Genomic DNA, 72,089 nt, shown 5'->3' with positions numbered 1-72,089 from the left:
GTGTGTCCTCAGGCTGGACAAATTTGCACAAAAGTAAATGAAATCCACCTGAGAAATATCTAAACATGAGCTTCATTGGAAGGAATGAGTACAACGGCCTTAAAAAAGTGACCTAGAAATAGTGCAGAATCTTAAATAGTTCTTCTTCATTTTACTTCTCATAACATTTCTTTGTTTTCAAGTTTTAAAAAAAATCTACAACCAGATTTTCAATGTGGCCTCTCACTGCACATGCATGATTTCCTTTTGGAGTTTAAAATGACTCAAATTTCTTTAAAATCGCAGCGTTTTTGTTTGTGAGGCATGAGCATTTGTAATCTAGTATGAGCTTGTTGGTGGCGTGACCGCGCTGCAGGCCGTCAGCAGTGTGGGGGCAGCGTTAGAGAATCGGGGCAGGAATGTGCAGACCATGTCGAAAAGTGTGCCAGCCAAAGAGCATTTCTATTGATGACGAGGATTAATGTCTTAAAAGAGCCTCATTCCTCCCAGTCTAATTTAGGCCTGAATGAATGAGGCGCTTATGTTTCTCCATGTGAGACCCTCCACTAAAGCCGCTAAAGCTGTGTTGCTACATTGCCTCCATTTAAACTTGCCAGTCTAATTCACATCCAGTCTGTCTGCCCTTTGGCCCTCTGGGAAATACCTGTCTGAGGTAAGCTGAGGATGGTTTCCAAGGCAACCGTTGGTGGGAGAAACTCAATCCGGCGAGGGGCCAAGGACTTTGAAAACTGCTGTTTGTGTGTGTGTGTGACTGTGCCAGTGGTTGAGGGCCTCCACACTACACAATCTCCACACAGCCACATGCCATACATAGTTACTGATTCACTTGGTCTGCCTTCTCGCAGCTCAGAGAGGAGTCAGTGTGAGATTTTATGTTGAATAACATTGCTCAGATAGACAAGTGATGTTTTGGAGTAAATATCCAAATTCAAAATACAAAAATAATAAATGTTTACTGCTAATGTATACACTGATCAGGCATAACATTATGACCTTGTTTCTACACTCATTGTCCATTTTATCAGCTCCATTTACTATATAGGTGCACTTTGTAGTTCTACAGTTACAGACTGTAGTCCATCTGTTTCTCTGCATACTTTGTTAGCCCCCTTTTACCCTGTTCTTCAGTGGTCAGGACCCCCATGGACCCTCACAGAGCAGGTACTGTTTGGGTGGTGGATCATTCTCAGCACTGCAGTAACACTGACTTGGTGGTGGTGTGTTAGTGTGTGTTGCACAAAATATCCAGCCAACAGCGTCCTGTGGGCAGCGTCCTGTGACCACTGATGAAGGACTAGAGGATGACCAACACAAACTGTGCAGCAGCAGATGAGCTATCATCTCTGACTTTACATCTACAAGGTGGACTGACAAGGTAGGAGTGTCTAATAGAGTGGGCAGTGAGTGGACAAAGTGTTTAAAAACATCAGTGTTACTGCAGTGCTGAGAATGATCCACCACCCAAATAGTACCTGCGCTGTGAGGGTCCATGGGGGTCCTGACCACTGAAGAACAGTAAAAAGGGGATAACAAACTATGCAGAGAAACAGATGGACTACAGTCTGTGATTGTAGAACTACAAAGTGCACCTATATAGTAAGTGGAGCTGATAAAATGGACAATGAGCGTAGAAACAAGGAGGTGGTCATAATGTCACGCCTGCTCAGTGTATATGATATGCTGTTATTGACCCTAAAAGGGAGATTTGTACCTTCGGGTTGCTGGCTCACCTCTGTTGTGCCATATTGTAATCCGTATATTTTGGGTTTCTGTTACACCAACACCACTAAAGATTCTGAGTTTCAGACATGCATAAAATTACTATCTACTGAGCAAATAAAAAGGTTTACAAGTGACATAAAAACACTTTTTTCTTTTTTATTCAAGTCAATTCAAATTTATTTGCATTGCACTTTTTACAATGGGTGTTGTTACAATGTTCTGACATTTTGTCCTACACACATAAAAAGATGGGTCCTCAAGGGTTCTTTAGTAAAGAAAATGGTTCTATATAGAACCATTAAGATTCAAAGAACTCTTTGCATGATTAAATGGTTCTTTGCATCATGAAAAGGTTTTTCAGTTCTTCAGAACCATCCACAGCACATTCTCCATCAATCTGAAGAACGCTTTCATGATACCAAGAACACTTTAATCATGCAAAGGGTTCTTTGAGTGTTCATGGTTCTACATAGAACCATTTCCTTTACTAAAGAACCCCTGAAGAACCATCTTTTTTAAGTGTGCACCATGTCCTGTTATCAGGGACGCAGGAAGTGGGGGTGCTGGGGTGCCTCAGCCCTCCTAGATTTCAGGATTATTTAACTGCAGCTGCTAAAACACAATAACAGAACAGAACAAATTCACTGTTTAACTTTACTAGCTTACTTTAAGCTGCATTTTAAAGTGCCATCTGTTGGCTGCTTTGGGGGCGTGTCACTAAAACATGCCTCAGTGTGGCCTAATTTTAAAAGCCTTCAAATTTTCAGCCAACATAATTATCTCCCTCTCTCATTCATTTTTGTTTCAACCATTGTAACAAATCTCCTTCTAGATGTGCACCTGTAGCTTGACTACAGGACATAAGTGCCCAGCTCATGTGTGTAAAGCTGGTCCAGCAAGAGAGTGGAGAGACAGCAGGAGGTGCTTGTCTTCAATGTATTCAGCAGCACGGCTTGTCTTCAATCTTCAAGTTTGAGTCAGTCACATCACTCCACTGCTGCGCCCCCTTCACTGGCTTCCTGTAGCTGCATACCTGATGGCTACAAGGCCAAAAATGGACCAGCCCCTCCCAACCTAATAGCAATGGTCAAAACTCTACTCGAAAACTGTACCTCGAGCCCTTCGAGCGTCAATCACAGCTCGGCTTGACCCGCCATCTTTCAAGATGCATGGAAGACAAGCATCAAGACTTTTCTCTGTCCTGGCACCCAGGTGGTAGAACGAACTCCCACTGGCTGTCCAAACAACAGAGTCTCTTGCGGTCTTTAAACGCAGACTGAAGACACATCTCTTTATATAGCACTTACGTAAGCAATGATTTAAGTATTCATTGTAATGTGCTGTACAGCACTTATTGAAATGTATTGTATTGCACTGCTCTGTGTTTAATTCTGTTCCTTTTTCTCTGAGTATCAACATGGACTTCTGTTTCTAGCAGTATCTGAGCTCAGGACTGGCTTTCTCTCTAACCTATTGGTAACCAGCAAAGATACTTTCTCTAGATAGACAAAGCACTTTTTGTAAGTCGCTCTGGATAAGAGCGTCTGCTAATGCTGTAAATGCAAATGTAGGTGCAACAGCGGTTACGGTGTCAATCATATAAACTAGTCTGTATTGTGATCTCTCACCACAAATATAATTTTGTTTCATGTGATCCAAACAAATCAAATGAAAAAATTAAAAATAAAACACTTAGTATTTAATATCTCATCACAATGTTGCATCACCTGTATGCTGTTAAAAATTTTAGTGCCACCAACCTTAAACACCTTCCCATGTCCCTGCCTACCATAGTTCGTATGCATTGGTATAGCTCCCAACATAAACTACAGGTAGGATATTTTGATAGCCTGAATCACCTTATCAGAGTGAGGGAGAGCTAGCTGAGGCGATGGTTAACCATTTTTTGAACACTTTTAGGACATTCAAACAAATAATAAGATTAAACTGAGTTTGTATAAAACACTGAATAAACATTAAAAACACAATAGCCCACTCAATGGATAGGGCAAGTAGATATAGGCTAGGAAAACTCCTAAGAGCAAGAGAAAGAAACTTTGATAGCAGCCAAGACTCAAAAAGGAAACCTATCCTCCTCTGATCGACATCAGATAGCACAACAACATCGCAACAACACCAAAGATTGGATTCAATTCAGTTCACTAAAGTCTCCATGATATCCAGCTGAGGCTTTAAATCAAATCCAAAGCTGAAGGCTTCCAGTGCCCAGAGTGAACCAGTGGTGAACCGTGATTATTATCAACGTGGGCCCGAGTACGTCAGAATTTGGTGAAAAACGAAGAAAAAACCCCTCTGCAATAATGCTAATCTGTGTTAGCATGCCTATGGGATTCTAGTAGTATGTTAGCGCTGAGCTAACGGCTATTTACATGACACAGACATTTGAAGCTTGTAAAGACAATCCTTGCTTTATCTGAAGAGACCTCTGACATAGAGTTGCCATTGTTTTCCATTTCTGACTGAAATGCACTGGTCAGGCTACCAGACAATGACATATCTAGAACTTCCAAAAGGCCCAAAGTGACGTTTCTTTCCTCACAAAATTGGTCCCACTTATTGGAAATAAAAACATGTTTAGCTGATTATACTGTCAGTTCCTAATTATGCTAGTGGTTAATATGAAACATTAGGCCTTCAGTTCAGCTCCCGAAGTCCGACCAATGGGAGAGCTCACTTGGCTGCATGTATCTAAAATAAATCCTGATTGGATAAATTTCCGTTAGACATTTCGAGAATTTAACCCTTTTGTTTCCAACCAAAACTTAACAATGAAGTAAATAAAGAGTAATAAATAAAGTACTACTACAATACTTGCAAGGTTTAAATACAACATGCATGATGATTATATTAAATATAAATGAACTGAAAAAGACAGATGTTTTTTTTTTTATTTCACAGAAATCATTAGACTTCTGCATGACTGTATGTATGACTGAATGTATGTTCATCACTGCAGTGGTTACCAGTAAAATATAGAATTGAATTTGAAGTTTTATTACTGGTTTTAAAGCATTGTATGGCTTGGCTCCGAGCTATATCTGAGACCTCCTCTGCTTCCATTCCACCTCACGAGTTCTATGATCTTCTAACCAGTTGCTCTTTGCCTTTCCACGCTCTCAGATGAGAATCAAAGACAACCGGGCCTTTTCTGTAGTTGCTCACAGGACATACTACCTCATTGTACACTCTCCACTCACTCTGTAAATATGTAAATAATATTTATGTTTGCATATCTATATTTTTTACCACTATACCATCCTTCTGCACTTTATATGTAAATAATACTGTATTTTGCGTTTCTGGTTAGATGCTAACTGCATTTCATCGGCTCTGTACCTGTACTCTGCACAATGACAATAACGTTTAATCTAATCTAATCTAATCTAATCTAATCTAATCTAATCTAAATCTAAAACAGTCTTCCACTTTTCATAAAGGAATCCTCTGCTATAGAGGTTTTTAAGTCAAATCTAAAAACCCATCTATTTTTTCAGGCTTTTGAGTCTTATGCACTCAGTATCTGTTTTGTTCTGGTTGGTTCTGTCTTGCTAGTGTAGCTCTTTCATTTTGTTCTATTTTGTTTTATTGTTTTTACCTGATTTGTTTTGTATGCATGTTGGGGTTTTTTTTCCCTTTTGAATGTATTGTGCCGTCTTGTTTAGTTAGTAGTGATTATTTTAATTGATATCATTGTGCAGCACTTTGGCCGACACTTGTCTTTTAAATATGAGCCCTGAGAGTTCCCCACTGGCATGTGATGAGAACAGAATGTGGAGCATTGTATCATCATGAAACTGTAAAAGTACTGGACCACAAACATGTGGCATTTAAATCAGTTAAATTTTCTCTTGTTTGTATTGTAAAAAAAAGCTCATTGTTGCGAGGGCAGCAATGAGATTGCTTTCCTTCTTATCTTAAAGAGTGACACACCTGGCTACGTAGTGAGAGCACACTTATACAGCGTCAGTCTCTCTGCTGATACAATGTGGAATCAGGCACACCCAGCACACTGATAGGAGGTCCACACACCTGCCTACTTCTATTATTATAGCAATATCAGTCCCACACTATGACCACTCTGGTGACAGTATTTCTGAGTATGTTTCAGGAATATGTGCTTTGTTATTCATTGAAAGATAACAACTGTGTATTTACTGTGGAGACAGTCACACTGACGTCAGTCACAATGCGTTCCTTGATTAAACACAGGCAAGGTTTTACAGCAGTGGAAAAATCAACTCTGTGTGTGTGTGTGTGTGTGTGTGTGTGTGTGTGTGTGTGTGTGTGTGTGTGTTAGGAAATAACCACAACGTCCACAAGCCCTTTATTAATAAAACGTCAATGAGCTTCAATTTAATTGGGAATAAGCTTCCCTGTCTGCAGTCATGAGTATGAAGGGAAATTAATCCACACTGCTTTGTCAGAACAGGCAATGTGAAAAACTACAGCATTAGCATATCTGCTGTTTTAATATCTACGTTTTTGTTTGGCTGGTCATGGTTACAGTACATTATGCTTGTCCTATTGCAGACAATACATAAAAGAGAACATTATAGTCTATTCAGACTTCAAGATAGCTGCAACTACTGTTTTTGGCTATGTGACGTACGTAGGGTTGCCAGATTTCACCCGTGGCAAAACCACACAGGCAGGCCGAGGGGTCATTGGAGGGGGTGCTCAGCAAGCATCCGATATGTCTTCATCATGTCCCCCACTCTGGGTTTCAATGATGTACAAATACAAATGTACTGTTCGTTCTGGTGTAACCAGAATAAAACCACAGAAACCTGTTTTGTTTGTTTACTCACTGTGTGATTCACCTCATATTTTTATTTAGGCTTGGGTGGGTTAGCATTTTCAAAACAGTGTCACAAGAGGAGTAAAAAGCAATGAGATTATAACAGATTGAGAAACAGACAATAAAACACAGTGATAAAAAAACAAAACAATAACACAATAAAAGAATAAAAAAAAGCCATGGAATAAAACAAATAAAAACCAAAAATTAAGAAATGAAATCCAACCACTAAAAGCAGTAGACTGAAAATAATCAACTAAAACAATTACAAACAGAGCAAAAAACAATTTAGGAGTAACATTTCAAAAGCCATGTCATGTTTAGACGTACAAAACAGATGAAAGTAGCTGTAACTGAGAAACAGTTTTACTTTCCTTTTTATCCCGAACCCTGACACGTGCTCTCTCGATCCTCATACCACTGTACGTAATAGTATGTTGAAAATAGTAACGGCACTAAAGCTGAGTATTGAAATTAAATACCTTTATGGTATCGACTGAATTATTTCAGTAACATAAGGTATCAAAGGTTCTTCAAATCTTCAAATTATGCCATTCAATACCAAATTTTAATACCTAAGTAGTCAGCCTTAGCATCCATAAGCCAATAAGTATGCTTGTACCAAAATCTATGTTGCTGATTGGCTGTCTAAAATACATTCTGTACACGTTATTAGCATCACAGCTCTGCAGTCTGTAATCCATTACAATCAGTAAATACTCAGTTCATGCTCATCTGTGGTTTAAGCTACACCCAAATTCTGTTTATAGTTTAAAAGACGGTATCAGAAAAAGATTGTTAAGAAATCAGTATTTAAAGGGCCCTTTTCATGGACAATTTAATTTCCCTCATTTTTTTGGAGCTTGAAGTGATATGTAAACATTGTCAGTTACCCAGTCCATCTCTACCCAGTTCATACAGTCTAAAATGGAAACTAAGTTGCAAAAGCAGACCTTTTCTCATTTCATTTACATCATATTTACATAAACCTCATACATGTTACACTTTTAGAAATAAAGATTCTGCACAGGTACATTTGTCGTTCATCAAGGTACAAACAGTGTAAATGTAGCCACAAAGGTACAACAGTGGTTTTAAGGTCCAGTTGTGAACCTTAAATAAGTTTTTCCAGGTGAAAAGTACATATTTGTACCTGTTCATAACCAAATGATTTGAAACAGATCAATAAAATAAAAAGCCTGGAGACGAGACGGGGTGTGTGGAGTTAATACAACTTGGACAGTATCATTTCAAGGGATTATAGTACAGTTATGTTCCCTGACTGAATGTACTGAGGTGTACCCTTGAGGGAACCACCCCAGTGACAGGAGGGGTACTGCCCCAGTGACAGTTTAGTACCTTTTTTTCTGAGAGTGTATAAATGAACCTCAAGGGAAAAAAATGAAATACAAGAAAAATGTAGAATAAGAATGCCTTATAAGATATTAATATCAATATTGATAATATTTTTAAAATCCTCAGCTCTAAAAGGCCCCACTGGTGGTTCACTAATTTGACATGTTGCATACAGCATATCGCTGCTGTCGGGACAAAACCTCATATCTTCATTTTTGGCGTTTTTCAGTTTTTGACATCATTTGAAAATGTCTGTTGCCCTTTAAATTTTATATAAATTTATGATGAATGAATCAAAAGAAATGGCCAAACATTACTTGGAAAAAAGTCTGGCTCCATTGACGTACATTCAGAGTAAAGAAGGTTTTGTCCTTCTCCTGTAAGTTAATCATTTTGGAGATACAAGGTTTTGTTTCGACAACAGCGATATAACAGTTTGAGAATCAGACCACCCGCAATTGGAAACCCCTACATGGGGTGACATGATCACTTGTGATTGGTGGAAAATACACCAGCAAAAGCCTAGAGTGTGTGTGCATGCATGTGCATGTGTGTGAGATGCACGAACAAAGCTAGGACTTCATGTACTTCAACGAATGGAATGCAGAGTGAGACTAGACTGGATTTTCTACTCCGTCCCGGAGTGAAAACTGGACACCTGGCAACCTTAAATGTGTATTTCTTCATTTTTATTTATACCAGTATGTCATACAGTGTCAGAAACCACCTAAGTAAGTCTGTTTGAGATTACTTAACGACGTGACACGGTTTGAGGCAAGTGTGTGATGATTTAGAGCTTCAGTTTGCACAATGCTGATTGATTTCCATGACTCATTAGCTACATTAGCCCTGCAGTAAAACTGAAAAACTAAAACCGTCAGACACCAAACATGTCTTGGCTAATCGATTACAATTCGAGTAAGGGGAAAACTAGTCCTTTAATAACAGCAGAGTCAGTGAGAAGGTTCATCTTTGTCGAGGGTGCTGTCCCAGGATAAATGAGATGCGGGTGCCAACTTGCAGCTGTATAATTAGGCTTCTAATTCTATAGCTGTGCTGCTTGGCTCAAGAGCAGAACACAAATTACAGGCATCAGCACGAGGAACTGACGTGGGTGCAGCCTGCAGGTCTCCTGAGGTGCCGTGTGTCGTTTCTATGGACATGCTTCTGCAGACCTGTGGGAGTTACTAAGTGCCATTCTCATGCTGGCTCACACACACAAACGCTGTCATGCTTCACTGAGGGGTTAACAGGGTGGATAACCAAAAAGCCGCACCATCCATAACTTAACAAAGGCCTGCCACTTCAGAGAGTCTATGTCCTTATTAAAGAGCATAATGGTGCTTTTCTTTCCATTGTAAACTGACCAGTCGCTGATTTAAACTGCTTCTCTCTGAGCGCAGGATGGTTTCATGATTAGCTTCAAACCTTCCGAGTCTGTTATGGTAATCCAGGAAACTGTGAAACACAGAGTTAAAAAAGGGAAAGAAATGGAGTGACTGGGATTTTGGGATTTTGAAATGTGCTGGTATAGTGTAAAAATGTGAAGTAGGCCTCTTTTCTGGCTTGCCAAGATTTCGTTTCCTTTCTTTTGCAACGTCAACACGTGAGCATATGTTTGTTCCTTCTCACTGGAATTAATAAAGCAGTTAATTTTTATATGTGTCTTCTTTTTTGAATATTTAATGCCTTATTTTGAGAAGTGTTTTCAGGAATGTATCTTATTTTAAGCATGAGAGAATTGATAAGACAGCTTTAAAGACTCTTTTCAAAGTTTCAGTAGTATTGAGCTTCAGGCTTGTTCAAACATTCTCATTTCAAGACATTTTATACCAAATAACATTTTAAGAAAATGCTTAAAAACAAGATCCATATGCTGACATCAGATCAAATTAATGTTACTTAAATGTAGCCACAATGCCTTCAACCAATGACATGTTTACTGATTTTAAGATTTTAATAGAATTGTTTATTTTTGACTAAAATAGTATAATTTGACTGTCTGTTATTTGGTAAACAGACTCAGCTCATGATGGCTTCATTCAAGTTTTTGGCAGAGTCTTTAGGACACTTAACTCTTCCTGAAAACTTGCCAGGTCACAGGTAAACATACGCTGCTGCTAAGTGACTGGCTGCATACACAAACGTTCACAAATGTATGACAAGTGACCTCCGACAAAAGGGCTGGCATTTAAAAACCACCATTTAACATCGGTTAGTGATTCAGTAATAGAGACAGCTTCTCTTCACACACAGGCTGTGAAGGTTGTAATGTTGGAGTGGTTGGAGAGCCAGAATTACATTTTTACTGTAGGTCGGTTAGGTTTACAATGCCTTCATCCCCTACATTTAGCATCATGGGATCCATCAGACGTTGAGTATCCCAGGACCCTGGGATAATTTCTACATTGGAACATCCCCAAAAATGTTACTGGCAGAATTACAGCAGAATTTATTTTCAGAGAGGTTGTTTACTGTAGTCACAGATTTAGGTTGGGAATGTGTAATAAAGCCCTTTAAGGCATTTCTAAAAGTATTTTGCTGCTGCGGTATGCGAACATGTTGATATTTCACATATCTTTTAACCATTTGAGTCCAAATGCATTTCAATGCTATTTGAGTCTCCAAAATGCATATATTTTGTACCAGACATCAGATATTTTTATTAATATTTTGACTACTACTGTGTAGGGAATGAAAAGATTTCTTGCTACCAACATGTAGGCGTGAATACCGCTGTGTCTGCCTCTCTCTTTCTGCATGAATGTAGGAAACAAACCCATGCCCACCAATGCCCCTAGGGGGGCAAGGGGTCCAGTATAGGTTAATCACCTAAAAATTAATGTTAGACTTCTTTTTTTGGAAGTATCAACTCAAATCTTATGTTTATGTTTCAGTAGGAACAAGAGGTCGATATGACCAGTAGGTCAGTAGACTTTACGTGATTTTTCATCAGCGTAATGCAATACTAGTAAGAGAACTGGCCTTTTATTAAAGGGGAATTCCACCAATGTTTCATAATATCTGTATAATGCAGTGGTTGAAATATAAACAAAGCCATTCAGAGTGGTTTGATGTGAAGTGGTTCATTTGCAGAGAAACTTACAGATTTAGATTTCTTTACAGTTGTGGTGATAGGAACCAGAGTCCCGATGTCTACAATGCAAATATAGCCCTTTTATATACTATCCAAAACCACCAGTGAACCTACACGTGTCTTCTGAGGCTTTTATGTAAAGCTGATAATAGTAAAATAGTGAATATGGGAAAAAAAGTTTTCTTTGGGGATTATTTTGCCTTAGAACACCCTTCATTTATCCCTCCACCATGAATAAATTAAAATAAATGTATTAAAATTCGTTATAGATCAAAAGCTTATCACAAAGCTACTGTCACAGACATCCGGGAACGTATTGATAACCATTTCATGTAACAGCTTTCAGTGAGGGAGCTTTTAGAGGCATTAAACTCCCCTGACGTCTGGTTCCTATTACTTCACAGTGGAATTATTTGAAACCAGACGTCTGAGGAGTTTAATGTCTCTCTAAAACAAAGCATTGCGCAACAAAGTCGTTCAGCATTCTGAATTATTTTGTTGACATGTTAACCGTTTCATTATAGAGAAATTTTGAAAAATCGGTGGAGTTCAATGTGTTTGGCCTGCCAGATGCAGGACCCAGTCTCTTACGACCTCTAGTGTAAAAACTTTGGCATTGCAGCGTGTTAACACTCGGTCAGTACCAGCAGGCTTAGCTTACATGGAACAACCACCGTTCCTGCGTGAATTCGAGATTTATAAAGTTTGTGTATGAAGTTTTTAGGAATTAGATGAGAAATTTTGAATCAATTATTAATCAGGATCCGATGAAAACATGCATTGTTAATCTGAGCTTTTTACGTTTTAAATGTTAAAGGGATTAAAAAAAGATCTGAATAAGACTAAACATGCATTGTCTGTTTGTTTGTTTGTTTCCTCACGACGACCAAACGTGCGGCAGCATTTTGAAAATAACGGTTTTTGGCCAACCGACACAGCAACAGCTTCACAGTAGAAGGTTTTGAATCAGTCTTTCTGTCTTTCTTAGCTTAAGTTATGGATGTTAGAGCTGATTCGTGCTGTCAGAAATGAAGCTGAAAGCTACCCTATCTCAGTTTACACCTGGTGGATAGACGGTGGAATATAAACTGAACGTAAATCGCTAGTTTTCTGCGGTTCGTTCAAACGGAGAGTTCGAAAGAGTCGATTCAATGAACCGAATCTTCTCCGTCCCCACAGACCGACGTCATTTCTGTTTAAAAATGGACGCGTCCTGCTCGAGTCAGGCTAATTCTACAAGGTTAAAATACAGCTTTACGGACAACTATGCTGTATTTTAAAAGACATGACAGTATGGAGCAGCTCCGACAGATTCGTTAAGCTCTGCTCTGTTTACAGGATGTCTCTGAAGAAAGCTTCGGCGTGTCTGCAGAGGGTGGGTGTCTTTAGCTGGTTAGCCTAATGGCTAACTGCTCTAAACAAGGATGCAGCAGAGCAGCTGTCTTCATTTGTGTGATGTTTCTGGAAATAACTGTGTGCTGTTTTCCAATTTTCTGACTATTTGTCCTACCGAGCATGTGTATATCATTACTGTGGTGCAGTAACTTAGTGTTTCACACGTTGTAATGTTAATTTAGTACAGATTCAGCTTAATATTATGGTGACATAGGCTATTGAATTATCCTAATTGTTCTTTTACTGCTGGTAACATTTTCTGATGAAGTGATTTAGGTTAGCAATTTATCCTACCTAGATACACACAGATCAGACATAACATTATGACCACCTCCTTGTTTCTACGCTGATTCTCCATTTTATCAGCTCCACTTACTATATAGGTGCACTTTGTAGTTCTACAATTACAGACTGTAGTCCATCTGTTTCTCTGCATACTTTATTAGCCCCCTTTTACCCTGTTCTTCAGTGGTCAGGACCCCCATGGACCCTCACAGAGCAGGTACTATTTGGGTGGTGGATCATTCTCAGCACTGCAGTAACACTGACGTGGTGGTGGTGTGTTAGTGTGTGTTGTGCTGTTCTGAGTGGATCAGACACAGCAGTGCTGCTGGAGTTTTTAAACACTGTGTCCACTCACTGTCCAGTCTATTAGACACTCCTACCTTGTCAGTCCACCTTGTAGATGTATTCTCAGTCCTGCAGTGACGCTGAGGTGTTTAAAAACTCCAGCAGCACTGCTGTGTCTGATCCACTCAGACCAGCACAACTCAGTCCACATCTCATGGCCTCACAGGCTTCATCCTAGTAGTATAATGAACTGTCTTTTCTTATTTGCTTACCTTGATTTTGCCTGATCTGTTAGCCATGTGGATCCACATGCAAGTCACTGTATTTAGTGAGGCCGTGGGCTGTAGATTAGGCAAAATTGAGGGTAGCAGATACACTACATGTCCAAAAGTATCCAGAAACCCCTTCTTGAGTTGAATTGAGCTACTTTTAAATACGTTACTGCCTAGTCTCATGAGGTCAGATGTAATCTTATAACATGAATGAATATCTGGGGGCAACTTATTACATTTTTGATGCCAAATTGTGAAGCAATCCAACACTGACAAGAGTACATCCTCACTAAAGCCTGCTCCTAAACTCCACTAGTCCGTGCTCTTTTACCATCTGGAGTACAGTCTATAACACAAGCAAAATATGGTTGTTGGCAAATGTACATTCTCAGGAATAAAGGTATGAAACTGTCACTGGGGCAGGACCCCTCTTGTCACTGGGGTGGAACCCTCAAGGGTCCATCTCAGTACCTTTAGTCAGGGAACATAACTGTACCATAGTTCATTGAAATCATATTTTCTAAGTTGTGTTGACTCCACACACCCCGTCTCGTCTCCAGGCTTTTATTTTATTGTTATGTTTTAAAAATTTAGGTTATGAAAAGGTACAAATTTGTACTTTCACCTGGAAAAGCTTATTTAAGGTTCACAGTTGGACCTTAAAACCTCTGTCGTACCTTTTGGGGGAACATTTACATTGTTTGGACCTTGATGAACAAAAGATACCTGCACAGAACCTTTACTTCTAACAGTGCAACTGTTTTTACTTTCCTATAAGTAATGTTTATTTTTTACTGCATGCAGTTTGTCCTCCACACACACGACACACGTCCATGTGCTTATTTGGCGTTTTATGGGGGGCTTTTTCTGTTTTGTTTTTTCTATTATTCTATGGATGGACTAATGACAGGCTAGGTGTTCACACTCCATTTGTATCCATCCTCATTGTTCCCACCCATATTTAGCCCAAAATGTCTTGTGGGTGCTCCATTTTTAATAACTGGCAGTGGCACCAACCTTTGTGGCTTTTTTTGTCATGCCCTGTGACAACATCGTTAGATAACCTTTGAGTTGCATAAGCTTGTCATTACCTTTTTATTAGCAGTGAATGTGTTTAACATAAAATGTGCTTGATTATGGTTTATTATGATGATTGTCCAAGTCTAAAACATCCCTAGAATGAAGAAATCAGTCACTGTAACTTACTAAAATATGCTGTCTTTCTCCGCAGCTGCAGATCTTACACCTGACCCCCTTAAGAAAGAAGCCCTTCATCAGTGCCATGCTCACCCAAAACAGACCTCTACACTGTGCCACTCATCAGCTCCAGTGCAGAAACCTGGACGATCCAACTCCAGCCACATCTGCTGCCTCAGCAAGTTCATTCACAGACAAAACAGCAGAGAATGGACAGTGTCCTTCTGAGCCTGCACGCCCGGGACCTCCTCCCCCTCCCACTTGTTGCTGCATGAGTGGCTGCCATAACTGTGTCTGGATTGAGTACGCTGAGCAGCTGCTGAAATACTACAGTGACGGTGGAGAGAAAGCTCTGGCTGCCATAGAGGAGAACATTCAGGATGAGAACCTCAAGACTTACCTTAAAATGGAGATCAGGCTACTCAAGAGGCCTTGATTTTTATTTTTTTTCCCTTTAACCCCTACAAGACTGTTGAATTCTCTCTGCTTTTTAAAATGCTGTCATAGTTTGAGAAGGTGTATGCACGTTAGCTCAGTTTTGATGGTGAGATCTTAAATTTTATGAGGTCAAAAGCCTTTGCAACCTTCTAAAACGCTGCACTGTCGACTTTTGTGAATTTGTGACCACCTATGACCATGTTAGATATAAAGACAGTACTGTAGAGTTAGATTAGACTAAGTGACCCTTATTAGTCCCACAACGGGGAAATTTCACCTCCGCGTTTGACCTATCCGTGTAGTGAAACACCACACACACACACTAGTGAATGCACACACACTAGGGGGCAGTGAGCACAAATGCCCAGAAGCAGTGGGCAGCCCTATCCACAGTGCCCATCGAGCAGTTGGGGGTTAGGTGCCCTCAGTCATGTACTGTCTGCTCAGGGGATCAAACTGGCAACCTTCCAGTCACCGGGCTGGTTCCCTAACCTCCATGACTGCCCCCTGGATGGATAGACATGCTTTTAGGAACTCTGACCAGGTTTTATTTATAAAATAATCCAGTTAGTTTACAGTTCAAGAGATCTTGACACTCCAGGTGGCCCAGCCTGTATTATGCACTAGGGTTAATTTTCCCAAACATGCATTAAGCGTTGTCTTGGACCAAATTGCAGTGCCAATGGTAAATCACCATTTTAGTCTAAGCCTTGGCTTAATCAGGTTCTAGGAAGCCAGCCCTATATGTCCAAATGTTTGTAGGGACCTGCTCGCCCAACGTTTCTTTAGAAATCAGGGGTATTAAAGGAAAGTTGCGTCAAAAAAACTAATTGACACCGTTTTCCACTCACCCCAGACATAGTCGATCAGCCAAGAAATATTTGGGATCTAAATTTTTTATGCTTTACTTTGGCTACAAGACTAAAGTTGCTAACAAACACTAGAAGTCAACAGTCACCCAAATCTTTTCTGTCAATATATGCCCTAAATTCCACACAATGGGCCTCATTCACCAGTATCTTCCTAGGTTTTTCTTAAAATTGTTCTTGAGAAAGATCCTAAGAAAAAGTCTACATCAGATTCATGATGTGTTCTTAAACTGCATAGTTGTTTGCAGCTTCGTGCTCTTAAGTGTGTGCAGATTCTGTTGCTATCTAAGAGCAAATCCCAAATAAGAACACATTGAGTACATTTAAATGCACTTAATAATCTGATAACTGCAGAAAATCAGATTTTGTTAGTAATCCGATCAGTGCGTTTATATGCACTTGAGTAATCAGATAATGGGTCAGATTTCTGCTTTGCAACCAGCAAATAAACTCACAGAAGAAGACGTGATGTAAACGTAATGTAAAACTCAAACTTCATGCTGTGGCCTTATTTGTTAAAAAACATTGCGCCACTTTACCTGAAAATATGAACATACGTCATCTAGAAGATGAAGAATATTTAAATCCTTTATTTCATCAAGCTGTAGTTGTTTTCAGTTGTTATCACTCCAAAAGTGTTTTGTTTTGTCTCACTGCAATACTGCTTGCTTATTTCCGGTACCGTGGTCTGTTTTCACACATGCTCAGACTGAGAAATCTGAAAAAAATCTGAGTAACAGTTTACATGCATTGAGAAATCTAATTACTGAGCTAAAATCCAGCTCTCTTTATCAGATTTCCTAATCGGATTTCTAGACCTTACTCTCCTAAGAAATAGAAATATGCTGTTTACATGACCATTTGAATAATCAGAAAACTACAGAAACGATGAATGAGGCCCAGAGAACGCAGGGTTAGGCTCCAGCAACCCCCATGACTCAGGAGGACCAGCGGCTTAGATAATGAGTGATTTGCACAAAACCTCTCTCTCAAACCACATCCAGTTCTTCATTAAGGTCACACAGAGGTCACACAGGTTTGTCAATGTTGTTCAGAACACAGTATGACTTACTGTGAACTATAAAATTTAACAAAACTTCAAGATTTGCCAAACAGTGGGGTCAGACGTTTTAGAGACATGATGTGCCAAATTCTGCCTCCCCATCACAGTCACAGGCGTATGGATGCTACAGATTATGTTTGGTATTTCTTTTGCTTCTATTTACAAATAGCTGGTGATCATGAATTTTTTTAAATGAAGATAGAAACAACAGAAATAACAAATGTTATCTAATATCGATACGTCTGTATGATGTACATGCATACAAAGGGGAGTCAAAATTCAGCACAGCACCTGTTTAAAATGGTTGCCCCCAGCGTTCGGCTGCGGTTTGAGAGTTTTGGGGATGTATTTTTGGACAAGATTTGGGTGACTATTGACTTCTAGTGTTAGCAATGTTAGTTTTGTTGCTCCAGTGCTAAACTAAAGAAGCAAAATTTGAACACCTAACGTCTTGGCTGATTGATTACATCTGGAATAAGTGAAATGTTTTTTTTGTGGAATAATTTGCTTAAAAGGGAGTTTACTCCCCCTTTGCTCCAGTAACAGCCTCTACTTTTGTGTGAAAGCTTTACACTAGATGTTGGACCATTACTATGAGGATTTGATTGCGTTCAGCCTCAAGAGCAGTAGTCAGGTCAGGTACTGATGTTGGATGTTTAGTTCTGGGTCACAAACTCTACTCCAGCTTATCCCAAAGGTATTTGATTGAACACAGTTCCACTGCTGCACAGCCCAGCACTGGGTGGGCCTTATACCCCTCTGATGCTTGGCATTGGGCATGGTGACCTTAGGCAGTGCATCAGCAGTGGGTGCTCCTTAAAGTGGCTGAATTCACTCATTAGAAGGGTTTTCTGAGTACATTTGAACATAAATAAGTTTTGTGCAGACATATAATCCTAGGGTGGACATCTGCTAATGGAGTTTCTCCATTGAAACCCCTTTGTCTGGTTCATATTACTTCTAATATAGTTATAAACCCTGTAAGTCCATGTGGTCTGTAAGCATTTCAGTATTAAGTCCGTTCATGTGCTCCTGTACAGTTACACTCCAGAGAAGAGTTGTCATTGGTGAAAGAAAGCAGTCATGCATACTTGGATGAATCATGAATGGATAATGTCTCAGGGAAATGGGTGGAACCAAAACAGCAGTCAGCCCGCACCCATGATAAGAAGCCCTTATATGCCGCATGGTCATAGGCGGTGGACACACAAGCTTTTTCCTCCTTTAAGAAAACCTCAAAGCACTTTTTTTTTATTTTTAATTTATATATGGTTTAATACTTTTATGATGACTAACTTCACACATACTATACTGATTCACTTCCTATACTCAAATCCACTACTTACACCGATCAGGCATAACATTATGAGTACCCAGAAACTGCTTTTATTGCTTTATGAATTTATGAGATGGCTAAACGTCTTTGAAGCAGAATATATATATTTTAGTCTTTTTGTTATTATGAGCACCTCCTTGTTTCTACACTCATTGTCCATTTTATCAGCTCCACTTACTATATAGGTGCACTTTGTAGTTCTACAATTACAGACTGTAGTCCATCTGTTTCTCTGTATACTTTGTTAGCCCCCTTTACCCTGTTCTTCAGTGGTCAGGACCCCCATGGACCCTCACAGAGCAGGTACTATTTGTGTGGTGGATCATTCTCAGCACTGCAGTAACACTGACATGGTGGTGGTGTGTTAGTGTGTGTTGTGCTGGTCTGAGTGGATCAGACACAGCAGTCCTGCTGGAGTTTTTAAACATTGTGTCCACTCACTGTCCACTCTATTAGACACTCCTACCTTGTCAGTCCACCTTGTTGATGTAAAGTTAGAGACGATAGCTCATCTGCTGCTGCACAGTTTGTGTTGGTCATCCTCTAGTGCTTCATCAGTGGTCACAAGGCGCTGCCCACAGGACGCTGTTGGCTGGATATTTTTGGTTGGTGGACTATTCTCAGTCCAGCAGTGACACTGAGGTGTCTAAAAACTCCAGTAACACTGCTGTGTCTGATCCACTCAGACCAGCACAACACACACTAACACACCACCACCACATCAGTGTTACTGCAGTGCTGAGAATTATCCACCACCCGAATAGTACCTGCTCTGTGAGGGTCCATGGGGGGTCCTGACCACTGAAGAACAGGGTAAAAGGGGGCTAACAAAGTATGCAGAGAAACAGATGGACTACAGTCTGTAATTGTAGAACTACAAAGTGCACCTATATAGTAAGTGGAGCAGATAAAATGGACAATGAGCATAGAAACAAGGAGGTGGTCATAATGTTATGTCTGATCGGCGTATCAGGGGAAACTGAACATCTGATCTCAGCTCACCAGAACAGAGGAACATCCACAGTTACATGTTCTTTTGCACGGATGAAAGAAACGCACAATTTTTAATGTTAGTTACAAATTGTATTTATTTATTGTAACTTGGATGTGATTCGATTGAAGTGACGATACAAATATCAATGCGAGTAAAATAAAGTGTAATACTTCCTTCTGCCTGTAGAGGGAGTCTGTCATCAACAAAGTGGAGAAGAGCTTAGCTGACTGACCTGTCTGACCTTGCTGTTGATTTGTGGACTTGAACTTGGTGAGGAAGTATAGATACACCACAAAACGATACTTTGTGCCTGATTTGTCAGTGAACAAATACAAATACTTCTAATACAAATAATTCTAATACGGTTACAAACATACTTGTGTTGTAAAAGCCATTTTTAGAACATGTTTTTATTTTTAAGTTCATGATATATATAACAAATTATTGCAATATATCTGTTTGCCATGTAACAAATAAATAGTTGGAAAGTACAGTCCCATAAACTTAACTGTATCAAGGGGACAGTTCCCAAAAGACATAACAAAATACAGCAGTACCCAGAAATTGCTTTTATTGCTTTATGAATTTATGAGATGGCTAAAGTCTTTTTGTTATTGTTTTCTTATGAAATAGTTTAGTAAATACATATACAATACAATAACATGTATTACATCATCTAACACTCCTTTATGTGAATAGATTTTCATTAAAATACAAATTATTTTAGACATTTATGCCTCCCAGAGTCTAAAAATGTCAGGTGGTGCAACCGTCCAACCGTTCTACCAGGAAGACTAAGGAGGCAGGAGTGAAGGAAGACTATTTTAGTCCTTGAGTTGAAGGATAACAATTCAGGTAGAAATTTAAGCGTGTTTGGTGTAGATCCAATCCTTGGTCCAGGTTTTGGAGCATCAAGACCCTCACAGATCCTGCTGGATCAAGATGGCAGGGGCAGAGACTACCCTCTGGACAACCGGATAGGGACCAAACTGGTGGTGGTGGGGAGGAAGGAGGGGAACGACGAAACGTCGGCACCTGAAAGCAGCAGAATAGGTCCGTAATTTGAGTCATTTTAAAGAGAGGTGTAGGCCCGCAGTTGGTCAGGAGGAATGAATGAAGTAGCGTTGGAGTTAGGCCTGTACAGTTTAGCAAGTCAGGTGGTGTGACTCCAGGAAAACCAGGAAAATGTGTCATTATTACATTTATTTATTTACTTGTAAAACAAAATGTATGCACAGACACTCAAGAACAAAGGTTTATACAGGTGTCCAAGTACAAAGGATAGTTCATACACATTTTAGTAGTGGTAAATAACTTGAAAATATAATAATAAAAATATAATATAATAATTAATAAGCAGTGTGTTGTTGATCCACCTATCTGGGTAGCAAAATGGATGATCCTGTTTAAGAATGAATTATACCATTAAAATGAAACAAATACCAGATTCTACACAAAAATGCCCATCCTCTTTTTAAAAAGATTGTTTTCCGTTCTTATTTTGAAAGCCTTAATTTGTTATTGACCCATATTCTTTTTGAGAAGGTGACCAGTTCATTGCTGGAATTGTACGTTTTCCTAAATGGCTGATGCTGCTCAACTTCATACTGAAATACAGGGTGATTCAAAAAGATTCATCCGATTTCAAAATGATTTATTTCACTTGTAAATCATTACAGAACTATGCAGTAAACTGTAAATGGTTTAAATGAGCATAAAGTTTATTATGTAGTTTTACAAGTGCTCAATATGAACTTCCTCCAGCTGTACGGACAACATCAATGCCACAGTCAAATTCATCCCATACTCGATTGAGCATGTCGGGTGTCGCTGCACTCACGGCTCTTTCAATGCGATTTCGAAGATCATCCAGTGTTGTGGAACCAACGACGAACGCTCTGAGCTGTTGGAGGTTCACTGCCGACGAAAATCACGTCTTACAATTATGACGGATTCACTCTTATTGAAGTGGAGAACGCAGAACGCTTTCTGCTCAGGGGTCTCATCTCCTCTCAGACTGAAGGGAGCCATCTTCTGGTGACAGTCATAAACTCTATGACCCCCTCTTTCAATTGGTATGTGATTGGTTCCTAGGCGCCTCACAGTAGTGAAAATATGGTGCTTTGAATTCAGACAAATCTTTTTGAATCACCCTGTACTGTATTTCTGTATCATCTGGCATGCCCATCATTGCTTTAGTGCTAGCGCTCTCTGGTGTGACACCAGTGTGAGATCCTGCTCTTGCTTCTTTAGCTTACTGGACCTTTCTGGACATTGTTTAGCCATTTACATCTGCTGCTCAGCTCCCTGTTGAGACGATCAGCAGCCTTCAGTAACCTGCCCCAGATGCTCCAGACTCTCATAAACTAAAATACAGGGGTCACTGGCCTATACCACTGATCTTTCCGCTATACAATCCAATCATCTCTAATGTAACCTTCATCTCTGACTACACTCTTTTGTTTCCCTAAAGAACCTTTCAGTGGATGCTTCTTTTAAAGAATCATCTTTGTGTGAGATGTGCTAGAAAAGAACCTTTTAAAGGTTTATTAAAGGTTGTACCTAAAATCTTACATCCAAGCCAAGACCCATTTAAAAACTTTACACTCTTTATAAAAAGGTGCTCTTTGAGTGATGTCCTAGAAGAACCACTTTTGGTTCCCTAAAGATCTGTGTTTGAAAAGTAGATGTGAGTGTGAGGAACCTTTTGAGGCCTAAAGAACCTTAACCTAATGCAAATGGATTTAAGAATTTTTCGTAGAACCTTTACATTATGTGCTGTTTAAAAAGTTACACTTTAAAAAGTTCAGATATCTCATTTACAAAAATGGTTCTCCAAAGAATCGTCCACTGAAACGTTCTTTAGGGAAGCAAAAGTGGTTCTTCATAGGCATTGTGCAAAGATATGGACACAAAGACGTAGTGTGGCCCAAAGATAAAGACGTTTTTCTGGTCAACCCTCATCAGTGCCCAGAGACAGTTTTCTATAAAACTGCCTTCTTATAATGTTATAAAAAGCACTATACAAATAATATTACAATGAATTCCATTTCTCTGTGTCCATTTCAAGCGCCCGTCATCGGGGCCTGGGGGACAGGCGCATGCTACACTCTGCGTGTGTCTGATATTAATGAAGTTTTCGCCTTTAAAATCTCCTAACTGATTCTTAAATGCAGTATTTCCTGTCGTCATACATCCATTTAATAGACATCTGTGCATGCAATTGCTATTTTTCCAAATGCAGTGATTCAAAAGACATTGGTCTTCTTTTCATGGCAGCAGAACCTCAGGTCAGCAGTCAGAGTTGCCCAGCAGCACTGAATGTTTGTTGACATGGCAATTTGTGGCATGAGCGGTTTCCTTGACGACAGCGACGCTGATCCGTGTACTCTGAGTCAGCAGACCGGGGCTGGATGTGCAGGGCTGAGTCGAGCTGCAGCCAGAAAGCAGGGCTGTGATCCAGCTGCTTGCAGGGATTAGACTTGAGCTGGATGACCTACAGTCAGTGACGTGATGCATTATGAGGATAGAGGCTCATGTAGACAGCAAGCAGAGTTGAACGCATGATCCCCATAGACAGATATGTAGAAATGGCATTAGCAACGTTCTGTTAGGATCTGTTTGCTTTCCTGTGTCTTTAAGCAAAATGCCAAAAACGAAATATTAGCCATTCAGCCAAGACAGCTCGGCTTTAGTTTTGCACTGGAGCTACAAGGCTAATGTAGCTTTAGCAAGCAATGGAAGCTGATAGGCCACCTAACTGCAGGCCTAAATCATCAGACACTTGTCTCTTAATTCATTTTGATTAAAGTTTCAGTCACACTTGCGCTTGCCAGTGAATCTTTGTGAGCAAAATTACAATCACTTCAATGGAATTTGGCACATTGTGTAATTTCACATTGAAGACTTCCAGAGCGAATCGATTTTACGGTAAGTTTAGCTACTATGAATTTGCATCCTATAGCACTAGCGCTACTTTTCTGGCTGTGTTGACCAATGAAGGTGGGGCTTGGTAGCGCTGAACCTCCAAAACGGGAGTAACGCTAATTTAACCAGTGTCTAACATGACCCTTTTACCATTTCTTCCCCACTGGTTATAAGTCAACACATGAAATATAGACTGTATGACATGCAGTCAGTCAGGAGACCATATTATTGTGTTTACATTTTGTGGTTTAGCTGTTTGATTTAGCCAAGTTAGCAAGCTTACTAACTGCAGTGTTATCTCTATGGCTAACCGCAGCTGCACACAAGTCACCCCACGGCCAACAAACACACCAGTAATATATACCACCTATATAATTATCTGACATGAGTATGTTCATTGTTGTGTTGTTATTATTTAAGATCAATGAAGTAGCTAGCTTGCTAACTGCACCAACATGGAGGATTTCTTTCTTCGCAAGATGAAACAAAATGTAAAAGTTTTGTATGGCTATAGCTTTATTTACTGTCAGCATCATTCACAATACTGGGGCATCAATCATTATTTTGCAAATTGATAACTACCAACTGGGCTAGCTTCTAGGGTTACTTAATTATTTATTATTAATAATTTTGAAAGATAACTATATTGCTGCATAGACAGCACATAACTGCCCAGTGGTTCTCTGTGTTCCTTTGGTTGGAAACCAAAATTGCAAAACTGGCATGCTAGCACCCTTATACTGGATGATCTACTTTCTGGACCGAGCTTTCTTTGTTTCATGTGCACGAACTTCAGAATTTTTTGGCCAGACTGAAAATCTATTTTTTTCCAAGTTCTGTATGGGTGTCTATTTAATTAGCATTTAATTAGTTGATATTCTGTTTGTGTAGCTTATTGTATAGCCTAGTTAACTGCAATACTATTAGATATTAATAACATCTGTTGTTTACATTTTTGAACTAAGATTAGAATGGGAATTGTTAAGTACAGGTGAAACAATAAAAAATGTGCTAGAGAAGAAAAGAATGGTGATTAGCGTATCAGCACTCATTTAAATTATTATATTAGATAATATCAATTACAATAGCTGTCATATAGTATCAAAAACGACATGTCTATTTGAGATTACTTAACAGCCCGACACAGTTTGAGGCAAGTGTGAGATGATTTAAGTGCATGTACTTTGCCCAGTAAAACTGGTGGCCATAAGATTCTATTATGTGTTAGCTACAACCCCGTTTCCAAAAAGTTGGGACGGTGTCCAGAATGTAAATAAAAATAGAATACAATGATATGCAAATCATTTTTAAAGGTAATACCAAGACAACATATCAAGAGAACATATCAAATGTTGAAACTGAGAAATTTTATTGTTTTTGGAAGAATATATGCCCATTTTAAATGTGATGCCAACGACACATTCCAAAGAAGTTGGGACGGGGGCCTGTTTACCACTGTGTTTCATCATCTCTTCTTTTAACAACACTGTAAGCGTTTGGGAACTGAGGAGGGCCAATTGCTGTAGTTCTGAAAGTAAAATGTTTTCCCATTCTTGATTGATATAGGATTTCAGTTGCTCAACAGTTTGGGGTCTCGTTTATTATATTTTTCATTTCATAACCCTCCAAATATTTTCATTGGGTTACAGGTCTGGACTGCAGGCAGGCCAGTTAAGCACCTGGACTCTTTTAATACGGAGCCATGCTGCTGTAATGCATGCAGAATGTGGTTTGTCATTGTCTTGCTGAAATAATCAAGGCCTTCCCTGAAAAAGACGTCGTCTGGATGGCAGCATATGTTGCCAAAACGTATATATCGTTCAGCATAAATGGTGCCTTCACAGATGTGCACGTTACCCATGTCATGTGCACTAATGCCCCCCTATACCATCATGAATACTGACTTTTGAACTGTGTACTGATAACAAGCTGAGCGGCCTTTAGCCCGGAAGACACAGTGTCCATGATTTCCAAAAAGTATTTCACATGTTGATTTGTTGGACCACAGGACACTTTTCCACTTCCCCTCAGTCCATTTTAAATGAGCTCAGGCTCATTTCTCCCAAGCTTTAGTGTTTTTTAGCAGACTGAGGCAGGTTGTCTTGCAGCATCTCCTTTTATTTTGCCCCATCCATCTTTTAGTTTTAACAACAAAAAGTCCCCACTGAAGAATAGCATCCCCACAACACGTAGCGTTTTGAATTTTTGGCACCATTATTGTCTCATTTACCACAAAACCTTTTCCCAAATATTAGCTGAGTCACTCTGATGCTTTCTGACAAACTCCAGATGTGCATTGATGTGTTTTTTCTTCAGTAATGGCTATTTTTCTAGCCACCATTCCATACAGGCCAGTTGTATGAAAAGCTTGTGAAATTGTTGAATAGTGCACCTTCACTCCAGTCTCAGTCACTGAACTCTGCAGCTCATTCAGAGTGATTGTCTGTTGGTGGCTTCCTTCACAAGACCCCTTCTTGGCTCTGATGCTGAGTTTTGAGGGACGGCCTTGTCTGGGCAGTGCTTGGGTGGTATGATGCAGTTTCCATTTCCTCACAAATCGATCCTGGATTGCTCACTGGGCCATCTAAACATTTGGATATTATTTTGTAGCCTTTTCCTATCTTGTGCATGTCTATAACTTATTTCTAATTTCCTTAGAATGTTCTTTACCCTTAATTTTACAGCTTTTCGTCAGATTCACTTATCAATGGTACTTGAATTAAGAGGGCTGTTATCCAGAAAACGTTTTAATGATTCACAAGTATAGTCCAATTGTAGGCCAAATGTGTCCTTCCTTGTTTGGGAAATATCTTTCATTTGTATAAACTTTGGGCTTCCACAATTACTTATGCAGACTTAAGCATTTTCTAGTTAGTCATTTTTGCCACAGAATATTTTCATTTGTAAAACCAATGTCACTTTAAAGTACAGGGTGTCCCAAAAAATTTTACCTCATTTGGGATGTGAATATCTGAGTAACTACATGTCCTGGCAAACAAAATTAAATAGGCTTCATGTTGAACAATACAAGATTAATTTATCAAAATTCTGACAAGAAATTCAGAGGGATGTAGATTTTATAACCGATTTCACAGCTTCACAAATGTAATATCTTCCGATACCCCTGGTCGTCCAGATCCCTTTGCCCGGCACAGACAGCCTTCCTCTTTGAATTTTTTGTGCCATATCTAAATCTGCTTTCCAGTTGGTGCATTTTTATTGAATTTTCTCGAAAATGCACACTGCACACTCTTGTTTGACTGTGTTTGAGCATATTCTAACACACAAAATGCCTTTTCATTTCTAGTGAACGCCATTCTTCAACCTGACATTAAAAATTAAACTTGGTTAGTTTTTACACACTTAGTTAAAATTTGAGATCATTTGATGGTTATTAGACTACGAAATGATGTCAGTTTTTTTGGGACACCCTGTAATTCACTTTGAGGGTGAATCTTTTAAAATAAACAATGACACAAGTAAAATAGATTTGCAAGGTACTGGATGTTTTGTATGCTGTTATCAGAGGGGTAATCCATATATTGAGTAGCACACATTGTTGAATTACTGCTTATCTTACAAAGTGCTCAGGATTGAAGGATGTGCGGTTGCCTTTGCCGGTAATGCTACACATCTTGACAGATGGGGCTGTCGCATAACAGGCCACAGAATGCTGCAGAACAATGAACATGAACTGGAAGGTTCCTGATCTACAGGGTGTATAAACTAGTGCAAGTTTCTGCTGTTTCATCCTTTGATTGGCTTATTCTAGCAATGCAGGTCTAATCTCAAGCAGAGTGATTCTAGAAAAGCATGATATTAATCATAAGCTTATGTCTTTGGTTTGTGCATATTGATAATTATATAGTTATAGTTTTTTCATGCTGGTTATATACATCATTTTGGATTTGCATTGTATTCACTGTGTAAATGCAGAGTAAGCATCAACTGATTTCAGACTGAGCTTTACCTTGCATTATGGTACACTTAGAATTTTGTATTTAGCATGAAATAATTCTTATTTCTTTTCAAGGGAAATTCAAGAATTTTCAAAATGTCTGCATAATTAGATGGTTAAGAGGGTATGCATGGCCACGTGTGAAATGCTCTGTTGTAGAGAAATGTACAGAGTCAGAATTGTCCAGAGAGGTGGTGATTTGAAAAGCCATAACATGAAATGTTCACCAATACGCTGCCTGATGCCTGAGACGTTGTTTTCTGATGGTTTTGAGAGAAAGTTTTGGCCTAGAGGTGCATGTAGGGAGTTACAATCCCCAAAGAAAGTGTATTTTTCAGATTTACCCTTTGTTAGCATTACATGTAAAACACGTAAAAACTCAGAAGGCACATGAACGTTCACTGGTAGTTTTGGATCGTAAACAACATAGCTATATTTGTATTGTAGACATTGTGACCCCTGGTTCCTATCACCACCACTGTAAAGAAATCTGAATCAATAAGTTTCCCTACAATGAACCATTTCACATCAAACCACTCTGAATGACTTTGTTCGCACCCCGATTCAATTCTGCACACATTCGAAACAATAAGTGAAATTCCCCTTTAACGAACTGTATAAAAAGTTTGGTTGCCCCTGGTCACGTATGTTGTTGATAGAAAATAAGCCAACACATCTACAGAAAACACACTTCTGCACATTTTAATGCACAATTACTTATATGCTGAATTTAACATATTGGAAAAATTAAAACATAAAATATGCTGTGCAGAAGCACAGATAATAATATTTTATATAATTATATATATTTTACGGCTTCGTTTTTGTTATATTTTTTTCCAATATGATAAACTCAGCAAATAAATACAAACTGTGCACTAAAATAAATAAAAAAGCATCATATTTAACATATTTAATCAACATTTGGGCACAACAAGATGATGTATATAAATTTCACAAGATCTTTCAATGATAGAAGAATATAATGTAAGAATGAATACCTCCTTCACTTAATGCACATTTTAATAATAAGCCTATGGGCATGCAGACTCCCAAATCTTGATACAGATATATTTATAGGGCAGCGTTTTATACTAACTGAGCTTTAATGTTTCGGTTGCTATTCTCATTATCAACTCACTACAAAACATGGCTGCCTTTAATGACATCAGAATAGGAACTAGGCTAACCTCCATGTTCAGTGCAGCTGCTGGAGAAATGACCGGCCTCTATTGGCCCATAAACTGCCATTCTGTCATCTCCTTCACTTCTCATCACCATGTCACTTTCAACATACACAACCTTCGAGAAATGTTCGTTTTTCTTAATGCTTAATGTCAGTGTAAGGCAAACGTCTGCACAGTGTTTTTATTGGCACTAGTACGGTGGAATATATGAGTATGTTTTACTTCATAGCCCATTATACAACATACTACTTTATATCTGAAGATTATGTATCATACATCTCCAAATTTCATGTATCTCCAAGCTCAAAATGTGTTTGTTTGTGTGTATATGTTTATGTGCCTTATATTCTGTGTATCCAACAGATGAGGACAGACTGCCCATGTTCACGCCACTGAAATATGCTGTGTCAGCAAACATAAAATCTGTATTTGTAGCCAAAAAAATGTACACACATACACTAACACACATACACACATGCATCCAGCACACTGATATGGGATCAGGGGCGGTAGGCGTCCCTCTCCTAATCTGCCCAGGGGTCAGAGGGTATAAAAGCCCCATCGGTCCCTTTGCCTCTCCCAGAGAAAGCTCAGCGTAGACACCCAATCCTCCACCAGCCAGCAGGGCATAAAGAAAGAGCGGTGCTGCGCCCACACGGAGCCATATAGCTGTCAACCAGCCACAGCAGTGAGTAGAACTCTATGGAATTCTAAGTAAAATTCTAGAACTGCATAGAATGTGGGATGATGAGTAGAGTTCTGTATGCCTATGGAAGATGTAAGGGTTAATCGAATTCTAGGACGCTGAGAAATGTGGAGCTTCCCTGTTCCAGCCGTGTTGTAGCGCAATTCAAATATCTTTCATCTGTTTCAGTGTTATTCTCCAGTCAGTTCACTATATAGCTGGTGAATAGTGAATAAGTGAATGAGTGAACCGTTCCGAACGCAGCATAGATCTCTGTAACATAGAACTTATATAACATTACTCATTATGGAATATGGAATGGTGAGTAGGAGTCCAGAACTGTATGGGGTATGGAATGGTGAGTAGAGCTCTAGAACTTTGTGGAATATGGAATCCACACAAAGCCATATAGCTGTCAATCAGCTGCGGCAGTGAGTAGAACTCTATGGAATTATAAGTAACGTTCTAGAATGTGGGATGGCAGTAGAGTTCTGTATCCCTATGGAAGATGGAAAGGCGAATCGAATCCTAGGACTCTGAGAAATGTGGAGCTGTATTGCTCCGTTACAGCCGTGTTGTAGTGCTGTTCAGATTCTCAACAGTAAACCTTTCAGCTGTTTCACTGTCATTCTCCAGTCAGTTCACCATAGAACTGTAGTGAATAGTGAATGAGTTAATGAGTGAACTGTTCGGAACGCAGCATAGAACTGGAATATGGAATATGGAATGGTAAGTAGAGCTGTAGAACTTTGTAGAAAATTGAATGGTGAGTGAACTCCAGAACTCTATGGAATATGGAATGGTGAGTGAACTCCAGAACTCTATGGAATATGGAATGGTGAGTAGAGCTGTAGAACTTTGTGGAATATGGAATCATCGGAAGAGCTGCAAGTCATGAAGTTCTACGATTCCGTGTGGTACCTGTGGAGGGAAACACGCTTTTCTGGTGAAGCGTTTGGTGATGGGATAGTTGGGTTAGGGTTGTGCTCAAGGTCGGTCTAAGATGTGAGAACCTGACACCATTGGAGAAAATGCATGTACCATGAAAGAGAGATAAAGATTGAGAACAAATCCATTTATTTGGTAAACAGAAAATTAGAGGGAGATTTGTACGTAACAATAAGTTTCTCTCAGACACTGCAACACTTGAGAGAATGGAGAATGGAGGAAGGATCAAATGGACATCAGAAATATGGATGAATCATGCTAAACTAATTAAGTTCTGGGAGGAATTTTGATGGGTATTTAATTTTGGGGAATAATTCAAAACATTTGTTTTGGTTTATGCATGAGAAGCAAAAGCAACAGAGGTTTGAAATTCAACTCAGCAGTTATTTAGGCCTTATATGGGCCTAAAACCTGTTTTACCTGTACAAACTGAAACCAAAGTGGCTTCCAACAAAGGGCCCCACTTATCGTCATTACTATCCATTGTCGTGCACCATATCACAGATTCAGTCTGGGCGTTTGTCATTGAAGGAGATCACCAAAGGACATATTTTTTCTACTCTACTTTTCTGTGAGCTCAGCATGTTCGCTGTTGTCCTCTCGCTAATGAGATTAACTCAGGTCCCGATTGCTATTTACTGCGATAGGGGTGCACTTATTAACTTGAGCCCAGGATTATGCGAATTGGGTCACCCTTGGCAGCACTGTTGTGTTGAGCTCCTCCACAGGGTCTCAGACACAGACCACAGCCGCCGTGCTTCTCCACTCAACATGGCTGTAGATCTGTGTGTTGCTCATCAGAAAGAGGATTATATGGATACAGGCCCATTGCTCTGAGGTGGTGGGGAGATAGGAGAGGACAGGACAGCTTACAGGCCATTAATATATGCCTGGGTGAGGGCAGGGGTTACCAGTGTGGGGGTCATTCTAGTTTAGCTTTATTCATTTGGAATTGCTCTGAAAACCAATTCAATTATATTACATCCCATTTTAGTGGTTACTTGAAAGGTTATTTGTGTATTTGTGTTATATGTTGTTATATAGAACTGTGCTAAAGTGTTACGCGCATTAGCTAGTCATTTAAAATCATTTCAGCAGTAATTGTTTTTTGCTTGTAAAAACACCGGATCACATTAGAAACAAGTGTAAAAAACATTAATGCAGTAAAAATGAACCTGAATGTAAAAATGAAAATTGATGTAAAAATGAAAATGTTTTCAAAAAAAGGTTGATATCTTGGGAGCTGGTTTTTATGAGCCAAACCTTTTTAGTATTTATTAGCCAAACCAGATTTTGTCTAATGTGGCTGGTTGATTGGAAGATTACAAATAATAAAGGGCTGCCACAAAGAGAGGTTTGGAAATGATAAAATTAACATACTGACAAATTAAAATCGCTACGTTTTTCTATTATTCGATTATTTGTATTTATTCTAAGTTTAGTGTTATTATGAGCAAATGAACACTTACTGCCCTGACAAACAGCTTTTTAAATTTGCACAGTATTGTATATTAAAATACTACAAAAGTGATATCTTGACAAGTAAAGCCTTTTAAGTGAAAAATAAATCTTCTCAATATATAATATTTCTCATTATGAGTTTATTGTGAAATATTATAATATTATTTCTAGATGTTTTTTACTTGATCATTTAGACAATTTCACTAGAAAATTACAATAACTTCAAACAAGTAGAAATGTCTACAAATGAGTTAAATAATCTAACACTGGGCCTCATTCACCATCTGTTCTTAAGAAGAAATTTCTTCTTAAAATTCACTTCCGCAGTTTTTACGAAGATTCTGACATACAGCAATGTTTTCTTATCTGGGATTTGTTCGTAGGCAAGAACAGAATCTGCACACACTCAAGAGCACAAAGGTGGGATCACTTCTGCGGTTTAAGAAAACGTCATGAATCTGACGTAGACTTTTTCTTGGGACTTTTCTCAAGAACAAATTTAAGAAAAAAATTAAGAAGATATTGGAGAATGAGGCCCAACATTCTTACAACAATCTTAAAATGAGACATATTAGGCACATCAACTAGACTTTAGAAGTGATCATTTGCCAAGATATCATTTTTACATTTTTCTCTCCTTTCTGAGAATTAAAGTTTACGACATTGACAATGTGATGCGCTTAAAACTGACTAATTTTATGGTTTGCATGCTATTTTGCACCTGATGGTTTCAGCCTAACTGGCAGGCCATTAAACTCAAATGACAAACTCTTTCTCTGTACTATGCAGAAACCTACATCAGGGAGAGTGCTTACACAGAGGCGGTGAACGCAACAACCACCAAAAATGACCGGTGGTGACATTGAACATGCTGTACCCCCACCCCCCCCATCTATGGTTCTGGAGCCACCTAAACCAGAAGTCAAGGCAGCCACCCGTGTGAGCGGTGGCCCAGCCACACCACGCAAAGGCCCACCCAGGTTCAAGCAGAGGCAAACTCGCCAGTTCAAGAGCAAGCCACCAAAGAAAGGTGTCCAGGGGTAAGTGTGACCTCCCTTCGGTCATATATAAAAATAACGGTGCCGAAAATGGTTTAATGTCATAGAAAAAAACATTTATGGTTCCCTAAAGACCCTTTTAATGGACTTCTTTTAGAGAAGGAGACATGCGAGCGCGAGGAACCCTTGTTAAAGGACTACATTATGGGAACGTTCTCATACACTCATACCAACAGTGGTTCTCCTATAGCATCTTTACTTTTAAGAGTACGTGTATAAAACAGTCATTGGGAGTGATGCAATAGAAGAACCACTTTTGCATCACTAAAATTACCCTTCCACTGAGTTATCTAAAGAATCATCTAATAGTTTTTGAGGGAGCCAAAAATGTGGTTCTTCTATAGCATCGCTCCACAGAACCACAGAAACCTTTCTGGCACCTTTTTGGCAACTCCTATTTATGAAAAGTTTGTCTTTTCAGCTCATTCAACTTCAGTTGTTAGTATTGTTTCTAGCTATAAGTGTCCAGTTAGGGCCCCTGAGCCACCAGGGGCCCCTGAGTATGTACCTTTTACATTTTATTTAATATTACTGGTCAAAAAAAGCACAGTGAGTTCAGAGATGTCGTATATTGTTTCTTTAACAATAGTAATAATGTATTAATTCTTATTCTGAATATGACTGGGGTGTGTGGGGTGTGGGGGCTCTTCTCCAGTAAAATGTGGCCTAGAGCCTCCAAAAACAACCCTGATTGTTGTTATATGAACTACTTACAATGTTTCTGTATTAAACTTAATGAATTATTAAGTCTTGTTCTAGTCTTGCATACAAAACACTATGATTGCAATGGGTGGGTGTGGGCCCCCTCAAGCAGAGCATGGTTTGGGGCTACCAAACGTCCCAGGTTGTTACAACTAAGAATAGTTCTCCAAAGCGGTTAGACCGTAATCAGGGCTGTCATTTATTTACAATCATATCCTGATCTGTTCTTCCGCTTGGCCCAACAGCTTTGGAGATGACATCCCTGGAATGGAAGGTTTAGGCACTGGTGAGTGATCTTTTCGTTTTTTTTTTTCCTTCATCTCCTCCTCACGTGTGGTTTAGTAGCATCTCAGTCGGCGTCATCCATTGTTTATTCTTAGCTGCCCTTGGGCACGTATTAGAGTTTATGCCAGACGAGCTGTTCGCATTGGCCATGACTCGTCATAAAACGGTATCAGTGAGATTAAACAGGCTTGAGTGTTGTTCTCCTTGCAAGCTGCTTAAGCAAACCAGCACGAGGCTGGGTTAGAATGAAAAGGTCCTCCACCAGAGAGTGGACACTGACACTGTCGTTCAGTCTGAACTGTGTACACAGTGCCAAAAAATACTTCATGTGAATTCACGCTGCTGTGTCTTTCCCTGCAGACATCACTGTCATCTGCCCTTGGGAGGCCTTCAACCACCTGGAGCTGCACGAGCTGGCCCAGTACGGCATCATCTGAACCATCCATCTTCCCATCATCGTCTGTACCGTTTAGACCCCCCTCCGAACCAACTGCCTCCACCCTGGCCATGGGCTCCAGTGGGACCATACTTACACCTTATCACACAACACATTCAATAAAAAAGCAACATTTACAAAAATGGAAAAATCAAAGAAAAATTGTTAATTAAAAAAAAACAAACAAACCCATCTGTCTATCTGCCCCCTCCGGTTTCTTTCTTTCCCGCAGCCGAGGTACACACATTCTTTCTGCTCATACTGTAGGCCAAAACGCAGGGTTGTGTTTGACTCACTGTCCAGACAGATCGTGCTCCGTTGTCGTTTTAGAGGTATCGCCGGAAGACTCCCATCTTGTCCCCCTTTTCTCTTTCTGTTTCTTCTTTCTTTTCTATATCACCCTTTCTTTCGGAACAGAACTTGAAACTTATGCAAGCAAGACAGCCTCAGAGTGAGTGTAAGTGACACGCCCGTGAAATGATCAGCTTCTCGTTTCACGTGCCTCGGCCCCCTCCGCCGCCATCTCGGAGGTTCGTCCACCTTTGCCGAGTTTTAAAAAAAGATCGTAGTCCTGTAGAGGTGGGATGCCTGCTGACCGACGCTGAACAAAAAAAATCTACTAGGAATCTCAAAACTTCCCCCAAAATAAGAGTAAAATAAAAACATTCCCTTATATATAAATGATTGATAAATCATAGAAATTCGCTTTCTGACTTTCCCTTGTTATCCAGCCAACCTCTCTCTTCCTTTCCTTTATCTTTTTACTAGTGCTATTATGTATAAACCTCATAGGTAATACACTCAGGGATTTGTAAAATGTTTAGAAAGTAAGGACTTCTCGAAAACTTTGTCATCTTTTTTGGTCACTTCCTCGGCTGCTCTTGCATGCTTGCTTAAAAAAAAACACACTGTCCACTACCTTTGGCTAGTAGACTAACCACGGAGGAGAGGGGCTACATTTTTATAGGACACAAAAATAGAGACGTAGAAAGTGAGGCACCCTGAGATGTGGTCAAAGACACTGTTGTGTGTTGTTTGGTAATGGTCTTGGGTGGCTGTGATTGGGAAACAGTGCTAGACTGCCTTGTCTTTACCTGCATGCTTGTTTTAATACGTAGTTATTCATCAGCTCCTCCTCATCATCATCATCACTCTTTCTTTCTGTAGTTTCACTCTATTCTCTGTATATCTCTACTGTGCTCTATCGGTATTTTAATTGTATTGAAATCTTGTTGATTGTCTTTGCGTGTTTTATTTTTACATTTCATTGTAAGTTTATCATGAACTAATTTACTATGTGGAGCTTAAACCGAATTGCATGCTCCATCCATAATTTACTTTACGTCGTCCATTGTGTGCTGGCATTGTGCAGCGTGTGTATTTGTCTTACCGTGTTTATTTGTTACGTGTACATCTCTTTCCCCCCTTTTCATCTTCTATATGACCCATGTGTGCTGAACCATCATCCTACGTTTAATACATTTAATCCAGACACGTTCCTTTATTTCTTTTTTCTTTTTTTGGATAGTACACAGTGCTAAGCCTCTGTGCGTACTCTCGCTGTGATGTCTGCAGTGAGAGAACACAGCATGTTTGCACAAACATGAATATTACAAGTCAACTTTCACCCCATTTCCTCCTGAAACCTCTTCCTCTGGATGATGTAAAGGTTGTTTGGGAGTTTCTGCCACATTATCCTCCCTGGATCTGGTGGTATGTTGGCAGAAAGAGGTCAAAGGCCAGCTGTTTTACCCATTCACTATGCTCGAGAGATACCAATCCATTGCACACCGTGACTGTCTGTAATCAGTGACTGAAGTGAAGGTGTTTCTTCTCTACAGGATGAGATCAAAATAAAGCTGGAAAAAAAAGTGTAAAAGAATACATAGTGTGTTCAATGCAAGAGACTTTAAATCTACACTTCCCTTCCATTTTTTTAAAAAAAACTATGCTAAATAATTTCAATAAATCTGTTTCATTTGATCGGCCTTTATGTGTCGTCTACAAATAGTCAGGCCTGGGAGTTTGCCACCTCTTCTCCACCCTCAATCAAACAAATTAAAGGTTTGCTTTGATTCATGCCACAATGCTTTATAATGAGTCACTGTTAGTACTAAAACTACTAACTTTTATATCACTTATTGTGTTTATCTAGAACCAGTTTTGGTGTTTAAGGGCCTAATAGTGGACTTAAAGGGCCCATATGGTGGAAAATTAATCTTCTTCACTTTTTGGTATTAAGTTTGATGTAACGTAGCACACTGGAAATAACAGCCCATTTTTGAGTGCACTGTTTTCACAATGTCAAAACACATTTACATATCGCCACTGTCCAAAGAAAAAAAAAGTATCTCCAAAACAGTAACATTACAGGAGGGAGCAAAAACACTCTTTACTTTCAATGTAAGTTAATGGAAAGAGATTTTATTTTAAGCAGTTTTGGAGCATTTCTATTGGTCCAATCATCATGAAATTTTCGCACAATGTAAAGGACAGCTGCTGAGCTCAAACGATGCAGAGAAGTAAAAATCACAAAAATGGAGATACATACGTTTCATTGGACAGACGATATATTCACTTATCCAGCCTACTGCAGTTTAGCCCCGCCTACTCACACTGAAGTCATACGAGAGTGCCTGGACTGCTTTTTGAATAAGGCACAATACAAGAGAGCCAATCAGAACATTCAGATAGATATATCATTTGGATTTATCAGTCTCAAGGGCTCCAGGAAAAAGTACAGCCTGCATATTTCTAAAGGATAAAATGAGTTTGAGAAATGTTCATGTAAAAAGTACGTATTACGTATTACTGTAATATAAAACCATACAAACGTCATAACAGGGCCTGAGGAGAAAAAATTAAATACAAGAAAATTATAGGATATGGACACTTTAAGTGTATGTGGGATGTAATTACAGGACTTACTTTGATGCTTGAAAAACTTCAACAGGACATCAGTGAAGGTTTTGTTCATTTGTTAATTCCTAATTTGAAAAAAAAACAACAAAAGAAAAAACGTTAAAGATAAACTAAAGAACCTTGCCTATTTTGAGTAAGGTTATGTAGGCCATATCAGTGATAAAGTGCTATATTATGTCTATTAATTTATTGCACGCTTTCCACACAGACGCGGCTTCGGGACTTTTATTTTGAAAACGACTGCCCGAAGCAGCGTCGGAAATCCCGCCCTATACTGTCGCTACTTTAACCCTCGCAGGTTCATGGGCTGCGTTACAATATGCACCTTGTGTCCTACCGAGAATGCCTCGCTAGTGTTAAACCGATCGGCCTCTGTTCCAGTTATGCTTTTTAACCTGTCTTTCTGTCTTTGTTCCTCCTCTCCACCCCAGCCTCTGCCTGGGTAACCAGCAGAAATGTGCTGTCCTGTTCTGAGTAAGCAGGCGATCATTTCGCACTTTGCGCCTTTACACAACTAAACAAATCTGTTCAGCCTGACTGTCAAGCAAGTGTTCCAAAGAGAACACAAGTACACATCTTATAGGCAGCCAGAACCGTGCGCACTAGATAAGCAGTCTAAGAGTAGCAAGTACCCAACCTACAGCACAGCCACAGTGCCGAACTGGAACCGTTTGCTTATAGCAACACAACCACAGGCACTCTAGTCAGAACACCAGAACTCATATCTGAACTCAGTGGCACAGCGTTCTACCCACGGGCTACCGTAGTTAGCGCACCATATATTGGAGCGCAGCCACATAGGATTCTATGCACTACCTAAGTGTTACAACACAAGCATGCATATCGGACTGCAGTCATTCTAGAAACCCACAGTAACACCGAATTAGTTAGAAATCAAGTATGCATATTAAAACGCAAACCTTTTCGGGTCAGAACACCAAAGCATATTTAAACAGAACCGTTCTAGCTAGAACACTAACTTTACTGATACGGCGTTTAAATTTGTGGCTCAATTTTAAAATATAATTTAGCAAGGATACTCACCCGTTAGCTAGCACACTCATCTGCTGGTTAGGATACTCACCTGTTAGCTAGCATACTCACCTGTTGGCTAGGATACTCACCAGTTAGCTAGCACACTCACCTGTTGGCTAGGATACTCACCACTTAGCTAGCATACTCACCTGTTGGCTAGGATACTCACCAGTTAGCTAGCATACTCACCTGTTGGCTAGGATACTCACCCGTCAGCTAGCACACTGACCTGCTGGTTAGGATACTCACCTGTTAGCTAGCATACTCACCTGCTGGCTAGGATACTCACCTGTCAGCTAGCATACTCACCTGTTGGCTAGGATACTCACCTGTCAGCTAGCAGACTCACCTGTTGGCTAGGATACTCACCTGACAGCTAGCATACTTACCTGTTAGCTAGCATACTCACCTGTTGGCTAGGATACTCACCAGTTAGCTAGCACACTCACCTGTGGCTAGGATACTCACCTGACAGCTAGCAAACTTACCTGCTAGCCAGCATACTCGCCTGTTGGCTAGGATACTCACCCGTCAGCTAGCACACTCACCTGCTGGTTAGGATACTCACCTGTTAGCTAGCATACTCACCTGTTGGCTAGGATACTCACCCGTCAGCTAGCATACTCACCTGTTGGCTAGGATACTCACCTGTCAGCTAGCATACTCACCTGTTGGCTAGGATACTCACCCGTCAGCTAGCACACTGACCTGCTGGTTAGGATACTCACCTGTTAGCTAGCATACTCACCTGTTGGCTAGGACACTCACCAGTTAGCTAGCATACTCACCTGTTGGCTAGGATACTCACCAGTTAGCTAGCATACTCACCTGTTGGCTAGGATACTCAGCAGTTAGCTAGCATACTCACCAGTTGGCTAGGATACTCAGCAGTTAGCTAGCACACTCACCTGCTGGCTAGGATACTCACCTGACAGCTAGCATACTTACCTGTTAGCTAGCATACTCACCTGTTGGCTAGGATACTCACCAGTTAGCTAGCACACTCACCTGCTGGCTAGGATACTCACCTGACAGCTAGCAAACTTACCTGTTAGCCAGCATACTCGCCTGTTGGCTAGGATACTCACCTGCTGGTTAGGATACTCACCTTTCAGCTAGCAGACTCACCTGTTGGCTAGGATACTCACCTGTCAGCTAGCATACTCACCTGTTAGCTAGCATACTCACCTGTCAGCTAGCATACTCACCTGTTGGTTAGGATACTCACCCGTCAGCTAGCATACTCACCTGTTGGCTAGGATACTCACCCGTCAGCTAACATACTCACCTGTTAGCTAGCATGCTCACCTGTTGGCTAGGACACTCACCTGTTGGCTAGGATACTCAGCTGTTAGCTAGCATACTCACCTGTCAGCTAGCATACTCACCTGTTGGCTAGCATACTCACCTGTTGGTTAGGATACTCATTTATTTTGGGTGTTGCAGTTGAAGTCATTATTATTATTTGATTATAAGGTCTGTAGTTCGTTTATACTTTTATTTGATATACAGACTCGACCATCACAGCGCAGCCATCCTGAAGGCTTAAGACAAGGTGTTCGTGTACATACTGGAACGCCGACGTTCCAGTTAAAGGGCAGCTCCACGGATTTTTTTTTATTATTATTATTATTTCTGCGTAATTAAATCGTTAAGATGTAAACAAAGTCATTCAGTGTGGTAAATAAAATGGTTTATTAGTAGGATTGTACGCACTCGCTAGGCGCCCTAGTTAGGCCCCCAGTGCGCAAATTGTGACGCAGCCACGGCGCCGAACTGAGTTATGGAGTTTTGTCTGGCGCAGTCTGCTCTGTTCACGGTCCTGTAGCGTTGAGGGTTGAAGCTGGTCTCGGAAAGTTTTGCGACCGTGTCAGGAATCGGGGACCGCATACCCGATAAATATGGCAGAAAACATTGTAAGTATACGTTTGTGCACTGTTTTATCCCAGATCTTCCCTTATGTTTATGGACAGCTGAACCGACGGAGTGGTAGCCGTAGCTGAGCTCCACTCTGAGTGATGAGGCAGCAGAATCGTTAGCTCGAAGCTAACCAGCTAAACACAGAGGGCCCCGAAAATAATCGGGACGTGGAGAAAATAAAACACGGGAATGAAAACACAGCGGAGCCGTGTCTGAGGAAGACTACTCAAACTTAACGTAGACACGCAGTACGAGCACGAATTCAGTGTTTCCGAGCTTGTGCCGAGTCACTGTGCCTGGCAAATACACGAGGCTACAACTTGTCTTCTTATTCCAAAATTCCCGTTCCACCTTAAATGGTGCAGCAGTTGCATGCTGACGCCTGAGCTGCCAGAATGTAACTGCTGCACCATTTAAGGTGGAACGGGGAAATTCGAATGAGAAGCCAACTTCGGCTTCGTGGTTGGTGGTGTGTGGAAAATTCCGCATGACAAAGAGAAACGGAGCCAGCTAACGGCAGAAAGTGACCCTTGTTATTCAAAATAACGTTATTCAGTTGAGATACGGAGCAGTTACAGGCGTTAAAAACACATTCTCGACTACTTTTTCCAGAATATTCGCCTGGTTGCTGCTCGCTGAACGGATTTGGCAGCTCGTTAACCCAAACGAGAGGTGGCTAAGTTAGCTAACGTTAACCTGTGATGATACTGAGGTTAATACGATTATCAGATAACGATAACAAACTTTACGGCTTAAGTTGACAAAAAATATTGCTTGTTTTCTTCCATAGCTGAGTTCATTTTAGCGGCCTGACCACAAAATGCTGTAAAGTCCAGTTGGAGCTTGAAAGAAAGCTAACGTAGCTAGCTAACTAACTAGCTAGTTAACTAACCTAACGTTTGTTTTTATTATTATAATGTTCATTATTGACTACAGACACTTTTGCATTGTTTATTGCTATTTAGCCAGACGTTCTGCCAAACTGGCGTTGTCGATAACGTGAATTACGTTACCTCAGTTTTAACTGAATTGAAACTGTTGAGTTACTGTTTATGAACAGCTAGCGAGCTCACTAACGCACCTACACTGAACAATACAGTTACAGTTCTTCAGGGGGTCTTTATTAAAGGTAACGGTTCTGTTTAGAACCGTCAATTCCGTATAGAACCATTTCGGGCTTAAATGGTTCACTTACTATATAGGTGCACTTTGTAGTTCTACAGATACAGCCTGTAGTCCATCTGTTTCTCTGCATACTTTGTTAGCCCCCTTTTACCCTGTTCTTCAGTGGTCAGGACCCCCATGGACCCTCACAGAGCAGGTACTATTTGGGTGGTGGATCATTCTCAGCACTGCAGTAACACTGACGTGGTGGTGGTGTGTTAGTGTGTGTTGTGCTGGTCTGAGTGGATCAGACGCAGCAGTGCTGCTGGAGTTTTTAAACACTGTGTCCACTCACTGTCCACTCTATTAGACACTCCTACCTTGTCAGTCCACCTTGTAGATGTAAAGTCAGAGACGATAGCTCATCTGCTGCTGCACAGTTTGTGTTGGTCATCCTCTAGTGCTTCATCAGTGGTCACAGGACGCTGCCCACAGGACGCTGTTGGCTGGATATTTTTGGTTGGTGGACTATTCTCAGTCCAGCAGTGACACTAAGGTGTTTCCAGCAGCACTGCTGTGTCTGATCCACTCAGACCAGTGCAACACACACTAACACACCACCATCACATCAGTGTTACTGCAGTGCTGTGAATGATCCACCACCCAAATAGTACCTGCTCTGTGAGGGTCCATGGGGGTCCTGACCACTGAAGAACAGGGTAAAAGGGGGCTAACAAAGTATGCAGAGAAACAGATGGACTACAGTCTGTATCTGTAGAACTACAAAGTGCACCTATATAGTAAGTGGAGCTGATAACATGGACAATGAGTGTAGAAACAAGGAGGTCATAATGTTATCGTTGTATAATTCCACATAAACGTACATATACTATGCAGAAAATAAAAAAAAAACGACATAAAAATAGACAGAAGTTTGGCAGAAATAAAAAAATAGACAAAAAACAGACATTAGACATAAGTTGAAGTATAAGGGAGTAGGAATAAAAGTGTATATATTTTTAAGTACCAAAGGGTTTCTTTTGCAAGTCTGGCATCGTAGCAATAGAAGAACCCATCACTGTGAAGAACCATTTCACCATGCAAAGAACCATTTAAGCATGAAATGATTTTATACAGAACTTATGGTTCTCAATAGATCCTTTCACTCTACTGAAGAACCCTTGAAGAACCATCTTTTTTAAGAGCATATCCGGTAAACCTCAGTCAACATGTGGTGGGCTGATAAACAGTAAATGAAATGCAGGTAGAGGAGTAATAGGTAAAGAGTAGAGTATGTTTGCTTTTTTACTGAAATATGTCCTCCAGCAGGTTAGCTAACATTCATCCGTCCTGCTGGCTGTTCATATAGACAGCTGATGTTCCAGCCTGGAAGTATGACACGTTATTTGGTCACCAGATCACCAGTTGTGTTGTGAAATTCTCTACCCATCCTGGCCTGTCTTGCTGTCAGTTGATTATGTAAACACTCAGTTTATGTAAATGTGAGTATTGAGTCAGCCCTTTGCCTTAGACCGACCTTGGAGTCGTAAACCTGATGGATTTTGCATACCAGACTCAGACTTAGTAGACTAGAGGTTGGGAGGTGCATTAAAGTTATTAGCCTCGTAGCTCCAGTGCAGAACTAATGAAAGCAAACTCCAGGCGCCGAACATGTCTCGGCCGATCGACTGTGTTCGTGGGAATTATGTAAATTAGGGTTTTTCTGGTGAACCGTTTTGTTAACTGATACCCCATTTATCTCATTATTATGGACTAATGTGTCCTCATTTTTAAAGTAGTTGCTTAAAACACTGTCTTTGCTACTGTTAGTTCAAATGTAAGGGGGGTCAACGAAGAACTCATTTACTGCATGAGCTGAATTCTTTTCATGTTTGTAATACGGTGTTGTGCAGTTTTTATCGGTCATTTATTGAAAGTGTTTTAACCTTTGCATTTATTTGTTGGTTTAATGGGCTGTCGATGAGGGACAAGAATAGCCTGAATGGTGTTGTAAAAATCTGTCCAAAGATAATTGGATTCCAGCAGAGAGACCTGGGCTCCCTGTGGGAGAAACAAGTGGCTCGGAAAGCAAAAGGAATTTCAAATCACTCAATCTGAGCATATTTTGTCCAGCGAATTCACTGTAATGCCGTCAGGTCGGCGTTGCATCGCGCCCCTCAGTAGAACAAATCGCTGTGTGTGTATATATATATATATATATATATATATATATATATATATATATATATATATATATATATATATATATAGATAGATAGATAGATAGATAGACTTAGTATATAACTACATATATATATGTTTATGTAGTTGTGCTTATGGGCGGGAAATCCGCAAATGAATTGCCCTTTTTGGGATTAATAAAGTACTCTGAACTAAACTGAAATATGTTTAGCTCACTTATGGTCAGTGATGTGTTAATCAAAGGAGCTGTAAACACCGGTTACACCAGTAGCTGGTAGATCAAGTTTTGCTGAAAAGTATTGATTAATGTTATATGATGGATTTACATGATATTATGATGTAACTTAACATGCTTCTTATGTCATTCTGTTCGTAGATCATTCGTGTCCAGTCTCCAGAGGGGATGAAAAAAATCTCCTCAACTAAGCGCGAGACAGCGGCAGCTTTTCTGAAGAAGGTATGAAGGAACGCTTAAAATGCACATGTATACTAGGGATGTCCCAATATGATCCAGTATCACTCAGGATCGGTGCCACTACAGGCGTATTTTTAATGGATCGGCACTGTCATAGAGTGAACATTACCTGCAACAGTGAGGCATGGTTTCAGAAGATAAAGCAGTTTAGTTGTCTACAGTGTGGAGCTGTTTTACAGTGGAAAATGAAAACTTGTAAGATCTGCAGTGCCAGTGTTTTCAGTGTGTTTTGAGCTAGACCCCTTTCCTCTAAATATTGGCATATAAAATTAAGTGCGCGTCTGTTATGCTTCAAGTCAGTTTCCCTCTAATAACTGTGAGTAGCATGCAACCAGTTTGCATCAGGGCTGTTTTAAAAACTGAACTGTTGTGTAAGCCCTGTGTTTTACTGATGGCTGTGCTGCTTCTGGTTTAAAACCACTGTTTTACGTTACATTTAAAATGACATGAAAGTATGTGATGTGCATTCGCAGCATGTAGCATAATCTCAATGGTTGTTTCCCATAAATAGTCCACAACACAAATGGAAGCTGTCGGTTCAGAGTGTGTCAAACTGTGTACATTTTAAAAATGGAGTGATTTTCTGCAGCGTTCTTAACCTCTTTAACTCTGTGGAACAACCGGTGGTTCCAAAACGCACTTCGTCAAATTCTTTACTTCATAACTTTCATTTTTCATGAGCTACATGCAAAAAGTGGGCGTCATATGAGAGCTGTAACTGTCTTCTCTCCAGTCAAATAGATGGGCAGTGTAATTTAAAACTTTGTAATAAAAGAAGCTGAACAATTTTTTTTTTTTTTGTCTACTGAAAGTCGGCCCATTTTTCCACAAATCTGAGCTATAAACTGGATCTCAGATGGCGTCTCTTCAGTGATCTGCACTGTAAAAAAATAATTTTATAAAAAAATACAAAGAGCGTCTAAGATTTTTGGCTTTCAGCAGTGAATTGTAAGCATATAGCAATATGTGTGATCATGAAACACATTTTCTGTTCATTTGAGGGGAGCTTTTACAAAAAAAAAAACCCAACACTTATTTATTTCATGCAGTTACTGAATAATTTACCTTACGATTTGGGCGTGTAAATTCAGATGGAAAAACCGAAATATATCCTGGACAATCTGTTAGCCGAATTAACATGGATACCAGTCAAATTGGACCAGAATCTGTATTATTAGTCACATTGTGGTCATTAGAAGAAGAAAAACACAAAAAATATCAGTCCAGACTTTGACTTTATACACATGCTGCTTTATTATTAATTAGCAGACTAACATATTGTAATTGGCTGACTAGCATATCTGAACTTTGTCTGTGTTATTTATAATAATTCAAATACCACATTGGGTTTGGCTGATACTCAGTATTGAGGTACTTGCATTGGATTGGTGGGGAAAAGGAGCTGGATTGTGACAACCCTAATGCATATTCATACCTGAAAGTACACAGTTTCTATATTCTGCATTTCTTTATTTAGCCACACTGCTTTCTGTTTCAACCCCTTCTTCTTCACTCTCTTCAGGACTGGCTGGTCTTTCACCTTTAACCACTTAAATATTTCTGTCCCTTTGTGCGACAAAAGATCTGTTAGCTGAATGTAGCGGCCCTGCATGTAATGTCAGTATTTAAAACATAAACAAGAAGATCTTAAATCAGTAATGGATGCTTGCATGTTTGCTTGTCAGCAGCACAGTCATGGTGGCTTTTCCCAAATTCAAAGGCTACTGCAGAATCTTCTACCTTGCTAATCATTCATTTCTTAGTTCTTTTTGGGACATTTATCATAGTTTTCTAATTTGAACAAAGATACTGACACTTTGAACAACTCTGACATCTGAGCTGGGACCTGCTGTGTAGGGTGTCCAGTACCAGTATTGAAGCTGCGGTCCTTCCTGGCCATGCACACTTCTGATTTATTGATGAGGCTCAGCTAAAAATGGAGACAGGCTCCACACTCCACCGCCATGCGCCGCTCTCCTAGCTCAGCTGGACCGAGGAAGTCCAGCTCTGGCCTCATACGTACGAACTCCCTCAGCAAGGGGATCGGTGGAGTGCTGCTGCTTCCAGCCACTGCCTAGTCTCACAAGCCAGACCTGATGCTGTGAACACCACATTTTTTTCATCCCAGCAACTATATCTTGTGCTGAAATGCTTAAGTTTGTCACAGCTAAATGTTTGAAAAGGTATGTTTGGCATTGAACAAATTAAACCTCTCAATGGATCTCCATCTCCAAAAACCATCTCATGGATGTGTGGACAGCCCGTCCGAGCACAACTGACAGAATACCGTTAGTTGTGGCTTTCTCAATATAGGAAGCTTTACATGTCTAAAGGTATCCACACACCACTTCTAATTCATGAATTCAGCTACTTTAAGGGGCTCCAGTTGCTGACAGAGTTCAGTTGTGCGCACACAGCTTGCATGATCTCTATAGCATCCCATTCCCAGCCAGTCCTTCCCTACTCATGCGGTCTTTCCCTACTTTTTCTCCATGTTTCCTCCATATCCACGTCATTATTCACATGACCTCTGTGTTTTGTGATTATGGCTGAAATATTAGGTTGGGGAACGGAAGTGTCATTCAGTATTATTTTTAGCTAAGTCAAAGAAAGCGTGATCATTTCTTAATTGTTTTGTCTAATTAAATGTCTCAGAGTCATTCTGGGACAACGCGTCGTTTGCAGCTGTCAGTACAGCCGAGTGAAAGTGAAATTACGGCAAGAACATCAGTGCCACAAGCATAAACAGCACAGAGCTTCAGCAGATTAAAGTTAAAGTGGCTTCATAATGACTCAGGAAAAAAAAACAGTTGTTAGTGTTGAAATCTGTTTATATTAAATATGACCAGATGATGAACTGTCAATTGAACATCACTGTTTGCTCTTAACAACTCGCTTTTTATTATTATTATTTTTTTTTACACATTATATTTTCTTAATAACTGGCTATATTCTGCTATATTCACTAGCAGGCTGGACAGACAGCTAGCTGTCTAACAGGCGAACGCTACAATAATAAAAAGACTTTAAATAAAGTGCAACTTAAAAATGGAGACATACAAAGTAAGGGGTGTAATTTACATGCCTGTTACAAGGTGAAAATGCCCATATTTAAACCAGAGCTCATATAAGAATCCCAAATAGCGCTGAGCCAACCCCACTAGATATAGCTAATATACCTAACTGCCATGGTGAAAATACAAGAAGCGTTTTTGAAATGCTGGTTTAAAGAGAGAGAGAGATTTTTATGGTTTCTCTGCCTGTACAACAATGTAAACAATTAGAAGTTTAAATGAAATGACTTCATTAGTGTGAATAATTGATGTAACATTACGCTGTTAACAGGACTCTCTAACTAAAGCGCCCCCGCTGTCGGTGTGGGTGGGTGTGGCATCACAATGCTGGCTCAACATCGTGATGTCTGTTCGCCATCAGTGATGGACGATGGCATCGTCTTTCGGCCCAACCCTGGAGGGATGGAGCTCCTTACAATACCTTTAGGATATTAGAGAGTTGGAGTGGTGTTTGTGGTCCAGAACTAATCATCCAGCGTCAGTGCCTGACCTCACTGTGGCTAAATGCAATGAAATCCTCACAGCACGGATAGACGCTCTAAATCAGCCACTGAAGAACGTCTGGAAGAGCCCTGATGATGATGAGGATGCACTCAAGACCTCTTTCATAGTTCAGGACGGCCATCGTGAGACGTGTTTGGCGGTTAGAGCAACAAGTGCGCAGTTACGCAGAATGCGGTGCTGCCACAGAATACCGAATTCACATTATTCTCATTCACACGGTGTCTCGTATTATTTCTAAATAAGCTTTGGATTTTCATTGCAAATCTGGTGCAAAAATAGTAGAGAAGACATCAGGTGGATTATTAGCACAAATCAGAGCCGCATTACCCCATTAAAGAATCATGACTTGCTTGGGAACGAGTGTGAAGCTGCAGATCAATGCAGAGCTCTTGTTCAATCTGACGCTGAGCTGTTTTTCCAGTAGAGGTCGAGTCAGGGTGAGTGACACAGGTCTGGCAGCCCTGAACTACCAGTAAGGGCTCTGTGTGCATGTGTTGTACAGCCACAAAAACATGTTCTCACTCACCTGGTCCAGTTTAAACTGGATCTATTTAGAGCATCGTTAGAAGTATAGCATCAGTGCTTGGCACGATGTCCGGTCGGGTTTAAATGGCTGTTTTGAGTGATAGCTGTGGGCTAAAAGTACTGCTGATGAAATCAGCCTTTGCTAAATGTGTCCTGGCAGCATATCTTCACTTACTGCTAACTTCTGTACCACCCTTTCAGGATCTGTATTCTAATCTTAATTATATTATCATTGATTTTCTAAATGTCTTTCTAAATGCTTCAGATAGCTACATGGTGAGTGCAAAGCCAGGCTTGCAGCTAATGCTTGGGCAGCTTTTTCCAAGCTTCAAGTACTTGTTGATAGTCCTGAACGAGTCGTTCTCAAAATAATCCCTAAAACAATGTTTCAGTTGTTTTTTTTTTTTGGCCATCTAAAAGAACAGAAGCTTCCAGGTTAATCAGTGTTTCAGTTCACACTGGTTGCACTGCAGTAAAAACTGTGGAAAAAGTCTGCCTTTTTCACACTTGTGTCTGCCGAGCCAGTCCTCATGTTCACGTGAGCTTGTAGCTTCACAGTCTCCTCACTCCACTCTCTGTAACTCAGTAATGAGCAAGCTCAACTCTGCCTCTGCTTTCAATGATAAAGTGATGCTTATTAACGTAATAAATTATGTTTCTGACTAAATTGAACTGAAACTGAAACTGTGATGGTAATAAATAAGTCTAATTTGTTGCACTTTTAAATTAGTGAGTAGACATTACTCATAAAAGCTGTGTTTGAAGGCGAGGGTTTCAGTAGCAGCTTCTGTAGCCACATACAGTGCAAGCAGCTGGGCTTCAGCCTGACTCCTAATACACTGTCACCTATTGGATATAGTAGTAATGCACTGACTTATGGTATGGTCAACCATTTAACATAAACATAATTGCTTTTAAGGGTGATTTTAGAATTCGAATACTCTTTTGAAAATATTGATTAGGATTTACAGCCTGCGGATCGCCATACAGATCAATCCTAATTCGTTTGCGTAGTGTATCCAAGGCATAACTTTGTTCATGGATTAATCTGATACTGATTTCAAATTTAATGGTCAGGTCTAGTTGCAGTGTTTGGCCTTCTTTATTTGACTCAGTCTGTCTGCCGTTAAAGCTGCGACTGTTAAGGATTCAGCATATTTCACAGTTTGCTCTTTAGCAAGTCGCTGCTGTTGGAACAAAACCTCGTATCTACAAAAAGGTAACTTTACAGGACGAGGAAAAACGTTGGAGATATGAGGTTTTGTCCCGACAGCAGTGATGTACATGTGAGTTGTGTGTAGTGAACTCCTTGAGTTTAAGTATGAAGGGTCAGTGTCTCAAAACTGCTCTACTGTATTTTTAGTCAGTTGTCTTTCATTCCCTCTTCTTGTGAGCACCCTTTTTATTCTTTCTGTTTGCTCCTCCACCTCCTTGTCCTTCTCAATACTGGACCACAAATGTGCCTTTGTATTCTGAGCTGCAGAAATGTTTCTCAACAACTAAAAATCTTAGGCAGACATGACAGCCAGATTTGTTACACTAAAAATATCCTTGCTAGCCCTTTCTTCTTTGTAATTTTATTCTTGCATGAATGTATAATTAGCACTAGAATATTCACTTTGAAAGTGAAACCTCAAAGGAGATCATATTCTCTCTCTCTCTCTCTCTCTCTCTCTCTCTCTCTCTCTCTCTATCTATCTATCTATCTATCTATCTATCTATCTATCTAGGTTGCTAAAGAGTTTGGTTTCAACTCCAATGGATTTTCTGTTTACCTGAACCGCAACAAAACTGGAGAGATTCTTTCTCAAAACAAGACTCTCAGTCTGCTTAAAATCAAGTAAGTCTCCATGCACTTGTGAGCAAGCAGATTTTGGGAATGAATTAATTTAGAGGCTTTGAAGCACACACAGAATATTAATATGCTGATTACAGTGACTGTCTTTGTTTCTTTCCCCCTATGTTTCTTTCTCTTACCTCACCACTCTTTCTCTTGGCCTCCATCTCTCTGTTTCTCTCTTTCTAGGCATGGAGATATGCTGTTTCTCTTCCCATCATCTGCTGGTCCCTCAAGTGAGACCATGGACACACAGCCCCACTCCTCTTCCTCCTCCTCCTCTTCATCCTCCTCCTCCCTGTCTCGTTCACACTCGGCTCCACAGATTCCAGAGGATGAGATTGACCAATATCTATCCAAGCAAGAGGGCAAGATCTACAGAAACAGAGACCCCCAGCTGTGAGTGTTTTGTGTTGAGACCCTTGTTTTTACCTAGACTGAACAATAGAAAATGTAGGCAGGAGAATGGCCTGTGATAAAGTGTGTCCGTATGTGTTTTAGATGCCGGCATGGACCCATGGGGAAATGTGTGCACTGTGTGCCTTTAGAGGTGAGACCAGAGAGCATTTCTTTATTCAGATATATGTTGGGAGAGCTTTTGTACGCACGTGAATGTGACCCAGAAGAAAAAGTTCAGAAACTCTCAGCAAGCTGAATCTGAGTCATGGTGCATGGCATACAAAGATTTCTTGATTTAGAGTGCTTCTTTTGTTCAACAGCCTTTTGATGAAGACTACCTGAATCATCTTGATCCGCCTGTCAAACACATGTCGTTTCATGCTTACATCCGCAAACTGACGGGTGGAGCGGACAAGTGAGTATTCCTAAAGCCTTTGACCTTTTCGGGGGAAATATCACTGATTCAAGGCCTTTGGAGGAAACAAGTTTCTTATTCTTCTCTTCTTCTCAGAGGAAAGTTTGTGGCATTGGAGAACATCAGCTGTAAAATCAAATCTGGCTGTGAGGGTCATCTGCCCTGGCCAGAGGGCATCTGCACTAAATGCCAGCCCAGTGCGATCACCCTTAACAGACAGGTATGCTGTAGTTTCCCTACTAGTTCCATAGCCTCAGTTGACAGGTTTACTTCAACCCTCAGCCTTCTTGTACCAGCAGCTACTGCTTTGAAGTTTGTTTCAGCTCTGGAGCGGACATCTCAAAAGCTATGTAGCATTACAACCTTGTTTCCAAAAAAGTTAGGACGCTGTGCAAAATGTAAAAGAAAACCAATTGCAATTATTGCAAGTATAAGGACAGCATATTAAATGGCAAAACTGAGAATTTTTGTTGTTTTTAGGAAAATATATGCACATTTTGAATTTGATGCCACGAACACAGTTCAAGAAAGTTGGGATGAGCCAATAAGAGACTGTTAAATTTGTGTAGTGCTTCAATAAAAAAAAAAAACAGTTGGACATCTTGCAATTAGTTCAGTTAATTGGCAACAGATCAGGAACATGATTGTATATAAAAAGAGCATCCCAGAGAGGGTCCTGTGGTCCATCGAATTAAATCATGGGCGCTGCCTCCCCCGGACTAAAGAGGAGAGGGACCATTCGGCTTGTTATCAGCACGCAGTTCAAAATCCAGCATCCGTGTTGGTCCGGGGGGGCATTAGTGCACATCTGTAAAGGCACTGTTATGCTGAACGATGTATACAAGGTTTTGGGACACCGTATGCTGCCGTCCATATGGATTCTTTTTTTATTTTAGCAAGACAATGACAAACCACATTTTGCATGAATTACAACAGAATGGCTCCATTGCTAAAGAGTTCAGGTGATAAACTAGTCTGCCTGCAATCCAGATCTGTCACCCATTGAAAACGTTTGATGTATTGTGAAACGAAAAATATGACGAAGGAGACCCAGAACTGTTGAGCCTAAATCCTATATCAAGCAAGAATAGGAAAACATTTCACTTTCAGAGCTACAGCTATTTGTCCCCTTAGTTCCCGAGCGCTTACAGTGTTGTTAAAAGAAGAGGTGATGCAGCACGGTAGTAAACGCCTCTGTCCCGGCTTTTTTAAAACATCAAATTTAATATGGGCATGTATTTTTCAAAAAACAATAAAATTTCTGTTTCAACATTTTGATATGTTGTTTTTGTACTATTTTCAAGTAAATATGGGGTTTAAATGATTTGCACATCACTGCATTCTGTTTTTATTTACATTTTGCACAGCATCCCAACTTTTTTTGAAATGGGGTTGTACATAGATGTCACCCCCAATCTTTGGAGTCAGTTAGTATTTTGTTAACTTCTTCATTGATAGCACAGTATTTTTGGGTAAGTTGCTCTTTTAAAAACACCTGTGTTTCTCAGAGTAAATGTTATAGTTGACATTGCCAAACCGTTTGGAATTTCCTGCTAAGCGTTGACCTAATCTAAATTTCCTCTTTTCTTCTGCCGCACTGGCTGGTGGACAGCTACGGGAGTCTTGTAGCATTTTGTGATCAATGGTTTGTCTTGCTTTGCAATATAGAAATACAGACATGTGGATAACATCATGTTTGAGAACCACACCATCGCAGACCGTTTCTTGGACTTCTGGAGGAAGACAGGAAACCAGCGGATGGGCTACCTGTACGGCCGTTACACTGAGCATAAGGACATCCCACTGGGAATCCGAGCTGAGGTGGCCGCCATCTACGAACCACCACAAGTGAGTGCTTCAAGGGGATAATTAGACAAACAGCATGTCTTAATACGATAGGTTTTTCAATACACCAAAAATAAGGGTTCCTGGAAATTGCCAATACGGCACGTTTCGTACAGTCTTTTTAAAACACAAAATTGGCATTTCACTGAATTATTAGCCTGTATATTACTGTGATGAAACCTAATGAATACCCAGATATAGGTTTTACCCAGATATGGCCGTTTAACAGCTAACAGAGTACTTGAGCGCTCATGCACGTCCCTGGTCAGCTAACATGATTCGAATGAGACAATATGATGTGTTTGTTCTCATTTTTTATTAAGATATTTTAAGTATTCAGTACTCCAGCTGGCTTCTTCATCTAGCTAGGGGTGATTATTCTCATCACTGACTCTGGGTGTGTCCTAAAACATGCTTCTCTTGTCTCTGGAATCGGCTGTGTTGAATGATCCACAGTGACTGGCTGCAGCAGAAGTCTGATAATCTTCAATGACTTACTTTCTTCATTCAGTCTAGTCTTATTACCTATGAAACGTTTAACAGCGGAAAAATCTGGCTCAACCACATTCCACTGGTCTGCTGCAGTCATTCTTGCGGCAAAATGAAGGTCAAAAACATGACCACAAGAGGGCGAAAGAGGGGTTAATTTTAAGAACTGTCAAAGCACAGCTTGGGTTCTCACATTCTTTTCCGAGGGACACTCGTACTGAAGTTTTGTAACATACAAGAATTGGAAGATAATATTGTTGCTATTGTTCCTGTTGTTTGTGTGGGAAAAAAGTTGTACATAGTAATTTATATGGTGAAATTTTCCACAGCTGCACCCATTCATATGCTGTAGAAAGAGGAATGCAGCTCCGTCTCTTTGTTAGCAGTGATTAAGGACTGGCTGTTCTCACTGAGCATGTGGTTTTTAAGCTTTATCGCCTTCTTTGTTCCAGTGATTCCATAGTCTTGATAAGAAAGAAGAAGAAAAGCTAATGAAAAATATGCAGGGCTGTGGAACTCATTCTTCCTTTTATGTTTCACCATTTCAAACAGACCTGTGGTAACAGTTCCTCTTTGTTTGGTTTCAGATTGGCACTCAGAACAGTCTCGAGCTAATAGAGGATCCGAGAGCTGCAGCAGTGGAAGAAATTGCTGCTAAACTGGGTCTTCGCAAGGTAAATTCCTCCATCTCGCGCTCTCTCTCTCTCTGTCTTTCGCTCCCACTCCCTCACTCTTCTTGTGTATTCTGGACTATTAGCCTCTAGGAACCTTATTGGTTTGCTTATTTTATTCATTTAGTTATTTAACTAGGTAGCTGGCAAGCATTTGTGCCATATTTCAAAGCATCTATGCCTGGAGCAAAACAGTCGACTTAGGCACAGCAAAATGAGCCTGTGACAGGAAGTGTCACACTTAAAAGTGTGATGTATTTCATTAATTTCATTATCTTGTTTCCTCAGTCTTGTGTGAGCTAAAAGGAGTAAATGGATTCTTACATATGTATTTTTTTCCTTTTTTTATTTTTTAAGGTGGGGTGGATCTTCACTGACTTGCTATCAGAGGATACCAGAATAGGCACAGTGCGTTACACTAGAAACAAGGTAAGATGTAGTGCCTGATTACAGGAAAATGTCCATGGATTGGTTTTACTTAGCCTTGTTTGTATTGTACTTGTTTTGCACACCTGGTAGCTCTTCAATGAGTTTGTGTGAATCTCAGTATGTGTTGTGTTTCCTCTACAGGACTCGTATTTCCTGAGCGCTGAGGAGTGCATCACCGCTGGACATTTCCAGAACCAGCACGCCAATCCTTGCCGGCTCTCTCCTGATGGACATTTTGGATCAAAATTTGTCACTGTAGTAGCAACAGGTGCACAGCGTACCAACTATTTTCCTGCCTCTCTTTATCCTTTACATTTTTTTTCATTATATGGGCCCAGTAATATTAAACACCAACAACACATATAACCTCCTGTTCCTTTTTATGTGTTTAATATAGTCCACTTTGCTATTTATCCCTTAGGCCTAACACTGATATGTGTCTGTGCAGGTGGTCCAGATAACCAGGTGCATTTTGAGGGGTATCAAGTGTCTAACCAGTGCATGGCTCTGGTGAGGGATGAGTGCCTGCTGCCCTGCAGAGATGCTCCTGAACTGGGCTATGCCAAAGAGTCCAGCAGTGAGCAGTACGTCCCTGATGTCTTCTATAAGGTACATACACATAAAAAACCTTCATCCCAGCATTCATACCATCGAGGGCTGCTCAGTACATCTGTTTGTTATTTGCAGTACAGAAATTTCCAAAAAAGTGATCCTGAGTGTCCTGAACAATCATAGTGCCTGATGAGTATTTCTGTGGGTGTTTTTTTTTATAATGTTATCGAACAAAATAAATTATTGTGGTCAGAATAATGCAGGCAGATCTTTAACATCACCACATTATTGATTTATTTTTTATTTTTATTTTTTTAAATCAAGGGTACAAAATATGCACCAAGCTAGGCTTGGGTGATAAGGCAGTATAACTGGATGTTGTCAATGATTGATAAGTAATCTGATAACTGTACTTAAAAGGCGATAATTGCCGTGTTGGAAAACTGACCGAGAACCAGGGGGCAAACTGGAAAGGACTTAATTTCCGATAAACAGCTTGCTAAACATGTTGCGAAGTTGGGGTTCATATTCAAGTTTTTTTTTTTTTTGTTTCCCTTTTACTTCTTTTTTTCTTTTTTTTTTTTTTTTTTTAAACTTTACCTTAAGATTAATTTGCATACATGAAATAGAAAATAAATGCTGACATGCTTTGGATCTTCAGGCTGCTTCACTGTGAGTTGTTTTTTCTAAAGATTTTTCATTAAGACAGTTAATAATCAAAAGAAAAATTAAAGCTAGAATAGAAATTAGGCCAAAGCGCAGTGAACAGCATGTATTGTTAAGGGTTGGGGGAGCAGAGGGGGTTTAGTATAATTAATAATCATGATTTTTTTTTAACTAGAAAATATTGTGTAAATTACTTCTAGCTGTTCCCCAGGCCACAGCAAGCAGAACGTTTGTGTGTGTAACCTATAAATTATACATACGCTGTGCATTTGTAAACGTACATGCTTTTACCGGTCATGCTCTTTATCTTTTCCACATGACGCGCACTCTACACATGGTCATACACAGGTTTTGTCATTTAGGTACATATGCATGCAATCATGTCAGGAGGTCCACACCCAGAACCATATGTCTTCTATAAGGTGTTATAATGTTTCTTACCAAGACCTTCACTTCATGTGACAGTGCAGTATGTTCAAAGTGTTCCACAGTCACGCAAATCCATGCTGTAGCTTTCAAGTGCACTTTTGCTAGTACAGTACATCACCGAGTTTTGGATGCTGGTTTTGGTTAATTCCCAGTTGTTCCCTGTGATGGGCAGTTCTGGGACACCACCAAACACCATGCTTGGGTTACATTCACATAGGTGTTTTTGTATCCATTAAACATGCATCTCTTGCCACTCATTTCAAAATGATGCGTTGTCAAAGAACAATCATGACAGTGTGTGAAATTCACACTTTGTGAAGTTGAATTTTTGACGGAGTGTGTTTGTTTCTTTCTTTTTCTGCTATGATGGTAATTTTTTTTTAATCATTCTTTGTGTTTTTCCCTTTGTACTTCTTTTATGTACAGGATAAAGACAAATTTGGTAATGACATCACATACTTAGCCCGGCCTCTACCTGTGGAGTATCTTATCATTGATGTGAGTACCTACACTGCCATCCAGGCACTAACAACACAGGAATAGATTGTCTGCAACCACCTTTCCAAAACATACTCAAGGGATATTAAAAGATTTTTACATTCTTTTGCACTTTGTATTTATTATTAAACTGCACCATTTGTAAATAGAAACACTCATGTGTAAAAGCATAGCTGCTACAGTTTTATATCCACCATTTTTTATTTGGCTTATTTTACTTTTTTATATTTTTATTTAAAATTTTATATATATATATATATATATATATATATATATATATATATATATATATATATATATATATATATATATATAAAAACTGGACATTTCATTTCCCATGGCACATTAGATTTAAGATTCAAGATTCTTTGTCATTGCATAAAATATATCTATATATATATATTTTTATTCCTAGTTTAGGCTTTTTTATTTATGCAATGTCAGGATTGCTACCCAATTTCGTTGCCCCCTGTGCAATGACAAAGAATCTTGAATCTTAAACCTTAATGTGCCACAGGAAATGAAATCGTCCAGTTTTAATTATTTTGGTAAATGTTCTCTCTATGGGTTATTTGAATGCTGAGACAACATGCATTTCCTTTTATTTCTAAAATATGTCATTGACATTTATGATCTACATTATGTTGACTCGCCATCCAGGGTCATTTGGGAAGGGTCACTTAGGTTTTGCAGTAACTGCAGACATTTTAGACTTAAAATGAAGAAAGAAATAAAATTAAAAACAAAACTGTCATGCAAACTGCATACCTGAATCATTACATCAAAGATTTGCCTATTTGTTCTTTGACTCTGACATACTGTTGTTTATGAAAATAAAGAAAAGTACATTACAAAGATAAAACCAGTAGTATGAACCCTAAAAAGCCCAAATTTTGTTTGTACTTTTGTCCGTTTTGTTCTATGACAGTATATGATGTTAGAGCTGCGTATAGAGATGATGGATTATTTCTTGCGTGGAGGATGGATTTCTGCTGAGCAAACAAACTAGATTTGTTTTCCTGCTGGCGTAGATGACCTCTATTCTTAATGACAGTTATAAATCAGGCACAGTATGCCAAATGTTTTACATAGATATGGTAATTTTGTAGATTACTTTAAGAGAGAACCTCAACTGTGTGTGCATTAGAGTATTTATAGTTAATAGAGTTAATTCCTGTGTTGTACAGATCACCACCACCTTCCCTAAGGACCCTGTTTTCACCTTCTCCTCCACGCTTCGCTTTCCCATTGAGAACAGAGACGCACTGGGGGAGACGCAGGTACGCTCACTTACTTTAAATACATTAACATTATAAACTAAAATGAGTAAATTCTCTTTGCAAATGCAAAAGCAGTGCATTTTCTAACAACTATTGGCCACATGTAAGCTGAACTTTTTATAAATCATTTAAATGTATTTGTTTCAGGACTTCCACAGTCTAGCTACCTATCTGTCCCAGTGTTCCTCTTCCTCGCCCTTCCTGGACATTGTCTCTGACTTCCACTTGCTCATCTTTCTCGTCACCAATGAGGTCATGCCTTTGCAGGTGAGTTTTTTGCAAAATAAGTTTACATGATGTCCATATTTTTACAGTATGTGAGTAGTTAATGTCCCAGGTTACAGAACATTTTCTTTGTGTGTACAAATGAGTGATATATATTTAAATTAGTAGTTTTACTTTTAACTTTATTTATGTGTGTATGTGTGTGTGTGTGTGTGTGTGTGTGTGTGTGTGTGTGTGTGTGTGTGTGTGTGCGCAATGCGTAGTTTTTAGTTACGATGGACCTGCTTAGGACTTTTTTTGGGCATATTCAGTTCAGCGACATAAGTGATTTTAATGAATCAGATGGTGGCAGGCTCTTTTCTCTGCAAAACTGGCTTGCGTATGTTGCCCCCCGCGCCCCCCCTCCCCCTTCCCCAATGGCCCTGGTGAAAGCAGGCCATGAGGTTATCTGGCCAGTGAATATATTTAATGTTTTTTTTTTAGTGCTGAGTTTACATTTTTCATGGACCCATGACTTCCACTGACACAAGTTCCATTGGTCAGCTTAAAGTTAACTAGGCACAAAATTTTGCATGTTCTTTCTTGTTTACAGGACAGTATTGGGCTCTTGCTGGATGCTGTTAAGACCTCAAATGAGGAGCTGGCACAAACCTGGAAGAAATCTGAGCAATGGGCTACCATCGAGCAGCTCTGTAGTGAGTGGATTTCTGGCTAATACTGGAGATTTGGAAAGATTTTAGATTGTACGGTTTAAAGATTCCAGCACCAAACCGATCACCCTACCATCTGAATCTGTTGTTTTCTGATTTGGATCTTCAATTTCATTACAGTGTAAAACAAGCCGCTTACAGATTGTGGTGGTTTCTGTCGATACTGACCAATCTGGGCTTCAGAATTTATTTGAAATGGGCTGTAAAACTTAAAAGTTTATAACTTCAAAAATGGAAAAAGCCAGAGAATTTGACTCATGACCTGAGGCAAAGTGTGTTTTTGGTCAATCAAAATTGGCAAATATTTGGTTAGTGTTTGCTGCGGTTCTACTTGAGTTGCTCGAGCTGTATAAATGTAGCTAATAAATAGAAAAAATAGTAAATAGATGTTGTTGTTTTTTTTTATGCTGGAAGTGACCAAAGATCCCCCCATTCCTGTGTTTTAAATCATCTACTTCCTCTCTTAGGCACAGTGGGAGGGCAGCAGGCAGGCTCTCTGGATTACGCCATGGGTGGTCCATCTATCCCAGCATCCTCCTCTGCCATGTGGTCTTGCCTCCACTGCACCTTCATGAACCAGCCAGGAACGGAGCACTGCGAGATGTGCAGGCTGCCCCGCAGTTAAAAGTGCCGCATTTCGTGCTGTGAGCACACCACTGCGCCGGGAGACAGCAGCAGGAGTGGGTGTGTACCCCAAAGCCCCACCCTCTTACACACTTGCTCCACCCCATTCCAAACTCCGCTCACTCCCTCACTGACTGGGCTGGGTTGCTATGCGAATGCCAGTGGTGCGCTGGCCTGCGTGGCCAGTTGAGCAAACAGAGCTAAAGATGATTGTGTGTTCCTGTAGCCTCTCTGCAGTGGCCGCACGGCTTGCTGGGACTGATTTTAGGTAAAGCACTTGGCCAAGGCTCCTCCCTCTCTGCGGTCCAAATTGACCTGGTGGCAACATTGCTTCCTGGACTTGATGAAACTTGCTGAATTTGTTTGTGGAAGCAATCTTCTGCTCCTTCTGCTCTCACAGCCTGGAGATGTATTGTGTAAATAGTATGCAGATAAGGATTGATACTGTTATTTAATTTCAGTAAGGCTTTTTTTTTGGATCATAGCTATATGTATATTAATAGAATTTAATACAATCCCGTTTTCAGAAAACTATGAAGCTGAATAAGCACTTGGTGGATTTTCACATGGTTACTGCATCAAACTGCATCAAAATGCACCAGTTGGCCCGCACACTGGCCCTTTCAGCTCACTTTGATTGCTGGTTTCCTCAAAGGAGCTTTAAATGTGACGCCTATTAAAGATTGCACAGGCCTTGTTCCTCAAAATCAAAATACACCCTTTTCTTTTTTTAGCCAGCTTTCAGGATTGTAGTGTTACAGGTGGTTTTGGGGTATTTTTGCCAGACTTCATCACATGGTTCAATAACGGATTTCAGCTTCTACCACAAAGCCACTGAATGTTCTTCTTTGGCTTAGTATCTTTGCTTTCAGAGTACTTACTGCTACGAATGGAGCGTGTCAACCAAAGCGCTCAGCAAAGTGTAGTTTCTGAGCACTTCACTTTGTGGTGCTTTCTCCACTTCAGACATTGTCCTTTCATTACTTCTCTCTGTCTCTCATTTCTTGGCGCCAGTCCAAAGGTTTGGAAGTGTGGAGAATGTTTGCATAGCCTGCTGCCCTAAACTCCATCATTATAACCTTCAAAGGCTTCAGCCAGGAACTGCTCTGAACACTCTTGACACTGCTCCTTTCCATCTGGCCCAATGTGTCCCACACCTGGATGAGAGAGAGAGAGAGACAGAGAGAGAGAACAACAAGGAGGAAGAAGAAACAACATTGGCAGTGTTGAATTGGATATTTAATCACATATAATTAGTCACGTTTCATTTTTTTAAAAATGGAGCCAAAGGCAAATTTTGTATTTGCATCTATCATCGAAAACAAAGCTGCCTTCTTGATCTTTTTGAAACTAACAAGCAGTTCACATCCTAAGCTGAGTATGGTGCATATTTGAGTTCTTCTTTGATCTTCTTTTTCAGAAGAATCTTTAGACATGGATCTTGCTAGAAATAATTGAGAGACTAGACTTGTTCCCTTTTTTCCTAAGTGAATTTATTACTGTCTTTGATTAAAGTGGATTTTGCAGGGTTTCACTTCAAAAGTTTCTCAGTTTTCGCCTAAGTCACTGGCCGTGGAGCTCACACTCAAATAGAATCTGACCATTACGTTCATTTTATTTTTTTAACATAATCATAAACGTGACATGATAGTACAGAGATGAAACCTTTAAAAATCTACTTCAGGAACATGAAGAGCAGCTATGGTGACAAAAGGTTGTTATTTGATTGTTAATTGGTAGCTTTTTAAGTAACTACTGCTGTTTTAATATTAAAACATCCAGCTCCTTGCACCTTAACTCAGTCCAAAAATGTTTGGACATTTTGCATTTAATCAGATTTTCCTTTTAAATTGAGATTTTCCAGCAAATTGTAGAGGACTAGCATTTTGGTGTGGTGGGTTTGTAAGTTATGGCATTTACAATGTTATTGTGATCAAGCTGGATTCCAATACATCAACCCCCCCCCAACCCAAATCCAATTCAACTCCTACCTCTTATCTTCCTCCCAGCTGAAATCTAGCGTATACCAGTCCTTTACGATGAAGTCTGAAGGAGGCCAGTGGCTCCATGCTGTAGGCCAGGTTTGGAGAATGAAATGCAGAAATAACAGTTCAACAATAAAAACCTGTTCATTTGAATGTAGTGCTTTCTCTGCCTTTTTCATTTATAAATATTGTGTGTGTGTATGTATATATATATATATATATATATAGATATATATATATATATATATAGCACATTGAAAATGACATTCAAATCCAACTGAAAGCAAATGTTATATCTAAGAAAGCAGTGATTAGAATTTACCTGTTGGGACTTGACCCCTATCATCAAAAGTGATTTGATTTAAGCACTAAAGCCTTGATTAACTCTCTGCTTCACCACTGATCAGATATATCCAATTTAAACATTTAGTCTCCCGGACAACGAGTCGGACAAGTGATTCAGATTGTCCCACCACAGCCCAATGAAGCTCACGTATTTATTCCTGGTGACGTTTCCAAGAGCTTTGTTTTTGAAATGAACAGCTTCACAATGCATTGTGTCAGCCAGCTGCTAGACGCTCTCAGGTAATGCCCCAACACTCCAAAGGGGTGTGTTTACCTTTGAGCATGCAGTTTGAAATGCAGGTACTAGAAAAGAGTGGCGCAAGTTTATTGTTTCCGTCCTTCAACAGTCTAAATTTCAGGGATAAGAAAAGTTTTAAACGACTGACCTACTGAACTACTCTCGCTGCTCTCCTGTGTCAGTTGAAAATTTAAAATTTTGCCATTTTTATGATCCAAGTTGATATATTTTTTTTTAAATAAATAAAAAAAAAGGAAGTAAAATTCTCACCACTGAGTGAAGACGCGCGGGACACCTATTGCTCCGCCTCCTGTAGGTTTAACAGTTTTGACTCTTAATGTCAACAAGAGTCAATATTTGAGGGCTAATATTTGGGCCTAATCATTAGCGATGCAGTGATATTGCAATTTTCGGTCGTTGCCGACATCCGACTTTCTTTGTATACATATCTGCAGGTGCTGCTATATACACATATTAGGACATAGCAATTAGGACTAAATCCACTTGGATTAGCTTTACAGAGAAATGCAACACTTGTCAGTGGGGGGGTGATCGAAAAAAGCAGTAAAGTGTCTTGAAATTCTGCTCAAAAATGCATTATTAAATATCGGTTTAAATAATTGGTCCAATCTAATCATCTGTCCGATGCTGATACGATTGCGATATTGTGCCTCCCCACTGATAATCAAGGGACCTTCTTTCTCCTCCCTTTGCTTCAATGCGTTTGTGTCATCATCTTTAGGTTTGTTTGATTGAGAGAAAGCCTTCTTTGATCCCTGTCTGTTATCTGTGGATGGTCTGGTAGTGACACAACTGTAGAGGGCCTAGACCTGGGCCTCTACCACTTCCCAGATGTGTTGCAGATGATGTCCAGGAATGCTGATTTGGAGGTGAGCTGTCAACATCAAACACTTTCAACCTGAACCCCAGAGAGACCCTGTCTGTAACCCCTCTTTTGATGTAGACCTGTGCACTTTGGAATAGGTTTGCTTACAAAAAGCTATTTTTCTAAGCCATATGACTTTTCTGAGTGCAATGTTGAAATTGAGACGTCATTTTGATGAAGGTAGATGAAACGTTAGCCATTTTACATCATTTCCACAGAGAATACATTAGAGCTTCATGTTTTCAATATTAGTCTTGGCTGCGGCCAAAATGGAAACATACTTCCAGCACTGCTATTTTCTGCCTCCTGGTTTCCTCATGGGAGTTATGGAATGAGGGTAGACACAGTAGACCCTGCTATTAACCCATCTGGTTTTCTCCACCCACCTACCATGATCCATATGTCTGTGGGAGATATATTTAATGTTAAACACATTGTAGTTTTGGATATGTATAATCTTTAGTGTTGTATATACAGTCAGGTGAAGAAGTACACTCCATGAAAAGTATAGACCCTGTCAACATGCGTGGAGATACAGATAGCAAGTCTTCATTTGAAGTGTTGATAGATAAGTGATATAATTTAACGTGACATTTTTAATAAACATTTGTCATCCTTAATATAATTGAAATTAAGTTTTCCTATGTGGGATAAGTAAGTACACCCCAGCACATCACTAAATTGAAATCAGGTGCTAATAATAAGAACAGCGTTGGAGAATATGTTGGAGGAACTTGTCTTATTTAAACCTCAGATATGTTGTCTGGTTTGCTCTTTGTTACTGGAGTGTGTGGTGTCATCATGCCTAGATGAAAAGAGCTCTCTGAGTCCTTCAGAAAGAAAGTTGTAGATGCCTATGAGTCTGGAAAGGGGTTTAAGATGATATCTAAAATATTGGAAATCAATCATTCCACTGTCCGGAAGATCATCTGCAAGTGGAGAAGATTTACAACCACTGTCAACTTTTCCAGGCCAGGCCGTCCCAGCGAATTTAACCCGAGAGCAGACCATAAGACGCTAAAAGAAGTCTCTAAGAACCCCACAATTTTATCACAGGATCTGCAAGTAGCTCTTGCCACTATTAATGTAAAAGTGCATGCATCTACCATCAGAAAAAGACTGCATAAATTTGACCTAGATAATAGGTATGCCAGGAGAAAGCCTTTGCTGCCTAAAAAGGACATCTAAAAGTTGCTAATGAACATCTAAGCAAGGACCAGTCTTCGAACAATGTACTGTGGACCAGCGAGTAAAAGAGAGTTGTTTGGTGAAGACCAAAGACAGCATTCGATCAGAAGAACCTCATACCAACTGCAAAGCATGTTGGTGGACATGTTATGATTGGGGCTGCTTTGCTTCCCCAGGGACTGGGCAACTTGCAATCATAGAATCGACTATGAAATCCCATTGACACCAGAGAGTGCTTAAGAAGAATGTTAGACCATCTGTAAAAAGGCTGAAGCAGAAGAGGTGGACCTTCCAGCAGGATAATGCTCCTAAACATTCAACCCCATTTCCAAAAAAGTTGGGACGCTGTGCAAAATGTAAATAAAAACAGAATGCAATGCAAATCATTTAAACCCTGTATTTAATTGAAAATAGCACAAAGACAGGTCTGGACTGCAGGCAGGCCAGTTAGCCAACAGGACTCTTTTACTACAGAGCCATGCTGTTGTAATATGTGGAGAATGAGGTTTGTCATTGTCTTGCTGAAATAAGTAAGGCCTTCCCTGAAAACAGATGTTGGCAGCATATGTTGCTCCAAAACCTGTACATATCATTCAGCATTCATGGTGCCTTCACAGATGTGCAAGTCACCCATGCCGTGTTGCATTATGGATGCTGCATTTTGAACTGTATGCTGATAACAAGCCAAATGATCCCTTTCCTCTTTAGCCTGGAGGACATGGCGTTCATGATTTCCAAAAAGAATTTCAAATTTTGATTCGTTGGACCACAGGACACTTTTCCACTTCATCTCAGCCCATCTTAAATCAGCTAGGACCCAGAGAAGACGGTGGCGTTTCTGGATCCTGTTTAAATATGGTTTCTTCTTTGCATAGTAGATTTGTAACTTGCATTTGTGGATGCAGCGATAAACTGTTTTCACAGACAGTGTTTTTCAGAAGTGTTTCTGAGCCCATGCAGTGATTTACTCTACAGAATCGTATCTGTCTTTAATGCAGAGATGCAAAGATCATGGCCAGACAATACGGCCTTGTCCCTCGCATTTAGAGATTTCTCCATGTTCTCATAATCTTCTAATGATATTATGTAATGTAGATGATGAAATCTCTAAGTTCTTTATTATTTTTATGTTGACAAACATTCTTGAATTGTTGCACTATTTGCCCATGGAGTCTTTCACAGAGTGGTGAACCCCTTCACCAGTCTTTTGTTTCCTCATTGCAACTTATTTGAAATGTGTTGCTGGCATCAAATTCAAAATGGGCACATATTTTTCAAAAAACAAATACAATTTCTCAGTTTGAACATTTGAATGTTGTCTTTTTACTATTTTAAATAGTATCAATGAAATTAAATTTAAACAATTAAATATAAAGTTTAAATGATTTGCACATCATTGCCTTTTGTTTTTATTTACATTTGCTTACAGTAAAGACCCACACAAAGTTGTTTCTGTCAAAGGGAGCAGTACCAGTTCGTGAAGCCAGGGGTGTACTTACTTTTTCAACAGACAAAAATGACATCTCAGTTATGTTTTTTCTTAATAAACTATTGCAAAGTCAAATTTCCACTTTCATTGGTCTGTTACATAATGTTTATCTGTACATGCTGTTTAACTGAAGATCAAATACTGATTTGTTCATATATGTCAAAAAAGAGAAACATTTAATTGGGTATATTTACTTTTTCACATGATTGTACCATTAGTTTAACCTGGTCTCTCTGGAAAAAGGGGCATGAAATGTGAATTAAAGTGTTCATACTTGTCCTTCAGTATCTGCTGTGGAAAAAAAAAGGCAATGTGAAGCTCTCCACTTCTCTCTCATGAGCTTCTCCAAAGAGTGGGCGGGATTAGAGTTAGACGGATATAAACACCAGGAGAGGTGTTCTGGGCAGTCAATGCGTTTTATGAGCTTGAAATTTAAGGGCAAGTTTTGGCAAACCCACTTCAGGTAAGCATTTACCTGTCAATACTGAAATATGACAACCTTAATGGCATCTGACTCATTGCAGCATTTGCTTTTAAATCTGTTTTTAATCTGTTTTAAATCTGTTTTTTTTTTTTATAAGAGAGCACTACATGAGTGTATGATTTAATACAGTTAATAATTCTGCTTCTTAATGCTTTTTATTTATCTTTGCATGTATGTAGAAAATGCAGATTCTTCTGTCATTGCTGGTTATGTTCTCTCTGGGAGCTGCACAGAAAAGCAGAAGACAAAACGCTGAGTGGGACTACAGAGCTGAGGGTAAAACTGTGGGATAGGGGGTGTTTATATATGGGGTCATTATTTCTTTTGTCTGTTTGTTTTCTGATTTTGGTTCCTAAGAGACAATTAAGACTCTGCATGTTTACTCATAAAGAGAGGCTGAATGTTTTTGATTGCAGCTGAGAAGGTGAACACCAGAGGATGTGCTAACCTCACCTTAGTGCTGGACAACTGGAAGTATGCCATTATGACCCAGGTGAAAGACCTGCTCCTCAATGACCACAGCACTGTGCTGCCAGATTATGGAAGGTTAGTTCTGTGTTCCTCAGTGGCTCTTTGTGTGTGTATTTAGAACTTTTTTCTAAGTTAAAACTAAACAAAAATATTGACTTATTGACTTGCTGGTTTTTGGTTTATACACACACACACACACATACATATATATATATATATATATATATATGTATGTATGTATATATATATATATATATATATATATATATATATATGTGTATATATATATATATATATATATATATGTGTATATATATATATGTATGTATGTATGTGTGTGTGTATATATCGTGTGTATGTATATCTGAAACGAAGGGTATTCATAGAAAGTTTCAGTCCTTTGCTGCAATAACAGCCTCTACTCTTCTGGGAAGACTTTATACTAGAGGTTGGAACATGTTGTAAGGATTTGATTGCAGCCACAAGAGCATTAGTGAGGTCAGCTACTGATATGATGATAGCTACTATACTGGATGATTAGTTCTGGATCACAAACACCACTCCAACTCCAAAGGTATTAGATGGAGCTCCATCACTTCGGAGAACACAGTTCCACTGCTCCACAGCCCAATGCTGGGGGAACTGAGTCTCTGCTTTTTTTATAGAGGTTATACAAGCTCTGAACACCTGTGTCTGTAATGCGTGCACTTTAAAGTAGCTGAATTAGAAGTATTAGTAGTAGAAGGAGGCTCTGAATACTTTTGGATATACAACACATATATATATATATATATAAACAGCAAATCAATCAACATCAAACTTTAAATTAAATCTGATATTTGACTTCACATTGTAATGTTCTTGTAGGATTCAGCCCCTGTCCGAAGCCCTCAGTGATCTGTATAAGGAGTTTAATGCGCTGAAGGAGCGCCTGGGCGAGCTCAGCTCCAAATTTGAGTCAGTGGAATCATTTGTGGATGACGTTCGGGCAGGCAGGAGCCTCTCAGCCCCCAGAGAGCAACGCCCTCCACCAGCGGAAGGAGGAAGCGAGCCTGAGGCCACACCGAGACGCAGAAGCAGAGTGGTGCTGAGAAAAGTGAAGAAGCTAGAGAGCCCACAAGTGTAGACGATGATTCAGTGTTAATTATGGAAAGACTGAGGGTTGCTTTTTGCGATGCTGTTCTCATAGTCACAGATATATTTTATGGAGTAAAGCTCGATATCTGTATCTAGACCCACGATGAGGACCCTGAAGGGACTTTTATCTTGGCTGCGCTGTTAGAAAGAATCCTTGTAGTTTTCTCTTTAGGTACCACTTTACAGTGAGACCGTGCTATAAAACGTTTATGAATGGTTTTACATTAGTTTATTAATGGTTATTAATTAGATCTCCTGTTGCTTGCCAAATAGTGAGCCCTCCTCTATAGTGTTAAAGGGAAACTCCACCAATTTTTCAAATTTCAACATAATTAAATGGTTAAGATGTAAACGAAGTCATTCAGAGTGGTTTGATGTGAAATGCTCAGTTCTAGAGAAACTTAATGAGTTGGAATTGTTCACAGTGGTGATGATAGAAACCAGACGTCTGAAGAGTTTAATGCCTCTAAAGTCTACTTCACAACGTTAGCACACGAAAATGGTCCCCAAATAAAGTGTATTTTCTTAGATTTTCCACTCTTTTGCAATTATTAACATAAAAGACAAGTATAGGTTCACTGGTGGTTTTGGGTAGCAAATAAAATGGCTATATGTGTGTTATAGACGTGGTGACCCCTGGTTCCTGTCACCACCACTGTAAAGAAATCTGTAATTTTCTCTACAGTGGACCATTTTACATCAAACCATTCTGAATGACTTTGTTTGCATTGCAAACCATCATTAAACTTCTCCATCAGTCAGCATTAAACCTGTCAGCGTCATCAGATACGATACCTCACAGGATAGTAGCAAACTATGCCTCTATATTAAGTTGTACTACATATTAAGTTGTTTAACGTGTGGTTATGGGTACATTTGGTTTTGAGAGGGAAAAAAAGACATTTTCTCTTGAAGTGAAAGGGTAAAGTATGACCTTTGTGGTAAGAAATCCGCCCTGAACCTGAAACTTTAGCATACTGCCTCAGAAATATTCATTAGTTAGATTGTCATGATAAAGACATAAAATGATTCACTAAAGTTTCACTGATTAGCTTTTATTAGCATTACTTCCTAGCTATAGCAGTTGTTAGCAACAATTAGGAACATTTTTATTCATCTTGCTGGAGATGAGTTTGTGTGAGCATTTTGCAGTTCAGCATGATTACTTTCACTACTGATCCGTTCCGTCATGTGCGACCCATATCCAACCTGTTTTGTGTACATTATTTTTCTTATAAAGTGATTTTTATGTATCAAACCAGTGTTTATGACTGTAAACTAGGTATTGGACAGTAACTATAAAAACTGGACTTTCTCGTGGAGAGCTTTGGAATGGTTAACATGCACAGAAAACAACAATGTACTATCTATCTGTCTGTCTGTCTCTCTGTCTGTCTGTCTGTCTGTCTGTCTGTCTGTCTATATGCATATCTGTCTGTCTGTCTGTGCATCTATCTATCTATCTACCTATCTGTCTGTCTGTCTGTGCTTCTATCTGTCTATCTACCTGTCTGTCTGTCTATATGCAAATCTATCTGTCTGTCTATCTGTGCATCTATCTGTCTGTCTGTCTGTCTGTCTATATGCAAATCTATCTGTCTGTCTATCTGTGCATCTATCTGTCTGTCTGTCTGTGCATCTATCTATCTATCTACCTGTCTGTCTGTCTGTCTATATACAAATCTATCTGTCTGTCTGTCTGTGTATCTATCTATCTATCTATCTATCTATCTATCTATCTATCTATCTATCTATCTATCTATCCATCAACAAATCAGTGCTTACTGCCCAGAAATGGTTTACATATAGTTTTCTAATTTTCCCTAAGACTTCTGTTCAGTTACTACTGCAGTTTTGAGAAATCAGTGACGCCCTGGGTGACATGAAACTAACATGAAGCAAAACCATTATACATAGCCTTAATGTGTCCATGTTTACCAAGAGTTCTGAAGGATGTGGCACGTCTGTGGTGATTGTTTTCTTTGGTCGCTAGGTGGAGCTGTCGTGCAACATTTAAACATTTACACCACATTACAATATAAAATTCACAGTGAATATAAACACAAATAAAATAACATAAAATACTAAAAGATACTAAAGAAACTAAAACAGAACATGTTTGCACGCCTTTCCAACCACAGCAGGCACTTCTTCAGTGTGTTAACTGGCTCATTCACCGCTGGTTGTGTTAATCTAGTCATTAATTTAGACTCGGATGTTCAGAGCTAAAGCACCATTAGTACTGCAATACAGTCCAGTACTGGTCTTAATCCAAGTCCGGGCGTTTCCAGTCCGGCTTGGGACTCACTGCGCTGAAAGCTGTGCTTCCAGGTCTTCTCGTGACGATGAAACGAAACTGAAAGTGTGCAGTGAGAGCCGAGAGCTGCAGCCTCTTGTTCAGAAGTGCTTCTCACAGCGACCGGGATCGAGGTAGGCTGAGAGGTTTATTACGACGGTTATTAATCCTGAGAGTTTGTTATTAGTCTGGCATCATCAACAAATGGTGCAGCAGTAACTGCTGGCGTTGCCAAAGTGGTGAGTCTGACGAAGACTTGTCAGTTATTGATTGATTGATTTGAAGTGTAGTTAGTTTAGTTTCTCAGTCAGCAGCTTCTAAATGCTGCTTCATATCAAATCAATCCACGGTGAACTCAAGTGTGGTCAAGTCTTTGAAGACGTGCCACTTTGACAGTGTCCGCAGTCACTGCTGCACCATTTAAGGTGGAACGGATCATTGGGCTTGTGAGACAACTTGAACCTTATTTGACCTCAGCACGCTGTAATATTAACAATAACTGGTGCATAGACGGTCTGAGTTGTTTGAAGTTCACGATAATTCATCGATTAAACCCACGCAGATAGACAGCAGAGTGATTTTACAGCAGCAGAACGAGCCCATCAGCCTGTGACGCGAAAACGAAACCTAAGAGGAAACTCTGGAGCAGAGTCTGCGCTGCGAGCCTGCAGGAAGAACACCATTAGGATACCTGAAAGTTGCGCTTTTTCACGGGAACTGGCTTAATGGTTACCACTAGAGACCACTAGTTACCTGTAGGACACCTTTAGATCACTTTAGAAAATCATCAAATGCATCTGGGATCAGTTGCGTGATCACTGTTAAAACATCAGAATGAGACCAGCCCATCAGGAAAACACTAAGTACCATTAAAGGCTACTGGACACCATCTGGAACCATCAGAAACTTACGGAGTTCTGCTGGTGACATCCTGTATAAATAAAAATAATGCGTGGCCACGCCGTATCAACGCGTGGGAAACGAGAGCCTAATGCGTGGTCAAGACTTAGTAATGCGTGGGAAGGACAGCATGCCTTATTAAGCTGAATTATGTTGTTCCCTCGTCTCACTAAATCATGGGCACAACGTAATTATCTCATTCCCATACCTTGGCCACGCATTAGGATCTCGTTCCCACTCGTTAATACAACGTGGCATTATTTTTATTTATACAGGATGTCATCAGCAGGGCTCCATAATACGGAGCCCTGCTGTTGACGCCCCATATAAATAAAAATATGTGTGGCCACGCCATATTAATGCGTTGGAATGAGATCCTAACATGTGGTCATGACTTAGTAAGGCATGGGATTGTTATTAAGCTTTTGGCTCCCGACTTAATTATCTCGTTTTCACGCCATACTAAGTCTTGGCCACACATTAGGGTCTCGCCCCCACGCCTTACTAAGTCGTGGCCCAGAGTTCGTTATTTTGTTCCCACACCTTACTAAGTCTTGGCCACACATTAAGGGTTTCATCCCTACATCTTACTAAGTTGTGGCCCCGACTTAATTGTCTTGTTTCCTTGCCTTACTAAGTCTTGGCCACACATAAGGGTCTCGTCCCCAAGGCTTACTAAGTTGTGGCCCAGACTTAGTTATCTCGTTCACACGCCTTAGTAAGTCTTAGCCACACATTAAGGGTCTCATCCCTACACCTTACTAAGTCGTGGCCCCAACTTAATTCTCTCGTTCTCGCGTCCACTAAGTCGTGGCCACACGTTGTTGTTATTTATACAGGATGTCACCAGCAGGGCTTCGTAGATTCTCACTGTTTAGAAGAACAGATTTCTCAGACCACACAAATGCATGTCTCTGTGTTCTTCTTTCTCTTAACAGGTTCTTAGGCACTGAGAAAACCAAGGCTAAGTGATTTTGCATTTCGTATACCAGGGCGTTCAATGACATTGTCATCAAGAGAAAGAGCACTAAAGTGATTTTGGATATCTGGTTGTATAAAACAGTAATCGCTCCCATAAAACGTCTCGAGCTGAATGCTGAAGGGATTTGTTTTAAGCTGTAAAATTTATACTGACAAAAATAAAAGATGAATCCCAATGTCTTAAACTCAGTTTATGGTTATGGATATTTTTTCCCTTTCCATCTAAACATTTCCCTGGAGAAAGTTTACACAGCCTACTTAAAGGGGAATTTTCTGCATAATTAAATGGTTGAGATGTAAACAGTCATTCAGAGTGGTTTGATGTGAAATGCTTCATTATATAGAAACTCAGAGTCAGAACTGATCACAGTGGTGGTGATAGGAACCAGACGTCTGAAGTGTTTAATGTCTCTAAAAGCTCCCTCACATAAAGCTATGACATGAAATGGTTAGGAATCTGCTTTCTTCACAATGAGCTATTCCACATCCAACCACTCTAAGTGACCAACCACTCAATTAAGGAAAAATTTTGAAAAATTTATGGAATTCCTCTTTAAGTTAAGAGAAAGACTTGAAGGCCAGAATTCAGTGAAGATGTTTTATTTAATCACACAGTAGTCACGCATTCTTCTTCCACCTCAAGAAACATCTCAATTTAGATCTAACAATCAGACTGCAATGCAGTCAGAAACTCAGAAGTGAACTCAGAAGTTCATGTTGTTGCCGTCTCTCATCTGGACTACTGCATTATGTGAAAGGACTTCGGACGTTACACCTTGTGCAAAATACAGACTTGTACACTGGTTGCCTGTCTCTTCTAATGTCGAACTTACTTGGTTTAAAGCTCTACTTGGTTGATCACTTTTGACCATAATTCCAGATCAGATCCTAAACGGCCCATATCATGGAAAACCAAAATTTCTTCATTTCTTGATGAAGTATGTGAATATTTTGTGATGTCACAAAAACCAGCGCATTTACATATTTGTATCTATTCAGCCTACAGCAGTTTAGCCACGCCCACTTACAGTGACATTATAAGGACTGTTTCAGCCTGGGCTGCTTTTTTAATGAGACAAAATCC

The 72,089-nt window shown here is 39.8% G+C and overlaps 4 protein-coding genes across 6 annotated transcripts in view; all 4 read left to right on the top strand.

Annotated features, from left to right (window-relative positions):
• The first annotated feature begins 12,184 nt into the window (after window positions 1-12,184).
• Window positions 12,185-19,614, top strand: oxld1 (oxidoreductase-like domain containing 1). 2 transcript variants are annotated; one of them, XR_005007330.1, is made up of 3 exons: window positions 12,185-12,369; window positions 14,463-14,972; window positions 19,315-19,614. XR_005007330.1 is itself a non-coding variant. In XM_036572005.1 (2 exons), the coding sequence occupies exons 1-2, from the start codon at window positions 12,280-12,282 to the stop codon at window positions 14,862-14,864; spliced, it is 492 nt and encodes a 163-aa protein (XP_036427898.1). In that variant the 5' UTR covers window positions 12,185-12,279; the 3' UTR covers window positions 14,865-15,876. The 2 variants fall into 2 exon arrangements, 1 of the variants encoding a protein (XP_036427898.1); XM_036572005.1 differs by lacking the exon at window positions 19,315-19,614 and having other exon boundaries at window positions 14,463-15,876.
• Window positions 19,615-32,173: 12,559 nt separating this feature from the next.
• pde6gb (phosphodiesterase 6G, cGMP-specific, rod, gamma, paralog b) lies at window positions 32,174-33,843 on the top strand. The gene is made up of 3 exons (XM_036571684.1): window positions 32,174-32,334; window positions 33,300-33,340; window positions 33,700-33,843. Exons 1-3 carry the CDS (start codon window positions 32,189-32,191, stop codon window positions 33,774-33,776), a joined length of 264 nt encoding a protein of 87 aa, XP_036427577.1. The 5' UTR covers window positions 32,174-32,188; the 3' UTR covers window positions 33,777-33,843.
• A 5,645-nt stretch (window positions 33,844-39,488) lies between these two features.
• nploc4 (NPL4 homolog, ubiquitin recognition factor) lies at window positions 39,489-60,745 on the top strand. The gene is made up of 17 exons (XM_036572004.1): window positions 39,489-39,648; window positions 43,335-43,415; window positions 49,267-49,376; window positions 49,563-49,772; window positions 49,875-49,923; window positions 50,093-50,187; window positions 50,284-50,407; window positions 51,856-52,035; window positions 53,109-53,195; window positions 53,550-53,621; window positions 53,763-53,889; window positions 54,070-54,230; window positions 55,695-55,766; window positions 56,954-57,046; window positions 57,194-57,313; window positions 57,864-57,966; window positions 58,449-60,745. Exons 1-17 carry the CDS (start codon window positions 39,634-39,636, stop codon window positions 58,604-58,606), a joined length of 1,857 nt encoding a protein of 618 aa, XP_036427897.1. The 5' UTR covers window positions 39,489-39,633; the 3' UTR covers window positions 58,607-60,745.
• An 8,430-nt stretch (window positions 60,746-69,175) lies between these two features.
• rnf213b (ring finger protein 213b) overlaps window positions 69,176-72,089 on the top strand; it is a 65,163-nt gene continuing 62,249 nt past the window's right edge. For both annotated transcript variants that reach the window (XM_036572003.1, XM_036572002.1), the window contains exon 1: window positions 69,176-69,258. The gene's annotated coding sequence lies outside the window, so the exon portion shown is untranslated. The remainder of the gene's footprint in view (window positions 69,259-72,089) is intronic.

Source organism: Colossoma macropomum, unplaced genomic scaffold, assembly GCF_904425465.1.
Source record: "Colossoma macropomum unplaced genomic scaffold, Colossoma_macropomum, whole genome shotgun sequence".
NCBI classification, from domain to species: Eukaryota; Metazoa; Chordata; class Actinopteri; order Characiformes; family Serrasalmidae; genus Colossoma; species Colossoma macropomum.
Note: the sequence above shows the minus strand (reverse complement) of the source record. Positions and strands in the feature narration are given on the sequence as shown.

What these genes read in the sequence shown, in the direction of transcription:
- oxld1 (XM_036572005.1), top strand. Translation starts at nt 12,280, where the DNA reads ATGACAGTATGGAGCAGCTCCGACAGATTCGTTAAGCTCTGCTCTGTT. An exon ending in CTTCGGCGTGTCTGCAGAGG is followed by an intron (nt 12,370 to 14,462) that starts GTGGGTGTCTTT and finishes CTTTCTCCGCAG; the next exon opens with CTGCAGATCTTACACCTGAC.
- pde6gb (XM_036571684.1), top strand. Translation starts at nt 32,189, where the DNA reads ATGGTTCTGGAGCCACCTAAACCAGAAGTCAAGGCAGCCACCCGTGTG. An exon ending in CCAAAGAAAGGTGTCCAGGG is followed by an intron (nt 32,335 to 33,299) that starts GTAAGTGTGACC and finishes TTGGCCCAACAG; the next exon opens with CTTTGGAGATGACATCCCTG. An exon ending in AATGGAAGGTTTAGGCACTG is followed by an intron (nt 33,341 to 33,699) that starts GTGAGTGATCTT and finishes CTTTCCCTGCAG; the next exon opens with ACATCACTGTCATCTGCCCT.
- nploc4 (XM_036572004.1), top strand. An exon ending in CGGCAGCTTTTCTGAAGAAG is followed by an intron (nt 43,416 to 49,266) that starts GTATGAAGGAAC and finishes CTATCTATCTAG; the next exon opens with GTTGCTAAAGAGTTTGGTTT. An exon ending in TGCACTGTGTGCCTTTAGAG is followed by an intron (nt 49,924 to 50,092) that starts GTGAGACCAGAG and finishes TTTGTTCAACAG; the next exon opens with CCTTTTGATGAAGACTACCT.